The following is a 72,089-nucleotide window of genomic DNA, read 5'->3' as shown; positions in this document are numbered from 1 at the left end:
TCTTTTTCTTCTATTTTTCTCTTTCCACACTTTGAATACTTTATCTAATACTTTGGTCCTCTTCAAAATCACAATGAATAACTTCTGTTTTAAAGTAAAAGTAGTATCCACTATACTTTTGATACGCTGCTTCTGTTTGAATTGCAGAACTTTCTTTTTATATTTGCAGCATGTTCTCATTAAATTCTGAATCACTCTACTTCGAAAAAGTCTCTGACGAATTCCTTGAAACTGTTTTTGTCTCCGGGTAACCGATTCTGTTTCTTTATCATGTTTTCTTTTCCTTGTATTTGAAATTTAAGTCTCCTTCTCCTTACTTGAAAAATTCTTCTTTTTCCTTTGAGTGATGTTATTTTCAATAAATGTTCGTAATATTTGTTTCAGATATTGTCCAGTGTTTTTACCAGAAGAAACTTTTTGTGTACTGCCCTCATTTTTTTGTAATTCCAATTTATTTCTTTTCTGCAAACATAAATGTTTTTTTTTCTTGTCTTTTTTTCTCAGTTCATCTAGGCATTTTCAAATTTTTATCCAAACGAAATAATTTTCTGAATTATTTTTTACATCAGTTCAATATATTACAATAATAACATACAATTACATAAATTCTACTGACGGCTTCCAGAGGCAGTGCTGCAACGTGATGGAGCACGGCAGGGGAGCAGTAGGATCACGGGTAGTGCCATAGAACATACATCAAGTATTTATTTAATTATTTACATCCCCTTTACAATTTACATGTAACTGCACTACCTCGTACTTTTCACCTCTCCACCGCACCCCACCATGCCACACACTCCCTCTGCAACCCACCGCAGACAACTTTATAGATAATATTTTTAAAAATTGTAATCTATATACTTAGGATGATATTACCAACCAAACGGCACACAGAAAGATTACAATTATTAGCCTAACAATTTTATCTACAACTTCACAAACATAAGACTGCACCCAAAGCTTTAATTGGAGGGGAGGGAGTCTGAGCCCCGGCAGTTTATTTTTCGGGGCTTCGAAACGGATCTCTACGGGGCTCTATTTTCGGGCCTCGCAAAGGTAGTCCGTTGTTTTTCGTTTTTATTGGACTGTAGTGAGACCATGCACATTGCTCACTACTAAAACGTGGAGACATCATGCCAGGTGAGTCCTTTAAAGAGAGCTATTTTCTCTGACGATTTTCCTTCTCTTTTTGCAGCGCAGGAGGAACATCATCGTGGCGTGATTAGCGGAGAGACCACCAGGCACACAACGCCCATTGCCCCAGACTCCCTGAGACAGCTTCCCAATAGCACACACAGAGCCGCACCCGAGTACTTCACAGGTCTTCAAAAGACCATTTGCTTGTAAATTATGCTGTTTTTTTCCACCTCTTTTTAGATGCCTACATCCCCACTCTGCCTATTGCCGAAAGAACTAGCCTCCCCTGAAATGTCGCTCTGGTTGCGCCTTTGGAGACGACCACACGCAGTCAACTCCAACACAACCCTGCTCTCACCTTTCAAAGGGTGTTGTTGTAGAGCTACGAAAATACACGCTTTGCCTGCCTCACTTAGGGGCATATTATCAAGAACGGCGTTAAAATTATCGCCGCTTTAGCGGCAGGAAACTGCCGCTAAAGCGGCGATAATGAGCTTGATAATATGCCTTTGTGAATTCCCATAGACGCCCAGCTTCACACCACAACCTGGCCGGCTATGGGAATTGACAAGGGCATATTATCAAGCCCATTATCGCCGATTTAGCAGCAGTTTCCTGCTGCTAAATCGGTAAAAATGTTTACGCCGTTCTTGATAATATGCCCCATTATCCTTCTAAATTAACGTCTTACACTGAAAAGATGCTTTACATTTCTTTCCCTACATCAACCTTTGTTTAAAACACCATCAGAGAAGGGTGGTGACCTCTGGTCCACAAAGAGAAACTCAAAGTTTTCTTGTTCTTTATCAGAAACTTCATCTGCTTCTCAATGATTATCGCCAGCCTTTTCGCCCCCTTAAGAGACTGGGTGGATGAGTATAATACGCAGTATTTAGGATCGGCGGCGGAGAGTGCACGAAAATAGGGACGGATAGTTGAATAAAGGGCGACTGGATGGATGGCCAGATGGATAAATGGATAGCTAGATGGATGGATGTATGGATATATGGATGAATGGAAGGATAAATGGATGCATGGACCAGTACTTAGGATACACGGGTGGGCTAATAAACACGTAGGATTGGTTCTGGGACAGATGTATGTATGAATATATGGGCGTATAACTGGATGGATGGCACAGAGCTTACCATAGGCGAGTGGCCTGATAGATACTTAGAATACCTGCAGGGACAGATGTATGTATGTATGTAGGTAGGAATGTCTGAATGAATTGAAAAATAGTTGGATGGCGCAGTGCTTAGAATGAATGGTTGCAGGGCTGTAAGTGTGCCGGCTCTGAGCACCGGCAGTTATTTTCAGAAAAACTTGAAACGGGTCTCTATCGGGCTCTATTTTCGGCCCTCGCAAAGGTAGTCAAGATTTCTTTTTTTTTTTTGCACTGCAGTCAGAGCATGCAGATCGATCTGCGCATGCTCATTTTGCTCACTACTGAAAAGTGGAGACATCTTGCTACATGAGCCACGTTGTAGGAGGAAGAGCAATCCTTTAAAGAGCGTGTTTCCTGAACGTAGGATAATTTGAGGGGATTTTCTTAAGCACACAATGCTAGTTATCTTCATGTAGACCACGCCCCTACTTGGATAGCCCACACCCCTTTATCAGGTTTTCCGCGGCCCCTTTTAGAGCACCCTCAGTTTTTTTCCCACTTAAAGCCCTCACTGCACCATAGTAACAAAGAAATGATCCAAGCTTCCATTTAAATGAACAATGGCACCAACTTTCATAATTTGCCATTAACGCTGGCAGCCTTCTACCACAGTGCCAGAGTGTCTATCAGCACAACGATTTGTAATTCGCAGAAATGTTGTGTGATTTGCGTAGCTGTCTGCTGGAACACTCATCACCAAAAGGTATTAAAATATGCAAATTTGCAAGAAAAACGTATACCATACCATAAACTGCTTCATAAATGGGCCCAGTGCCACTACACCACCCTCATCCCCATTCTTGCTTAACCTTACGAAATCAAAGAAAGACCCCAGCAAACCTGATAGAGCCACTATAGCAATACAGGGACTTAATTTGAACAAGTCTCTGCCGGAACGCGCGAGCAAAAAAAGGTATTAAAACATGCAAATTTCCGGATAAAACGTGTACCATGCCATAGAGCGCTTTATAAATTGACCCAGTGGCACTACATCACCTTTACTAGCTACACATATGCACGTTACAAATGTACATGTTATAATCAGCAACATACCCACCTCTCCCACCACCACCCCCACCCCCACCCCTTCCCCTGCTTAACCTTACGAAATCAAAACAACAAGCCCCAGCACTCCTGTTAGCGCCACTATAGCCATACATAGCTTTCATTTCAACAGGTGTCTGCCGGAACGCTCATCAGCAAAAGGTATTAAAACCTGTAGTTTTCCAAGTAAAACATACACCATACTATAAGGCGGTTTATAAATAGTCCCACTACCACTACACCACCTCCATACCCGCCCTTGATTAACTTTACACAATAAAACAAAGAGCACCAGCAATCCTGGAAGCGCCACTATAGCCATACAGAGGCTTAATTTCAACAGATATCTCCCGAAACACTCATCAACGAAACATATTAAAACATGCAAATTTGCGAGTAAAACATATACCATGCCATAGGGTGCTTTATAAATGGCCCCAGTGGTACTACATCACTTTAGTAGCTAGACATCTGCACGTTACTAAAGTCTGTGTTTTAATCACCAACATACCCACCTCCCCCACCCCACCCCCGCCGTTGCTTAACAGTACGAAATCAAAGAGAAACCGCCAGAATTCCTAGTAGTGGCACTATACCCATACTCGGGCTTAATTTTTAAAGGTGTCTTCCGTAATGCTTATCATCCAAAAATATTCAAACATGCAAATTTGAGGGTAAAACATAAACTATCCAATAGCACGGTTTATAAATGGGCCCAGTGGCACTACACCACCTTTACTAGCTATACATCTGTATGTTAATAAAGTCGTTTAAACACTCTGTACAGTGTATAGCAGAGGATGGGGAGAGTAAACAAAGTTGTAATTCCCAAACTTTTGATATACTGTTCCTTTACTGTATGTATATTGAGGATATCAAATTGAATAAAAAAATTGACGAGTGTCTCAAAAGACATAGTGAAACTGAGCACTGGAAAAACCCGGACCACTAAACACCTACGTATATTCAACACAGGAACACATCCTGACAATTACTATCACTTGTAATGACATGTACTTTACTAATGTCAAGAAAGTCATACAGAAAAGATACCGCACATTTTCATTTCTTTTTTATCTCCCACACATTTATAAAACATGTCTTATAAAGAAACACTACCCAACCACTGCTATTTCATAAGAACAGACAATAATTAATACGTTTACTACCATATATTTTAGTATATCTACCTTTTTATTATTCACTAGTCACAAACTACTAAAACTATTAACTACACCCAAATGCAAACCAGAAACCATGTTCATATTATATCTCAACCTATATTCAAATGATTCAAACTATGCGTACATATAAAAGGAACGTATAACTTTTACTATCTCCATTTCCTCTCCATGTAATCTCCAAACACTGTAGACGGCCTCACAGTACAACAACCTACCTAAGGCCATATTATCAAGGAACGGCGATAACATTATTGCCGCTTTAGCGGCTGGAAACTGCCGCTAAAGCGGCGATAATGGCCTTGATAATATGCTTTTGTGAATTCTGGTGTGAACCTGGGCTTCTATGGGAATTCACAAGGGCATATTAACAAGCCCATTATCTCCGCTTTAGCTGTTCCTTGATAATGTGGCCCCTAGACTTATATTCAAATCTACCTCTCACTGTCAAAAATGAGACCACAACCTGTCCACATAACATTTCTGGGTTTGATTTTATCACTTTTAACTTAATAAAACATATATCTCCTACCCCCCCTTCCCCACTACTTCCACAAAAAGTATAATTTGCAAACGTGGGACATTTTGTTTATCGCGCCTGAATACATTAACAAACCCAAATTAACGCTGTACCTCATTTTCAAAACCATACCGTCCTTTAAAGATGACAAACTACATTTCTTCTTTGTAAAAAATTCCTAAACATATATAAAGTACTTATATTACAACAGGTCATACTTTATGCATATTTTATAACCAATATGAAACACCACACCTTACTAAAAAATACTTTCAAACTTAAAAATATCACCTCAAATACTTAATCACTACTACAGAACAGATAACACACCTTGTTCATTTCTACCTCACCTTTGTAGTTGGTATGCAGATTTCAAATGTCACACACACATGCAATTCTTTCTTTCTCACACAGTACATGTAATGCACCGCTCCACATATAAATACATGTAATGAACAAATCAGAATACTTCATTCCTTCATCGACATTCCAAAACTTATCTCCATTGGCTATTTTTGAATTTTTCCCTCTGAAAAGCTACTTAATATTCCGCGCCACATACAGGTCAGAAGTTCGAACTATTTTATCACCACACTTTCTGGAACATTCTACGACACCTGCAGGTTACAAGTTCATGATATTTTTAAACGTAACCATTTCTTTTTCAGCATTTTCTCGAACATTTAACAGCACCTGCGGGTTAAAAGTTCACCATTGTTTTAAGTTACAAATATACCTTCCAAATGCAGGTAGCACGTCTGGTTGAGCTTTGCACATTTCATCCTATTGTATATACTCCACGTTGACTGCTCTTTATTAACCAATGACAAACATGTTTTTTCACGCATCTAATATGCACTCTAGTTTTTATTACCCACTGCTTCTTATCTTCCAATCAATTATCGTTTTCTGTGTAGTTTGCACTTTACAAATACCGTATTGATTTACCTTCGCACTCCCTGTATAACACCACCTAAGCACCATATACAAATTACCATGTTCCAAACAAAACTTCCTCCTACTACGTATAAAATATTACTGACCCTACTTAGTCAGGTGTGGCACAGCAGCCTGGCCACATGACTTCACACCATAAGACACACAGTTTAGGCTCACGCTTTCATTCCCGACTCCCGCACTAGCTCACCTTAGCAGCATCAGACTCTATGCAATACCTCACTTAATTTCTGTACCCAGCACTTTCAGACCAGTAGCTATGAGTAGTTCGCTTCGCACCCCCTCTATAGCACACCCTAAACACCCCCACAAAGGTTACAGTGCTCCTACCGTCCTCTTTACTACTTTTTTCGCCCTTTTTTCCCCTTACTCGCTTCGACGGAATCACAAAATGGCGGCCAACACTTCCCAGCTGCAACCGCTCGCAGTGCTCCCAACCAATAAGCAACAAGCTCATGCTCGTAGTGCCTCAGCCAGTCAGATGGCAGAATTCCCAAATACCGATATCTGTAAATTTCAATATTTCTCAAAAACTACTGAACGGATTTACACCAAATAAACAAAAGCGTGCTTTCTAGACCAAGACCCTTCTCCCTGCCAAATTTAGGGTAATTCTGTTTACCCGTTCGACCTGTAGCCTTGTCTAAAGTTTCCTATGGAAATTAACATGCAGAAAACACGTTTTGGGACCCCATTTTTTTTTCAGCCCCCCCTTGACGAATCACCCCCAAACTTTCCACATAGGTGCTGATATGAACAAAGAAACAACGCCAAAGTTATAAGCAAAACAAAAAATGCTCTTCCTATGGACCGCCAGTAGGTAATATATATACATATACGATAGGATGAAATGTGCAAAGCTCAACCAGACGTGCTACTTTTAACCCACAGGTGCTATTAAATGTTCGAGAATATGCTGAAAAAGAAAAGGTTACGTTTGAAAATCATGAACTTTTAACCTGCAGGTGTCGTAGAATGTTCCATAAAGTGTGGTGATAAAATAGGTTGAAATTCTGACCTGTATGTGGCGCGGAATATTAAGTAGCTTTTCAGATGGAAAATTCAAAAATAACCAATGGAGATAAGTTTTGGAATGTCGATGAAGGAATGAAGTATTATGATTTGTTGTTTACATGTGTGGAGCGACAGAGAAATTGTGCCATTCCTGGTTTCATTCTTGATGAAAGCGGTGCATTACATGTACTGTGTGAGAAAGAAAGAATTACATGCGTGTGTGACATTCGAAATCTGCATACCAACTACAAAGATGAGGTAGAAATGAACAAGGTGTGTAATGTGTTCTGTAGTAGTGATTAAGTATTTAAGGTGATATATTTAAGTTTGAAAATATTTCTTATTTCAAAATAATATCCTGCTAGAAAAGTGTGGTGTTTCAGATTGTTTATATAATATGCATAAAGTTTGACCTGTTGTTATATAAGTACTTTATATATGTTTAGGAATTTTTCACAAAGAAGAAATGTAGTTTGTCATCTCCAAAGGACTGTATGGTTTTGGAAATGAGGTACAGCATTAATTTCAGTTTGTTAATGTATTCAGGCGAGATAAACAAAATGTCACACGTTTGCAAATTATATTTTTTGTGGAAGTAGTGGGGAAGGGGGGGGGTAGGAGATATATGTGTTATTAAGTTAAAAGTGATAAAACCAAACCCAGAAATGTTATGTGGACAGGTTGTGGTCTCATTTTTGACAGTGAGAGGTAGATTTGAATATAAGTCTAGGGGCCATATTATCAAGGAACGGCTAAAGCGGCAATAATGGGCTTGATAATATGCCCTTGTGAATTCCCATAGAAGCCCAGGTTCACACCAGAATTCACAAGGGCATAATATCAAGCCCATTATCGCTGCTTTAGCGGCAGTTTCCAGCCGCTAAAGCGGCGATAATGTTATCGCCGTTCCTTGATAATATGGCCTTAGGTAGGTTGTTGTACTGTGAGGCCGTCTACAGTGTTTGGAGATTACATGGAGAGGAGATGGAGATAGTAAAAGTGATACGTTCCTTTTATATGTACGCATAGTTTGAATCATTTGAATATAGGTTGAGATATAATATGAACATGGTTTCTGGTTTGCATTTGGGTATAGTTAATAGTTTTAGTAGTTTGTGACTCGTGAATAATAAAAAGGTAGATAAACTAAAATATATGGTAGTAAACTTATTAATTATTGTCTGTTGTTATGAAATAGAAGTGGTTGGGGAGTGTTTCTGTAGAAGAGATGTTTATAAATGTGTGAGAGATAAAAAAGAAATGAAAATGTTCGGTGTATTTTCTTTATGACTTTCTTGACATTAGTAAAGTACATGTCATTACAAGTGATAGTAATTGTCAGGCTGTGTTCCTGTGCTGAATATACGTAGGTGTTTAAGTGGTCCGGGTTTTACCGGTGCTCAGTTTCACTATCTCAATTTAATGTCCTTAATATACATACAGTAAAGGGACGGTATAGCAAAAGTTTGGGAATTACAACTTTGTTTACTCTCCCCATCCTCTGCTATACACTCTACAGAGTGTTTAAACAACTTTATTAACATACAGATGTATAGCTAGTAAAGGTGGTGTAGTGCCACTGGGCCCATTTATAAACCGTGCTATGGGATTGTTTATGTTTTACCCGCCAATTTGCATGTTTGAATACTTTTGGATGACAAGCGTTACGGAAGACACCTTTAAAAATTAAGCCCGTGTATGGGTGTAGTGGCGCTACTAGGAATGGTGGCGGTTTCTCTTTGATTTCATACAGTTAAGCAATGGTGTGGGTGGGGGTGGAGGAGGTGGGTATGTTGGTGATTAAAACACAGACTTTAGTAACGTGCAGATGTCTAGCTACTGAAGGTGATGTAGTACCACTGGGACCATTTATAAAGCGCCCTATGGCATGGTATATGTTTTACCCGCAAATGTGCATGTTTTAATACGTTTTGCTGATGAGTGTTTAGAGGAGATATCTGTTGAAATTAAGCCTCTGTATGGCTATAGTGGCGCTTCCAGGTTTGCTGGGGCTCTTTGTTTTTTTGTTTAAAGTTAAGCAAGGGTGGGAGTGGCGGTGGTGTAGTGGTACTGGCACTATTTATAAACCGCCTTATGATATGGTATATGTTTTACTTGGAAAATTGCAGGTTTCAATACCTTTTGCTGATGAGCGTTCCGGCAGACACCTGTTGAAATGAAGGCTATGTATGGCTATAGTGGCGCTAACAGGAGTGCTGGGGCTTGTTGTTTTGATTTCATAAGGTTAAGCAAGGGAAGGGGTGGGGGTGGGAGAGGTGGGTATGTTGCTGATTATAACACGGACATTTGTAATGTGCATATGTGTAGCTAGTAAAGGTGATGTAGTGCCACTAGGTCAATTTATATAGTGCTCTATGGCATGGTATATGTTTTATCCGGAAATTCGCATGTTTCAATAACTTTTGTTGCTGGGCGTTCCGGCAGAGTCTTGTTGAAATTAAGTCCCTGTATTGCTATAGTGGCTCTACCAGCTTTGCTGGGGTCTTTCTTTGATTTTGTAAGGTTAAGCAAGAATGGGGATGAGGGTGGTGTAGTGGCACTGGGCCCATTTATGAAGCGGTTTATGGTATGGTATACATTTTTCTCACAAATGTTCATATTTTAATACCTTTTGGTGATGACTGTTCCAGCAGACAGCTACGCAAATCACACAACATTTCTGTGGATGACAAATCTTCGTGGTGATAGACACTGTGGTAGACGGCTGCCAATGTTGATGGCAAATTATGAAACTTGGTGCCATTGTACATTTAAATGGAAGCTTGGACCATTTCTTTGTTACTATGGTGCAGTGAGGGCTTTAAGTGGGGCAAAAAACTGGGTGTGCTATAAAAGGGGAGGGGCAAACCTGTTATAGAGGTGTGGGCTATCCAAGTAGGGGCCTTGTCTACATGAAGATAACTAGCATTGTGTGCTTAAGAAAATCCCCTCGAATTATCCTACGTTCGGGGAACACGCTCTTTAAAGGATTGGCTTTCCTCCTACAACTTGGCTCACGTAGCATGATGTCTCCACTTCTCAGTAGTGAGGAAAATGAGCATGCGCACATCGATGTGCATGCTCTGACTGAAGTCCAATGGCCCACTTAAAGCCCTGCATCCATTCATCCTAAGCACTGAGCCATCCAACCATCTTTCAATTCATTCAGACATTCCTACCTACATACATTCATACATCTGTCCTTGCAGTTATTCTAAGTATCTATCAGCCCACTCACCTATGGTAAGCACTGTGCCATCCATCCAGTTATACACCCATATATTCATACATACATCTGTCCCAGAACCAATCCTACGTATCTATCAGCCCACCCGTGTATCCTAAGTACTGGTCCATGCATCCATTTATCCTTACATTCATCCATATATCCATACATCCATCCATCTCGCTATCCATTCATTCATCTAGCCAGTCATCCAGTCGCCCTTTATTCAACTATCTGTCCTTATTTTTGTGCACTCACTGCCGCCGATCCTAAATACTGCGTATTATACTCATCCATTCAGCCTCTTAAGGGGCCGAAAAGGCTGGCGATAATCATTGAGAGGCAGATGAAGTTTCTGATAAAGAACAAGAAAGCTTTGAATTCCTCTTTGTGGACCAGAGTTCACCAGCCTTCTCTAAGGGTCTAAAAAGGAGTGGAAAAAACAGAGCATCATTTACAAGCAAATGGTCTTTTGAATACCTGTGAATTACTCGGTTGTGGCTCTGTGTGTGCTATTGGGAAGCTGTCTCATGGAGTCCAGGGCAATGGGCGTTGTGCGCCTGGTGGTCTCTCTGCTAATCACGCCACGAGGATGTTGCTCCTGCGCTGCAAAAAGAGAAGGGAAATCGTGAGAGAAAATGGCTTCCTTTTAAGGATTTCTTTTCTCCTACAACGCGACTCACCTGGCATAATGTATCCACTTTTTAGTAGTGAGCAATATGCATGGTCTCACTGTCCCACTACAGTCCAATAAAAAATAAAAAAAACAAAGGACTACCTTTGTGAGGCCCGAAAATAGAGCCCCATAGAGAACCATTTCAAGGCCCCCAACAATAAACTGCGGGTGCTGGTAATTTTTATGTGTGCCGTTTGGTTGATAATATCATCCTAAGTATATAGATTACAATTTTTAAAAATATTATCTATAAAGTTGTCTGCGGTGGGTTGCAGAGGGAGTGTGTGAGGTGCGGTGGAGAGGTGAAAAGTACGAGGTAGTGCAGTTACATGTAAATTGGAAAGGTGTATGTAAATAATTAAATAAATACTTGCTGTATGTTCTATGGCACTACCCGTCATGCTACTGCTCCCCTGCTGTGCTCCATCACATTGCAGCATTGCCTCTGGAAGCCATCAGTAGAATTTTTGTAATTGTATGTTATTATTGTAATATGTTGAACTGATTTAAAAAATAATTGAATCCATTTTTTTTTCAGAAAATTATTTCTTTTGGATAAAAATTTGAAAATGCCTATATGAACTGAGAAAAAAAGACAAGAAAAGAAGCATTTATATTTGCAGAAAAGAAAAGATCTTCAATTACAAAAAAATGAGACCACTACACAAACAGTTTCTTCTGGTAAAAACACTAGACAATTTCTGAAAAAAATATTACGAACATTTAATGAAAATAACATCACAAAAAGGAAAAAGAAGTATTTTTCAAGTAAGGAGAAGGAGACTTCAATTTCAAATACAAGGAAAAGAAAACATGATAAAGAAACAGTATCTGTTACCCGGAGACAAAAACTATTTCAAGAAATTAGTCAGAGACTTTTTCGAACTAGAGTGATTCAGAATTTTATGAGAACATGCTGCCAATATAAAAAGAAAGTGCTGCAATTCAAACAGAAGCAGCGTATCGAAAGTATAATGGATACTGCTTTTACTTTAAAACAGAAGTTATTCATTGTGATTTTGAAGAGGATTAATGTATTAGATAAAGTAATCAAAGTGTTGAAAGAGAAATGTAGAAGAAAAAGACTTGAGAACAGAAAAAACTTTTGCAAAATCTTTAGTGGACATTGGAAACATACTTCTAGTAGTGAGGCTTTTTTTAATGAGTAAAGTTACTTCCAGGAAAATAGTTTACCATTTGCAGTTGATACTGGACGGCGTTGCTACGAAGTTCAGGATGGTTGTCCCCTTCTAAAAGAGGAATTGGTTGGTAAAAGTGCAGAAGAGTTAATAGTTGAAGAAATGCAAGAGAAACGTACACAAGCTCCTGTGTATAAGTGGGGTTGAAGTAGTATTTGTAGTATTCTACAGGAATCTATTGATAAAATGCAAAATTTGCTACGAGAATATACACATAAAAGTATTAAACAGAAGATTAAGTTGTTGCAAGGACTAGATCCATGTAATGAAAGAAAATATACAGAGAAACATGGGCATTCTCTGTCTTGTCTTTCAAAAAAAGTGTGTAAAACTATTTTTCATCACTTGAGGATGTTAGCAGTACACCATTCAGAAATGCGGAAGTTTGTAAGGAAACTGTACTATGTAAAAAGTCCTGCATTATGTTTAAATGAACTGAATACAGCTCTTTTATATGGTTCTTTATTAGATGTTGAAACAAAATTGTGATGATATTGAAATGCGATATTTTGGTTCAGAAGAGCAGTCATTAGAAAGTGAAAGTTTGACAATTACAGATGTTGAAGGAGATGGGAATGTGGTTAGCACTGATCAGTTTGAAGAAGAAATTGGAAGGTTTAATGTAGTGTGCTCTGAAATATCAAACTATGTTTGTGTTTGTTGTCAACGTAGTCATTATAAAAGTAAAACTAGGAATGTTGATTGGTAATTGAAAAGTGAAAAGGAGAACAATAGTAAGTGGGAAGAATTTGCAACTTACTTGTTGGTGGAACGTCGATTTGAGTTAGGTAGTGATCAACGTATATGTAAATATTGTTACAACAAATTAGAAGAGAACAAAATGCCTGCTAGAGCAGTACATAATAACTTAGAATTAGTAGCTAGTCCGGAGGAACTGGCAGAATTGAATACATATGAGTCGGTTCTAATTCAATCTGTTCATCCTTTTCATACTATAATTCGGATGGAGCCTAAAACAGGTAAACTGCCACCAACAGATTTGCAAAGAGGGCTAAAAGGAAGAGTTGTGTACTTACCTTTGGATTTTAAGAAAAATATTGAAACTATTGCTGGAGAGAAAGGGGAAAATGAGGCAGTAGTCATTCTAGTAAATGGTGTACCAACAAAGAGTCGGAAAATATGGCAAGAATTTGTGGATGTTAATAAAGTTGAAAAGGCTACATTATATCTTATAGAGAACAATATTTATTACAAAACTGTAAATGTGGATGAGCAGGTAATAAGTTTAGAAGATGAATGTGAATTTTCAAGTGGTCAAATAGAGAAAGTGGACACGTCAAGGACTGAAGAGATTTACGAACACTACACAATATGTCCTTTGCATTCAAAAGAAGTAATAGGAAGCAGCATTGGGTTATTTCAAATAAAAAGAGCACAGGGAACTCCAATGAGTGTATGGGAGAAGAGCTTGGAAGCTCGTTGTTTTCCACAGCTGTTTCCTACTGGAGAAGGTGGACGATATGATGACCGACCTGTACGTATTCCAGCTTCAGAATATCGGTCAACAAGATTATATTCTGAAGATCCTAGATTTCGACAGTGCATCCCATACATATTTCACCTTTTGTTTGAAAGTGATTTATCTTCTCTGTCGTATGCAGTGAACCACATACTTAAAACTGGAGTTCATCAATCACTTCTTTCTGCGAAAGAATTTGTGGAGAAAGTTGAAAAAACAGATGAAAATTTAGAAGCACAGTTAATCAATTTGATGGCATGTCAACGTGGAACAAATGAGTATTGGTATCGTCGTCATGGAGAATTCAAGTGTATGTTACGGAACTTAGGTACACCAACATGGTTTGTCACACTTAGCTGTGCAGAGTATGCATGGGAAGATTTGCTTGAGTTTCTAAGAGAAGTGAATTCCAATATTAAAAATGTTGAAATAAAGACTCCTGGTGAACTGTGTTCATTGGATCCTGTAAATGTGTGTAGATATTTTAATCATAGGTTTCAAGCTATAATGTCTTTTATCTGCAATTAAAAGAATCCACCTCTTGGAGAAGTTACCGATTTCTTTTGGATAAAGGAGTACCAAGCAAGAGGTGCACCTCATATATATATGCAACTATGGGTCAAGGATGCACTTAAATTTTGAACTGATTCTGATGAAACAGTATTGTCTTTCATTGAACATTATGTGACATGTGAGATTCCGAGAGAAGAAGGAGATAGAAGCTTGAGACAGCAAGTTTTACGTTTCCAAAGTCACCGTTGTGGAAAGTACTGCAAAAGAAAATACAAGTGTAAAGGAAAATTTTACACCAAATGTCGGTTTGGTTTTCCACGTCCAGTTATTTGTAAAGGAAGAGTAAATTTTGTTTTTCTTCTGTAAGGCACACAATAACTCGGAAATCTCCAAAGAATACCTACAACTTAAAAAGAACAGAAGTGTCAAAGTATATCAATGACTACAATCCAGTCATTTTAAAAATGTGGAATGCGAACATGAACATCCAGTATGTTCCAGATAACTCAATTGCTGTTGCCCGTTATGTTACATCGTACATAACAAAATCAGAAAAAACAGAGATGAAACAAATGTGAGAAGAAATTGCCCAAGAGAAAAGCGCGAGCAAAAAATTGTACAGCTTTACTTTGAAAATGCTTTCCCACCGAGAAATTGGATCCTATGAATGTTCAGACTGCTTGTGCTCTTCAAGTTTATATTCAAAGTCTCGAGGAATTATTTGGGTAAGTTTTGGTCTTGCCTGCTCACGGAATAGAGTGTTGAAATCATTAATACTTAGCAGCAAATGAACCAGACAGTACAGACATTATTAAAACTAATATGTTGTACACATACTATCCGAAAAGGAGTCGACATCGGGAACAGTTATGTCTGTATGAAGTACCATTACAGCTTCAAAAGAAATGGTAAACAGAATTTAAAAGAAGAAAAATATGCAGTAATTGGATGTCATGGTTGTTTAGTAAAACATGCAAAGGGTAATCTTATAAACCACAAGAAACTTAGGTGCCGATTCGGATCCTGGAAAAATTTTCCCCGTACGACTCGTATCCGGTCCTTTTACCGTACGAATCGTACAAGTGCCGTGCAAACTGCCAAGTACGATCCGCATGGGAAAAACTCCATACGAATCGCATTGGGAATAATTCCCCACACGTCCTCGGGTCGGAAAATGTGTCCGACACGTCCCCGGACGATTTACCGTACAAATGTGAAAAGTGAAGTCCGACCGCGCAAGTACGATCCATCCCGTGCGTCAGATGTTACAACCGTATGGAAAAAACACCATCCGCACCCAACTCCCATAGCAACCATGGAGGCATGTGCCAACATACGCGCCGAACACCCCCCCAGCCCCCGTATGTACGCGCCGAACCACCTCCCCAGCCCCCGTATGTACGCGCCGAACCCCCACCCGTGCATGTACACCCCCGTACGTATGGACCGTACACCCACCCGTGTATATACACCCGTGTACGTACGGCCCGTACCCCCACCCGTGTATGTATGGAGCGTACCCCCACCCCAATAGTGTATGTACGGACCGTACCCACACCCGCGTATGTATGGAGCGTTCCCCCACCCCAACAGTGTATGTATGGACCGTACCCACACCCGCGTATGTATGGAGCGCACCCCCACCCGCGTATGTATGGAGCGTACCCCCACCCCAATAGTGTATGTACGGACCGTACCCCCACCCGTGTATGTACGGAGCGAACACACACCCCACCAGTCTAAGTACGGAGCGCACCCCAGGCCCCAACACCAGCACCCTCACCCAACATCGCGCATGTATGAGTCGTACCAAGCCAGAGACAAGGACAGCACTGTACAACAAAATGGCCGATGTACGCACCGTACAGACGCTAAAAACACACGTACACAACCAGGACAAAGCAAAACAACACAAGAAGACTCCATTCGAATCGCACAAAGCCACAAAACATGTCCAACAAGCACAAATACAACCTATTCGCTGACCTGCAACTGCCAAACTCCCAAACAGAGGCCCAAAACACAACCACTCCTTATAACACACCCACCCAAAGTTCAAACACAGCCACACCCATCAATGGACCAATAAAAAGGCCCAACACACACAAACCATGATCCTTTGCAACAGACCCACTGCTGCCAGACCACACAGAGAAACAACTGCACCATACTAAAACCTCCACTACACCTTACACCTGCACACCTTCACACAACCACCTTCACAAACACCCCCTCATCACATTCTCACACACACCTGCACAACCACACCCACACACCCACAACCATCCACACCCACACCCCCACAACCATCCACACCCACACCCCTCACCATGCCCACTAACAAGAATCCAAAGTTCACTAGCCGAGAGTTGGAGGTCCTTGTCGACGAAATCATCAGAGTCGAGCCACACCTCTTTGGAACATTTGTCAGACATACCAGCATTTCCGCAAAAACAGCCATGTGGCAGACGATTGTCGATGCTGTGAATGCTGTTGCGTCCACCAGAAGGACCAGGCATGAATGCCAAGCCAGGTGGTACGATCTGCGGAGGACGGTCTGCCGCAAAATGACCGACAACCACAACCAGGCCAACACCACTGGAGGAGGGCCGCCCCGCAGACGCGTACAATACCATCCCTAGGAGGAGAAGGTGATGGCCATGCTGCCGGTGGTGGGAGTGGAGGGAGTAGAAGGACTCCGAGAGCCTGGTGAGTACACAAACAACTCACCTCACATGGGGGGAACGTCATCCACAACCAAACTCACAAACATGCACGCAACCACCCCAAAGCTATCGCATGACTCAACCACACTCCATAAACACGCACATGCCACTAGCGCCACCATGCCCCATGCCCCCAGCTAGACAATGCCAAGTCACAGGCCACAGAAAACACCAACACAAGACACGGTAACCCGGATGGCGGGAGTGTGGGCCTCAAAAATCACATAGTGCAACTCAGAAACAGACAACAATGCCCTCAGCCCATATGGCCTAGGTCACAGCCAGACAAACAGTGTGTCCCCACACAGGAAAGACTTGCCTGTAAATGGCGGACGCCTTGCATGAAGACATGGGGGTGAAGGCACTTTTTGCACATGACAGCAGCTAATGAACAGCCAACACTGTGAAAGAGTGGCAGCACACACCACCACAGCAGCAGCGCAGACACAGACACGACACCCAATGGGTGCCTGGAGATCAGAAACAAACTCGCATGAACAAGCCAAGGGCCATTCAAAGATCTGCAAACAGTGTTTGCCTAGGAAGCTGGTGACAGAGGGTGACACACAGTGGGAGGGAGAGGGGGAGAGAGAGGGAGGGAGACACAGGAAGACGGACGGAGGGAGGAGGCTGACACAGGGAGGGAGGGAGAGGGGGACAGAGAGGGAGTGAGAAAGGGATACACAGGGAGACCAATTCAGCCTTGGGTGGTGTGGGAATGTCTGCTCGTCAGCAGGTGGACTGCGTGCATGTAGACAAGGGTGGCCAGTGCCTGAATCCCCCTCTCTTCTCCATGGCAAAACACTGGGCCATGTGTCAACCTGTGCACGAGCACAACGCCAGCTACCTGCATTATATAAGTGTGTGGAACAACTCCATTTGCCCACGTACAGTGCAACACGGAAGGCGCCAATGCATGGCTCGCCACACCTGATCACTCCACTGCTGACTGCAGTCACAATTGACGCAGCAAGTAAGACTGTGTCAAACATAGGTAAAGTCTCAAACGCTGTGGCCAAGGGACATACCTATGCACAAGTGCACTGTGAGTGGAATGCAAGACATATCCAAATACCCAGAGGAAATGTGCCAACTTTGAAAGTAATGAAACATGGATGTTGCATGGAACAAAAATAACATCGTCTCTCTCACACACAGGTCAACGTCGTGGATCACCCCCCAACACTGGGGGGGAAGACTCACAGGACCTGTCTCTGCGGGATGACGATCCCACTGGCAGCGACGACTCTCACCACTCTGTGGACGACCCCGACCAGCCTGGCCCCTCTGGTTTCCAACCACCTGCAGCACCTGCGTCAGGTACAACTGGGCCAACCACCACCCCCACTCCTGCCACATCCCAGGAGACACCCAGGATCCCTGCCCCACCACCACAACGCAGCCAGGCTGACCAGGAGGGACACGGTGTACCGGGCACCCAGGAGGAGGCAGGCGACAACGCAAATGCCACCCCTCACGGGTCCCGGAGACCCGATGTGCCCACAAGGGCAGGCCAGGCGCAAGTGGGCAGGGGTGGTGGGAGTGGAGGACGGCGGAGGCGCGAGCCTGACCAGTTGGCTGCGGAACCGGTATATTCCCATGTAAGAAACTTCCTGGACACATACCGGCAGGACACCACGGGCATGAGCCAGGTTGTGTCCGCCCTCAACGAGATGAAGGGGACCCTCGAGGAGATCAAGACCCAGCAGGCCCAGCAACATGCGGAGCAACATGCCTGTCAACAGCGACACCAAGGACGGATGGAGGACAGACAGGCTGAGCTCGTGACGGTGCTCACGGGAATTAACCGTTCACTCCGTCGGATAGCCGACAACATGGGCAACCCTCCCTGTGCCACCAGGCGAAGAACATCACCACCCACAGGGAGGGATCAGGAGGAGGAGGATACATCCGACGGAGCATCCCAAATATTGTCACGGCCTGCTTCTGAGGGTTCCCGCAGGAGGGCGGGTCGTCCACGGAAAAGATCGTGAGGGTCGGCGCAACAGCACCATCTCCCAGGACACCTGGCCTGGCACCTGGCCCACTGGCCCAACAGCAGCACATCAGCAAATGACATTCTCTGCCACATGGACTTGCCGGTCACTGTCTGACCAATGTTGACAAAGACTGTGGCATGGACTCTGATGATTTCCAATGGCAAGGATACCAACTCCCCCAGTGAACTTTGGATTCCACACACCAGGAAAGCCCCTCTTGTCATACCCCCCCCAACACGTACCCCAACACAAATAAAAACTTACACGATCAAGAGATGATGCCTACATTTTGCATTATTACATTACATGTGTCTTGTAAAGTCTAAGCATGCCTGAGTTTTCATATGACTTCAACCATCCATACCCTGGGGCCTGAGTCTGGCACAGGACACACATGGGTCACAATGTATTAGGCAAGACAGACATGGAGCACCATACACACCCGTGATGGGCCCAACCAGCTGAGGGGGTGGCCGCACAACCGTGCTGACAGACATATTGAGTACAGCAACAGTCATGAGCAGAGGTCAGGGATCATGTGGAGTGTCCTGGGGGGCACCCAGGTATGTGTAGACAGGTGGCAGAACCATGTCCTGCAAGCTTGAGTCAGGTGGATGCAGAGAATGGTGGCCTGGCCAACGTTGGATGCATGGGGATGGCACATGTCACAATACCAACACAGTCATGGACATCATGCACAATACAGAGTCTGATCCCAGACAAACAGCTTGCATCTTGCTACTCTACACATAGACACATAGCCACTATCACTGAGAACCATGCCAGACATGCCGTATGCACCGTGGCAACACACCAGCATTGACTGAGAAGAGGCACCTTGGAGGCATAGGGACACCTTTATTAGTCATGTATTCCGGAATGCAGAGGCAACTCGGAGTACACATACACAGGTCATGTGGAGTAACATGTGGGTCCAACACTGGCACCCCCCTTCTGCACCACAAATGCTTGATATCCATGGAACTGGCACACAAGTGTTGGGTAACAGCTAAACACCCCCTGCTGCTCACGGAGAGGCTGCCATACACCATTTATCCTCTGATGTGGAAGTCCCACACCATGTCAAGCCAATGCAAACCGTATGTGTCCGAGGGCAGTGTTACACACATTGATGCCTTCATCACAATCCACTATCCCATTACAGATGACTGTCAACAAGTCTGACCATCTATTCAGGTGAATCCAGCTACATGTCATGTGTCCCACGGTGATGCGACATGTCTGCAGAAGAACCAAACATCGACAGGGGCAGTGTGCACACATCGTAAACAACTGCCACACCCAATACACCCCTGATGCATCCCTTACCCTAAGGAGACTTCCAAACGTGTTCGTGCGTGTAACGCTGAGTCAGCACACGATGACGTGTCCATGAGGAATAGCAGTGCCACAATAATGCAACCAGCAGATGGCATGCGCAAGTACCTGGGGATGAGAGACACACAAGAAGTCAGCCACAAAAAGCTCATCCACTTGCATGTGCATGTACTCAACACATATAAGGACGACAACATGCTAGGTCACAATTATGACTGTGGAAATACACTCATCACTGGCACCATCACTCGAGTGACACATCCACGCACACCTCTGACTCACGTGGCATACATGCAGATGGACACACACATTGCAACACATACCACACGAGGACCAATGCGTGCACACTCAGACACTGGTTCTCACCACTAAGCAAAGAAGTCGCGTATCAGCCGACCCCGGATGTCCTCTTGCGGCTCCACATCCTCCACATCACTAGCCCCATTGCCAAGCCCTTCGTCCTCCACGGGTGGATGGTCCTGATCATCTTGATCCAGGATGAGTGGCACAGCTTACTCAACTGCCATGTTGTGCAGCATGCAGCAGACCATGAAGATTTTGCAGACCTTCAACGGGGCATATGGGAGGGCGCCGCCGGCCTTGTGTAGGCACCTGAATCGGCTCTTCAGGAGGCCAAATGTCCTCTCTATCACTCGCCTTGTCCGGCCATGGGCGGTGTTGTAGCGGAGCTGGGCCGGCGTGCTGGGGTTGCGGAGAGGTGTGATCAGCCATGGCATGTTGGGATAGCCAGCGTCCCCTACATGGAAACCACATGGACATAAGTAGGACAGGAGAAGCAGTCGGGCAGGAAGTCTACGCAAAATACAGGACAGACAGAGTGTACCCACCAACAACACATGCTCGTTCGTTGCGCAGATGCGTCATCATTTCAGGCACCCTGCTACGCCTCATGATGTAGGCATCGTGTGCTGATCCTGGAAAACGAGCACAGACATCTGAAATCACCATGTTGGACAGACACACCACAAGGGCATTGATGGAGTGGTAGTGCTTGCGATTCCTGTACGCTTCCTCCTGTGCCTGTGGTGGTACCAAAGCCACATGTGTCCCATCTATGGACCCAATGACATGGGGCATCCCTCCCAGGGCATAGAATCCACGCTTGACACCTGTCAACTGTTCAGGAGTTGGGAAATGGATGAACTCATCCAGTTGAAGCAACATGGCCTCTAAAAAATCATGCAGCACACGGCTGAACATGGTCTGGGACATGCCACCAACATGAGCTATGGTATATTGAAAGGTACCCGTGGCCAAAAAATGTAGGGCTGCCATTACCTTCAGCTTGGGTTTCAGTGCCGTAGGATACCTGTGCAGCGGTTGCAGGTGTGGTGCCAGCCTTGCCGTCAACTCCTCAATCAACGGTTGGGGGAAGCGGTCGCAGCGTATACAGTCATTCTCCCGCATGTCAGCCAAGTCCGGAATTGGTCGGGGAAGAGGCGGCGCTCTGCAGTAATTTGGAAGTGACAAGGAAGAGTGAGTGCACTACAACAACAATTTATATGTACTGAGCACATGTTAATCTGTCAATACACATATGCTACATACGGAGTCAGGTATGTGCTACATGACCTGGACACGTTTGGCTGCCAGGTGACACTCCTACCAAGGCCCAGCTACACACGGGGATTGTGAACCTCCACATCCCATGGCATGGGACTAGCTTTGTCCCAGTGTAAGTGAACAGCCAGACGCAATACAGGAGTGACATACATCAACATATCAGCAGATGTAGGATGTTGATTGCAGAGACAGGTAGCGGAACACTAGAGCCACAGGTCACATGACATAACACTAGGACAGCCCACACACCTTGCCATGAAGGTGTACATGTCATGACTGATCACACATACATTGAGAGTATGCAGACAGGTCCTTGTTACGCTACTCCGTGTCCCATGCATACATACACACCTTACATCCAATACCACATGTGGCCTGGTGTGCGTAACAGTGTGCCATGGCCATCTACACACAGACACATGTTGGTTGCAGCAACTGCAGATGCATTTGAGGGAACACCAACATGAAGCTAATGGGAACACCCCACACATACATGACATAGTCACATCGTGCACCGTGGGTAGTCACATGTCAGGTGTGGTAACCCCTGTAGCGGGCATCACGGGACACTTGCGTGTGTTGTTGACTGTGCCATGCCAGTGACGCTCATCTCAAGTGTTCTGTACGACATGCACACATGTCAAAGGAGTGAAGGGCATGTCTGGCACATAGTGCACCATCACACATAACATCTGTGCACATCTCATCATACATCTATTGCCTTCACAACTCAGGAGTAATGTGCCACATCACAGCCTTTCACACCTGTGCCCCACACATGTAGTACTGCACAGACAATGCCTTGATGTCCATCCATGGACAAGTATGTCAGCTCTATTCCTTTCTGTGTGCTGCCTGTCACCACTGTTATGTGTGAAAGGCACCGTACATTCGCTCGGAGGGCGTGTGTACGTTCCCTATCACTATGGGAGTGCTGCCGTAGGCCTACCCATAGTGATAGTGAGCGTACAGGCGTGTGTACGGTCCGTATCACTATGGGTATGCATACGCGAGCACACCCATAGTGATAGTGAGCGTACACGCGTGTGTACGGTACGTATCACTATGGGTACGCATACGCGAGCACACCCGTAGTGATAGTGAGCGTACAGGCGTGTGTACGGTCCGTATCACTATGGGTACACATACGTGAGCACACCCATAGTGAAAGTGAGCTTACAGGCGTGTGTACGGGCCGTATCACTATGGGTACGCATACGCGAGCACACCCATAGTGATAGTGAGCGTACACGCGTGTGTTCGGTCCGCATCACTATGGGTACGCATACGCAAGCACACCCATAGTGATAGTGAGCGTACACGCGTGTGTACGGTCCGTATCACTATGGGTTTGCTCGCGTATGCGTACCCATAGTGATACAGACCGTACACACGCCTGTACGGCCCGTAGCTATGCATTTGGGGTGCCCTAGGGCCCCGGAACGCACCGTACCTGTGTGTGAATCTCCAAATTACATAGGGGACACATGAGGGACAAGTATGAAGCCAGAGATGCATGCTGGTTGCCATGGAGACCGAGTTTAAACTTTGAATTTGCTGAATGAGGTGGCCTGCAAAAGTAGGTTTGAATTAATCTACTTTGTTGCAAAGTTGTTGTTGAAATGACATCATGCTGAATTGTAAAAAAATCTAACCCCCTCACAGGGGTAGGTTTAAATGGATTGGAGGAAATATAGGATGCAAATGTGAGTGACCAATCTCTCTGTACTCCTGTGCATGAAACAGGCCAGCGAGGCAGATATAAGGCAGCCAGGTCCCATGAGAGAGCACTTGCCTGCACATCTTTTGACTCTACAACACTGCTGCTGGTCGTGATTCCCTGGCACCATGTCAAGGTCTGTGGAGAGGGCCCAGCCTTTCACCCTGGATGAGAATCTGGCATTGCTGGATGTGATCCTCCCACAGTACCCCATGCTGTATGGGCGACCAGGGTTTAAGGTGAGTGCAGAGTCCACTAGCACAGACTGTGTCCCTTTTTTGTGACTGGGACTTCTGGCATTGTGTCCAGGTGTGACACACATGCATTGTACTGTAGAGTGGGTCCCAGGGGGGGGAATGCCTGATGTCTCCCAGCCAGAGCATGCTGTGGTGCATGTCTGCCGTCCTCACTTTGCATTGTGTTTACTGTGACAATCACTGCATGGTGCATGCCACATTCTGCCTGTCTAATCCTCCTGGGAATGTTGCTTCTACAGTCCTCATGTGATTCTGTGGTCACCCCAGTGTGACAGGTGACTGTACCCACAGATGTGTGTTTGTTCAGTGTACCTGTGCTGAGAGTGTCCACATGATGTGGGCGTACCCTGGACATCGGTGTGTGTGTCAGTCCCCTGTCATGTTGGTGGGTGCTTATGTGTAGTGTAGCACCCCATCTGCATGAGGGATGGATATACCCTGCCCATCTGATGCGAGCAGGGAGCATTGCTGTGTGTCTGACGTGCAGAGCCAGCCCCACACCTGTGAGCCCCCCCAGTCTAGTGGCACATGTGCAGAGTGAGGTTTGTAGCTGCATTTGGCAATGGCAGCTGTATGTCCTGTGCCTGTGTGTGTCTGTGTACTCTGCTGAGGTAGCGTCAGTGGTCTGTGGCATGTGACTGCTTTGAGGTGCTGCACATAATCCTGGTGTACCTTCTGATGCACAGTGTGAGTCTGGATCATATATTGTGTCGTACCCCTCAGGCCACCTGTGTACTTTCAATGGCACGTGGTGCATTTGCCCTTACACAGAGAAAAAAGTCCCTATGACAAAGGTGCAATGCTTTTGCTGCCTACTATGCCTTGTTGAAAGCAGAAAAATAGTTCTAATGTGTGTCTCTGTGACATGTGGCAGGTGTATTGATGTAGTCTCACTTTTTCAACCCCACAGGTAGGCGCCTCTGCCAAGGAGCAGATCTGGAGGGATGCCGTCAGTGCCGTGAGGAGGACGGAGGGTCGCAAGTCGCGCCTGGCCCAGGTGAGAAAACGCTGGCAGGATATCCGGTGCTGGACGCGGAGGATCGCACGGGTCCTGCTGGGGGACTCACCTGTGGGCCCTAAGAACCATGGGCATCACCGTCTGACCCACATCCACAAGCGTGTGCTGGCGGTGGTCTTTCCAGACATGGACAGGCGCTTACGGGAGAAGCAGCAGCAGGAAGGGGGTAGGTACATGTGTGTTTGTTGTGTGTCACCAGCATTTGTAAGTGCGCAGTTGCATGGATACACTGCCAGTGTTTAAATGTGCGGTGCAGGTCCTGTCACCCACAGTATAGCGGTGCTGTCCTTCCTCCCTTCCCCTCCTTGCCATGTGTTCCCTGGTCTGTGTGTAGTCACTCTTTCACAAGGTCATCTAGGCTGGCAGTTTATCCACGTGACCAATGCTTGCAGCATCATGTGTGGGGGTGGTGTGTAACAGGTTTTGGGACCTTGCCTGTGCCCTGTCCAGTTCAGTACTTGTTGGGTCCATGTCAATTGGCACTGATGCTGAGTCCAGACATAGGAGTATGTCTCTGAAGTGTAATGCCTTACAGCAAGCATGTCCTATGTTGTGGCCTCTGACATGATGTGCATGAGTGTGCGATACGCAGAGTGCAGGGATGGTGGCCTGTGTTGCAGTCATCACCATTCAGGACCATGGAATATTGTGGCCACTACTGTCCCCTGGGGCATATTTTGCTAGGTATCATGTGTGTCATCACAATATGTGGACACTCTCAGTGTCTACAGCATAGGATGTGCTCTGTGCCATTGTCCCCTGGCACCATGTATATTTCCGTAACGTGTTCTACAAGTGTCCACCGTACAGCCTGACCTAATTTTCCTCGTTCATACTCACGGTGGCCAGTGCCTGTGTGTCTTGTTACAATTATCTGATGATGGCCATTTGTAAATGAGATCGTTGTACAGGCGCACATGGGGTATTTTTGGTCCAATATGGGATTCTGGCAGCCCATGTGTATTTCTCCCAGACTAAGAGATGCAAGTGCTTCCTGTGTCTCATCAAATTGTCGCATGTAGGGGGTGGTTGGTGCGGGCAAGGCCTACATGTCGACATCTGAAATCTCATTGCTCGCTCCGGCCAGTGTGTGATGTTTGTCTGGACATACACTCAAGGTGCAGTGTCCCATTCATGTTGGGCATGTCTTTAAGTATTACCTTTGCAGCATGTGCCTCAAGTTCATGGAGATGGTCCCTGCTCATCCCTAGTTACGGCAACGCTGTGTGGTGCAGATGCAGTGCTGGATTGTCCCCAGAGCCTGGCTCCTCTGTCCAAATCCATATCATGTCATTTGCAAATGTGTCATGCTCTCCATAGTTTCTCAGTGGCATGGTGGGTGATCCAACTGTGTGTTGCAGGGCCTATATATGTACCTTGTATTGTAGATGTTACTCATCTTTCATTTCAGGCTATGCACTGTAACTTATGTAGATTTGACTCATGTGACATATGTATACAGGTGTCTGATTAATTCCTGTTTATTCACCTTGCCCACAGCATCGTCGGGGGACACGGATTGTCGTACTTTAATCTCTGTGACCGCGTAGGGAACAGGGCCCTACCCCTGTCTATCTTGGTATTAGCAAACCGCAAATGGTAAATACGGCATGTACGAGTGCTTTATATATCGTTCTAGCTATGAATGCACTGTGTACACGTTATTCTGCTTCACTACGCGGGTTCCATTTTGGAAGCAGTGGCCATCTTGTCATTGCCCTCACATAGGCTATAATGGAGTAAATACGGGCCTCATAGTACATGGGCTTCTCCTCTGACTTCTCTGTGACCTGGGCAGCTGGCTCTGCTGCCCCAGGTCAAACTGGTCTCACGAGCTCCCCTTCCTCCGTCCACCTGTGATTAGCATCAGGGCTTGACCCGTCATAAAACCCTTTTATTCTACACAATCCTCCGGCTAATCTCTTTCACACCTGCTTGTTCCTGCTTTGTGACTTGCTTCCCAAAACAGGAGATGCTCGTGTTTATTGGGGGGTCTATTGACATCCGATGTGGGATCTGAACCTTACTGTGTAAATCATTGTGGGCTGGCCGAACTGGAATGTGGGATGGTCATCATGACTAGGGGTGGGCGGAATTGGCGGAAGGCACTTCCGCCAATTCTCGCGAGAATGCAAGCAATTTCCGCGATCACGCGATATTTCCGTGATCGCGGAAATTGGTGCTTCCGGCCTGCCGCTGCCGCCCGCTACAGGTTGCGGGTCCCTCGAGTCAGCTGTCCATCGTAGTGGGGGAAAGGGCGGAAGATGTTGCCCACCGCTGGTGTGTGGGGCGGGGCTTCCATGCAGTTCACATGCCGCCCGTGGGCCAGAGACGCCGCGGGCCAGAGACCGATCAGAGCAGCTGGTGTCAGGAACTACACGGGGATTGCGCGACAGGTAAGGACCGTCACCACAGCTAGTTTTTGACGGTCGATATGGGGAGAACAGCACACCTGCCCAGCCTCGACCTAGCTCCCGAATGTATTGTGCCGATGAATGCGTTACTGAATTTGAGCTTCAACTCGGGCACCTGCTTTATTTATATCTGCAAGTGCTTGGCCAGGCAACAATTTCCGTTCCCTCCCGGAAATTGCGACAATTCGGCATTTCCGCGTTCCGGTCGGAACGCGGAAATGTCGAATTGTCGCAATTTCCGGGAGCGGAACGGAAATTGTCGCCCACCCCTAATCATGACTCTGCTTTTTCGTTTGTAATGTATACTTGTAATGGCCATATCATAAACCTAGGAATGTATGCTTGAGGCAAGAAAAAGGGTATTTAAGATGAAGTCCGTTCCTATGATTTTCAGCAGTCTCCTGAGAACATACACGCTGTTGTACTTCTAGGATACCTGTAATTGGTCTGCAGCCAATAAACGAATCTTTGACTTCACCCAGAAGACTCTGTGTTTCTGTAGGTCTGGAACAGGGTGAACCCAGAAGTCATAGGGTGTGTGCCCCTGCACCGCTGGGACTAAAATACCCAGGACTTCAGTTTGGCGCCCAACTCGGGACGATTTCAGCGGTACCAGTCCAAGCCAGAGGTTCGTGTGGAGCTTCGTGAGGAAATTCCGGAGGAAGGCCGCCACTTTATCGACCCCTGCATGTCGACGTGGTCCGATAGTCATTTCTGCGAGGTTCTCTGCATCCCGACGGCTACGATGGACTGCTGCCCTGATTAATCGACCTGTTTTGGACCCTTGACGAGTTTGAGAGAGCGAAACAATCGAGAGAGTCTTCTGGTGACGTCATCGATCGGCAATATTCAGTTAAGTATAAGTGGAGCGTCTCCCATTTGTTTTAGTATCCTTCGGGATCGTTTGATTTGGTAATTTGGTAATTTGGAGGTTGCAAACGCCAAAGCCAGAGGACTCGTGTATTCACGAGACTATCGTAATCGATAATCCTTTGACGTTTGGATCTAGACTAGTGAGCGAAGATGCCTGGTTCTGGAATATTTGGTAAATTATTCTGTTTGGGTTGTGGAAAAGATTTCCAGCTAGAGGAATCATGTCTGGTTCCTCCGGTTGGAACTCCAACTTATGAGCTCTATGTAAAACATGGCGTAGGCCCCATTGCATATAACGAAGTGTGGATCCACTACACTAGGAAAGACGGTGTTTTAAAATGGCCCCAAAATGGTAGTTTCGATACCGATATTTTAGATAATTTGGAAATTAAATTGTTTAAGAAGAAAGCCCGGCCGGCGATGTTTGACTCTTTCCGCTTATGGCGAAAGGAAGCCAAACAGAAGGAAATTAAGTTAGCGAAAAAGAATAAAAGAGAGAGAGGTATGACAGTAATGCAAGCAGCTGTACAATTTAAAGACAATGAGGAGGAACAGATGAATGAGCAATTGCACAGGCAGCGTAAGTTAGGGATTGACAAATGTTACCCAGCTTTACCACATTCTAAGCAGAATGAGTTAGAAGAAAAGGAGAAAGATCCCCTGATGTTGCATTTGTTGAGTTCGCCACCCCCATATGCTCAAAATGCCATGGCACCTCCCCAGCTTGTGAATATGCCCCCTCCAGTCAATATACTGCAAGCCTTGCCGCTACCGCCAGTTGCTTTGCAGCCAGCTCCTATCCCTATAGCGCAGCCCTCTCAAGGGCTGCCAGCTGTGTTCCCGACTGCCCCCGCGCTTCCTGCGACTTTGCCTAATTCAGCAGCTGCCTCCCCTGACATTCTTCCTTGCACCACTCCAGTACCTGTTTCTACATCCTCTTTTCTTCCCTCTGTTTTTCCCCCTGTTTCCGCCTCAACTTCTCCTTCAGCGCGACAGCGCTTAGCTAATGTGGTTACTACATTAATGTCGCCTCTCTTTGAGTCATCTGGTGCGACTCCTGGTTTACAGCGTAAGCAATTGCGTAGTCAATTGCCTAACCCTGATGAGAAAAAGGTAATAGACAGCATGGCGCGTAGATGGATTGTTTTCCCTTCATTGTATGATGTGGAATCAGTTGTCAACGTTTTCCATCAGTGGGATGCCCCAAAACAGAGATATGTGTTCGAGAAAATGTGCGAAATTCTCTGTGAAGAATTGGAAGATAGTGGTAAAAATCCGAGCCCGCAGGAATTGTGTAGAGTGAGGTTTGATTTTGGAACTGGTATAATTGTGGACCGCGAAGTAGATAAAGCAGTTGCGGTTGTATTGTCCTTCAGGAATGATGATTGTCAACAGTCATTGTTTGAACAAGATGTCCTTGTGGGGAAAAAGGTAAAAGCGCGACAATACCCCATGAGAGAAGTTCCCCCGGTATGGAAGGAAGCAGTTGCAGCTGGTGCCGGTATCGCCGCTGTGCCAGCGCATTTCCAGCGTGTTTGGGTGCATGTTCCATGGAAGCGCTCTGAGGTGTTAGCACTTAAGCAGTCCTTACCTGATCCCCGTAAAAACCCAGCAGGTTATTATAAAGAGTTGTCACAGACGGCAGGGTCATGCGTTATGAATCTGGCCGACATAGACATGTTGTTTGGTAATGTTGTTCCACAGCCTCTATGGGGATCAATTCGTAATGCAGATCACGATGCAGAACTAGGGGATACATGGGCTAACATCGTTGCTGCTGATGCTAGACAAACTGGTGGCGCGAAACCAGAACCTTTAATAGCTGAACTGCCTGGTAGAATCATCACGTATATGAAGACAATAATGCCCGCGATGCGCGTAAATTGGGACAAGTTATCTGCATGCAAGCAGAAGAAAGATGAGACAGTGTCAGACTTCTTTACTAGGTTTGAAGAAACATTTATTGACCACAGTGGGCAGGATATGAGTACTGAGGGTGGCCAACGGTTATTTGTGGATAAGTTTGTGCAGAATTTACTTCCTGACCTGTGTAAAAAGTTGAAATACTCAGAGAGTTCTTGGGCTGTTTCTTCTTCAGCGCAAATACTGGCTACTGCACAGTATTATGAAAATAGAGATAAAGACGAGAAAGATAGAACAGAGAAGAAAACGAAGGAATTAAAGACAAAAGTCCTTTTACAGCAGGCTTACCCACCACGAGGAGGTCAGAATAATTATAGACAACCCCAAGGTGTCTATCACCAACCCCAACAGTTTCAGAACAACCAGCAAATGAATGGGTATTATCAACCACGTGTCCCTGTAGGTCCCAACCAATGTTCATACTGCAAAGAGGAAGGTCATTATAAATATAGTTGCCCTAAATTAATGCAGCGGAACGGTAATGCGTATGGCGCAAGAGGTAGGGGTGGTCAGCAAGCTCCTAGAGGCAGAGGGCGTGGAAGTGTTCCCCAGAACGCGCGTCCTCTTCCGCCCCAAAGCGCCATTAATAGCTTTGATCAGCAAGCTAACGCGACTAGTAATACGGCCCAGTATTATAATAATGATTATTATGCAGAGGATGGCGATGCAGAAAATAATGATTACTAGGACAGCCATAGACAGAGAGAGGGAGTTGTTTCAGTGCCAGTGGATCAGAGTGGACCGTATGTTGAGGTGACTACAGCAAATGTGAAGGAGCCTTTTCTGCTAGACACTGGTGCTGCAAAGAGTTCAATTATGCATTAAAAACTCCCTGGCGCACCTTTGTCTGGCGATATAAATGTTTCAGTAGGTTTTTCTGGCGCCCCAGTTAGGAACCCGATTTCTAGTCCCATGTCACTTTCTGTTGGACCTTGCGAGCTGAAAGCACCCCTGATCCTAACAACAGGTTGTGGTGAGAATTTGCTGGGATTAGATTTGTTGAAAAGATTGCACGCTACACTGTATTGTTCGCCTTCAGGAGTACAACTTACATTAGGCAAGAAAGTGATTTCACCAATGTACTTGTCTAAAAATACAATGCCGCCTGAATTGTCATCCCTTCCGGATGCCCTTTGGGCTACTGGTCCCAATGATGTGGGCCTCTTGGAGATACCGCCATACGTGGTGACTTTAAAGGCTAATGTCAGACTGCCACGTATTCCCCAGTACAAGATCTCTAATGAAAGCCAGAAAGCATTGTTAGACATTGTCAGCGACTTGATTAATAAAGGTGTGGTTGAAGAGACAAGAGGCAACGTTTGCAATAGTCCGATTTTACCTGTCTTAAAACGAACGGACCCTTCACAGCCACCTGTTTACAGATTTGTGATCGATCTTAGAGAGGTTAATAAGATTGTTGTGCCACAGTTTCCGGTTGTCCCTGATATAACTGCCTTGTTAACGATGATTCCAGCCTCTGCTGCATGGTTTTCAGTGATTGATTTAAAGAATGCTTTCTTTAGTATCCCAATTGCAGAAGAGAGCAGAGATATTTTTGGCTTTAGTCTGGGAGGCCGAAGCTTCCGCTTCAAACGCGCTCCCCAGGGCTACTGTGAAAGTCCATCAATATACAGTCAAGCTTTGAAAGCGCAGCTTGATGCACTTGTTTTACCTAGTGGCGCTATCCTGATTCAGTACGTGGACGATTTACTAATCCCTGCGGATACTGAAAAGATTTGTAAAGAAGCCACATTGTCATTGTTGCGCCATTTATCTGCTTTCCATCACAAAGTGTCTCTCTCTAAGCTGCAATATTGTCGACAAGAAGTGACCTACTTAGGTCATCTCTTATCGAAGGAGGGAAGGAAACTGACCCCAGAAATAATTCAAGCCATTGCACAGTTGAGTGTGCCGAAAACACAGAGAGAAGTGCGTGCTTTCTTGGGCATCACTTCATACTGTAGGCATTGGATCCCTAGTTTTTCTTTGTTGGCAAAACCTTTAGTAGCCTTAACATGCAAAGACACACCGAATCCTATCCCATGGTCTGAAGAGTGCCAGAGAAGTTTTGTGGAATTGCGTAATGCATTGTGTTCGGCTCCTGTGTTGGGTACCCCTGACTACAGTAAGCCTTTTACATTGTATGTTCACGAGAAAGATGGATGTGCGTTGTCAGTGTTAACACAGCCTTTTGGCGACAGACCGCGCCCATGCGCATATTTTTCATCAACCTTGGACCCTGTAGCGAGGGCATTGCCAAGCTGTCTGAGAGCGACAGCTGCTGCAGCAATGTCTATCCGACAATCTGCTGGTTTGGTAATGGACAATACATTGATTGTTATGGTTCCACACGCTGTAGACACATTATTAAATAGGACCAAGACACAACACTTGACTAGTGCGCGATTATCAGGCTATGAGCTTACACTGTTAGCAAATCACATACACATAAAGAGATGTAATACGCTGAATCCAGCTACGTTATTGCCAGTCCCAGCAGACTCAGACGAGATTGAGCAACATGACTGTCTGTTCAGAACAGAAGAAGAGACGAAAGGGAGAGTAGATCTAAAAGATACTCCCCTGACTGAGTGTGATGGTACTTTATTGGTGGATGGTTCATGTTTCAAACTCCCTAATGGTGACACGACTGCTGCATATGCTATCACGACTTTACACACGGTCGTGGAAACTGCACGAGTGCCACATAATTCGGCCCAAGCAGCAGAATTAATCGCCCTCACGAGAGCATGTGTGTTATCTGAAGGAATGAGAGTGAATATATACACAGATGGCCAGTACGCCTTTGGCGTGGCTCATAATTTTGGGCGTTTGTGGAAAGAGCGTGGGTTCCTGACTTCGCATGGAGCTAAAATTCAGAATGGCAAGTTGGTGAATGATCTCCTTGAGTCACTGACCCTACCGTTGCAAGTTGCGATCATGAAATGCAGTGCGCACAGGAAAATCACAGATGATGTTGGACGTGGGAATGCGTTTGCTGATGAGACTGCGAAAGAAACAGCACAGAATGTGAAGACCAGAATGTATGTTGCAGGCCCCGCAAGATGGGTTGACGATGTTAGGATGTGTGAGAACACAATAGAGAGCGTGAAGTCACTTCAAGCTGAAGCCACAGAGAAAGAGTTAAGCAAGTGGAGAGAAAGTATGGGTAAGTTGGATGAGAATGGTTGTTGGATTGATCTGACAGAACATAGGCGATGGTTGTTGCCTGACGCATATGTGCTCCCAGTGGTTACTATGGCACATGGAATGGCACACATAAGTACGAAAGGAATTTGTAAGTTGTTGGCTCCAGTATGGCAGAATGCTGGGATTCCCAAATGTGCAGAGAATGTGGTGAAGAATTGCATGGCATGCTTGAAGTATAACCCTGGTAGGGGAACCCCAACTCCAGCTGGTCACTTTGCACCCCCATCATGTCCATTCGAAGTTTTGCAGCTGGACTTCATTCACATGGAAAGATGCAACAACCTGAAATATGTACTTGTGGTTGTTTGTGCTTTCTCAAAATGAATAGAGGCTTATCCTCTGAAAGATAACACTGCCCTATCCACAGCCAAAGCCCTTGTGAAGGAACTTTTCCCTAGGTTTGGGATGCCAAGAATGGTGTGGTGTGATAATGAGTTTGTGGGTAAAGTGATGAAGAATGTATGTGAAGGGCTAGGGATAAAGCAGAAGTTCCATGCTGCAAATCACCCCCAATCAGCTGGACTAGTAGAACGCTACAATGGAGCCTTAAAGCTCAAGCTGGCCAAAATCCAGGCGAGCACCGGTCTTAAATGGCCTGACGCTCTGCCTTTAGCACTCCTGTCCACCAGAATGACCATACACTCACGAGTGGGACTTAGCCCTTACGAGGTCGTCTTTGGCCGCCCGGCCAACGTATGGGGTGTACCGAGGCCTACGAAGTTTAGTGAGATTGAGCATCCAGTACTACTCGATTACTTGTATGATTTGACTGTTAAACTGCGTGTTTTGCACCAACAGGTACATGATACTCTTCCCCAAGCTTCTGAACCTCCCGGACACCCTATCAACCCTGGCTCGTGGGTCCTGGTCCGAAATTTCCAGCGTAAGAGCAACGACGAGCCTCGCTGGATCGGCCCTCACCTTGTGCTTCTGTCGACAAGATCAGCGGTGCGAGTAAAAGGGAAGAAGCACTGGATCCATGGTACCCACTGCAAAGTAGTCCCCTTGCCTCTGCCATATGACCAGTGGGTCCAGGAGGGTATCGCCGACTCTGAGACAGACACTGTGCCTCGTTTTGTACCATTCAGTGACGCACGCCTAAAAGACACAGTTTCAGACCAAGAGAGTGACAATACTCTGCAGGAAGCTGTGCCACCATCAAATCGACTGGACAACACTGAGCCTGAACTTTTGTTTCAAGACCAAACAGCACCCGGCCGTCTCCGCTATAATTTGAGACCAAGACCCATGGACAAATAAAGATTTCCTTACTATTTCCTTTTTGACATTTTTTGCTCTCCCATCTGAAGGACTTTCTTGATTTTTGTTTTTCGAACCACCATCCGGGTTCTGCCGCAGGGTCGCGGTGCCAAGACTTTGGGGTACAGGCCGAAGACGCTAGGTCAACGGTTCTGGTTGGTCTAGGGCGTTTCCCTGGACTGACAGGCGTACTCCTTAGCAGAAGAAACTCATCCGCCGCGAGCGGCCCGATTAGAGGATGGAGTTTTTTAAGATGGAGAGACCCGTTGAGGAAATGAACTTCAAAGCAAGGATGTGTAGAATTGTAAAAACTAAATGTTTTGTATTTCTGTGCCTTTTTACACTGTGTAGTATCATGATGTTTATTGTAGGATTTGTGTTCTTCTCCGCTCAAAAGCCCATTGCACCCACTGAACAGCCTATACCTCTTTCTACTGCCTCCTCTCACTCTTTTCACCCTTTGCCTGAGCACGAACAGACCAGACGATCAGAGTTTGTAAATAACTCGTTTATCCAGCTCTTGCACCAGCACCAACTGGTAATGAACACGACCAATTGCTGGGTGTGTGGGTTAATGCCACACACCATTAACAAGGGTATTCCTTATTTGGTGCTGCCGTATAGTTACAATGGATCGTCATGGGCATTCCAGACCATGTTTCTCTATGCTCTAGATACGTACTCCCCTCGCCAACCGCGTTCCATTAGACCTATCACCAATAATAAGGCTTTGATGAAAGGAGTTGCCGATATGAGTAGGGATATTGATGCATACTCATCCATTCCCAAAGAAGAGCTGAGACCTTATGTAGGATGGAACGCGACGGGGTATAGTATTTGTCTGGGTGAAAGACAGCGAAAAATCTCATCTCCAATCTGGGTCGTACCCCACATGGGTCGGTTCTGCTTACAGGGTAATGGTCAGAATCCTAGAGCTCAACTGGGAAGAAGTGACTGTACTGAAACGTACACTTTCCCGTCACAGTTCTCCCCTGCGTTTTTGGCTGCCAAAGGCACATATTTCATCTGTAATGACCAAGCATATACATGGCTGCCCCCTGATTTCTCGGGCACATGTTATATTGCGAACTTGCTACCGCCTACATTTACTGCTGCCTCTGACTATCACAAGACCAGAGTTGTGAGAGGTGTGATTAGTAAGGAGGATACTGCCGGTCAGGAAGCGGGAGACTTCTTCTTGGGTTTCCTGCCGTTTTGGGGACCTATGGTCAATAGTAGGAACCTGAGACAGCTGACACGTGTGGTTGAATCCACTGTCAATGTAACGGCTGGTGCCCTTGGTAATCTGACAGCTGAGCTCCAAGCGGATCGCCTTATGACTTTGCAGAACCGCATGGTTCTAGACGTTATTCTCGCAGACCGCGGTGGGGTATGTAAGGTTATTCAATCCAGTTGCTGCATTTTCATACCAGATAACGCTCCAACAGTGTATCAAGCCATCTCCAAACTCCATAAAATATCTGAATCCATACACGTGGATAAGGGAGATTGGTCACTGGTGGGGTGGTTCTGGGAATTGATATCTGCCTGGGGTTGGAAAGTTCTGATGGTCATTGGAATGATCTTAGCCATTCTTTTCCTGTTCTGTCTGTGTATACAGTGTGCTCCTACGATATGTGGCCTCTGTGCTACCTTATGTGTAAGGAAACCTGTATCGAGGGACGAGCTAAGTAATAGGATGATGCTACAGCAACATCTCCATGACTTTGTGAACATCGACCTAGACTCGGATTAAGATGAGTATAGTGATTGCCTATGTAAGGGCAAAAGGAGGGTCTGTCGTACTTTAATCTCTGTGACCGCGTAGGGAACAGGGCCCTACCCCTGTCTATCTTGGTATTAGCAAACCGCAAATGGTAAATACGGCATGTACGAGTGCTTTATATATCGTTCTAGCTATGAATGCACTGTGTACACGTTATTCTGCTTCACTACGCGGGTTCCATTTTGGAAGCAGTGGCCATCTTGTCATTGCCCTCACATAGGCTATAATGGAGTAAATACGGGCCTCACAGTACATGGGCTTCTCCTCTGACTTCTCTGTGACCTGGGCAGCTGGCTCTGCTGCCCCAGGTCAAACTGGTCTCACGAGCTCCCCTTCCTCCGTCCACCTGTGATTAGCATCAGGGCTTGACCCATCATAAAACCCTTTTATTCTACACAATCCTCCGGCTAATCTCTTTCACACCTGCTTGTTCCTGCTTTATGACTTGTTTCCCAAAACAGGAGATGCTCGTGTTTATTGGGGGGTCTATTGACATCCGATGTGGGATCTGAACCTTACTGTGTAAATCATTGTGGGCTGGCCGAACTGGAATGTGGGATGGTCATCATGACTCTGCTTTTTCGTTTGTAATGTATACTTGTAATGGCCATATCATAAACCTAGGAATGTATGCTTGAGGCAAGAAAAAGGGTATTTAAGATGAAGTCCGTTCCTATGATTTTCAGCAGTCTCCTGAGAACATACACGCTGTTGTACTTCTAGGATACCTGTAATTGGTCTGCAGCCAATAAACGAATCTTTGACTTCACCCAGAAGACTCTGTGTGTCTGTAGGTCTGGAACAGGGTGAACCCAGAAGTCATAGGGTGTGTGCCCCTGCACCGCTGGGACTAAAATACCCAGGACTTCAGGATGGAGACACCGGCACGGACCGTGCGGAGGGACCGGGCACCAGTGCCAGCAGTGACATCTTAGCTGGCACATCGAGTGGACCTGAGGCCGAGGGGTGTGAGCCGGAGGACCTGTCCACTGCCACCACAGAATATGAAGCTGACGGGTCCGAGGCTGAGCTCTTCGAGGGGGCGGAGGCTGCTCCAACCGCTGACAGCAGCACAACATCTCTCCCCGCCCCCTCCATTGCCATCACCGGCCTCCCACTTGCTCGTGTCCCTTCCTGGCGTGCTAGGTCACCACGTGTCTCCTTCCTGCCAGGCACCGCACCCCCTGCCCCTGTCTCCACTGCTGCCGCTAATGCCGAGTCTGTGGACATCCTGCGGCAGTTTCAGGTTGGTCAGGCTGCGATGCTTAATGTCCTCCATGGCCACAGCCAAGTGCTCAACAACATGGAGGCATACTTGGAGGGCATTTCAGCATTGCAGGCTGACCAACGCAACTTGCTGCGGTCTATTGACTTGACACTGACTGCAGCAGTGGATCTCCTGCAGCACTTTGTCCCACCCCCTACCCATGCCCCATCCACACTTCCCACTCCCATGCCTGTCCCACGTACACCCAGACATCAGCATGCACACAGCCCACCAGACACAGGCACCACACCAGCAGGGAAGGCAAAGCGCACACCTACTGGCACGCACACACAGGGTGAAGTAGGCACACCCACTGGGTCGGGGGGAAACGGAAGACACGCAGCCAGAGTGCACATTCCTCACGACCACCACCCTCCAAATCCACTCCCCTCAGCTCTCCTGGCCAAGAGTCGGACACAGGGTCAGTCCTGCCCATTCTGTCCATCAGCCCCAGTGTGGCACCACCCTGCAAGCGGTGGAGGCAGGACACCGGCAGGGGAGTTGAGTCCCCCCCTATCCACACCCCCCAGTAGCGCTGCAACCCATCCCTCCAACCCCCCCCCCTCCTTGGGGCCTGTGGTTCCTTCGGGTGCAGGGGAGACGCTGGGCGACCTGGCAGTAGTGTGCAGCGCCGTGCTCAAATCCACCTTTGGCGCTGCCCCACCCCCTGTGTTGGAGTCGTCCGTCCCTGCACCCACAACACCTCCCCTTGCCCCTCCTGTCCCTTCGGTGCCTGGTCCTTCCCTCCAACATGATGCCCCCCCCCCCTGTGGAAGACAAAGGAGTCTGACTGTGCAGGCAAGCTAGGGGACACACGTACCACTGTGTCCCCCATCCGGATTTGAGTCATGGACTGCCCTATGGGCCTTGTATATATTGACATTTATGATGATTATTACTTACATCCTGCTGAATAAAGCAATTTGTTTTTTCCTTGGAACACTACTGTTTATCTGGTATTGCTGAAATGTAGTCTTGTGCTGGTCATAGGGTGGACCCTGGTATCTGTGTGCCATCACAAGCTGTTGGCTAAATTACTTTGTTCATGTAAGCAGTTACTGCATGGTGACATCGTCCCAAGGTGTGTTCCTTCCTCTGTGTAACCTGACATCTTCCCTGCAGGGTGTTTCCACTATGTGGTGCTGAGCTGTGTCTACATCAGCTGGGTGTGTGACGGACTCCTTCAACTTTGCACATGCATGCTGAGTGATATCTCCACCTGCATCATTCGTGGCATCCTTGGTGGTCACTGTACTTGTGTATGTAGACTGTTGACATGACTTCATGTGGACATGTTCTCTTTTAGGCGCTATGCATGTGTGTACTCCCAGCCTCGCACACATGTGGTACATGTACTGCAGGGTCTTTGTGCACCTGACTGACATTTGTGGGCATTGTATCTGTGGCTACTCCACCCTTTGCATTCCATGGGCACTGCTGGGAGGACTCTGCACCCACCCCTCCTGTGTCTGGGCACTGCTGGGAGGACTCTGCACCCACCCCTCCTGTGTCTGGGCACTGCTGGGAGGACTCTACACCCACCCCTCCTGCGTCTGGGCACTGCTGGGAGGACTCTGCACCCACCCCTCCTGTGTCTGGGCACTGCTGGGAGTGATAGGCACCCACCCCTCCTGCGTCTGGGCACTGCTGGGAGTGATAGGCACCCACCCCTCCTGTGTCTGGGCACTGCTGGGAGGACTCTACACCCCCCTCCTGTGTCTGGGCACTGCTGGGAGTGATAGGCACCCACCCCTCCTGTGTATGGGCACTGCTGGGAGGACTCTACACCCACCCCTCCTGTGTCTGGGCACTGCTGGGAGTGATAGGCACCCACCCCTCCTGTGTCTGGGCACTGCTGGGAGGACTCTACACCCACCCCTCCTGCGTCTGGGCATGTATGCTCCATACATACACTGTTGGGGTTGGGGTACACTCCATACGTACGCGGGTGAGGGTACGGTCCGTACATACACTGTTGGGGTGGGGGTAGGCTCCATACATACGCGGGTGTGGGTACGGTCCGTACATACACTGTTGGGGTGGGGGTACACTCCATACATACGCGGGTGAGGGTACGGTCCGTACATACACTGTTGGGGTGGGGGTATGCTCCATACATACGCGGGTGAGGGTACGGTCCGTACATACACTGTTGGGGTGGGGGTACACTCCATACATACGCGGGTGTGGGTACGGTCTGTACATACACTGTTGGGGTGGGGGTACACGCCATACATAGGCGGGTGAAGGTGCAGTCCGTACATACACTGTTGGGTTGGGGGTACGCTCCATACATACGCGGGTGGGGGTACGGTCCATACATACACTGTTGGGGTGGGGTTACGCTCCATACATACGTGGGTGGGGGTACGCTCCATACATATGCGGGTGGGGGTACGCTCCATACATACGCGGGTGGAGGTACGGTCTGTACATACACTGTCAGGGTGGGGGTACTCTCCATACATACGCGGGTGGGGGTACGGTCCATACATACACAGTCAGGGTGGGGGTACTCTCCATACATACGTGGGTGGGGGTATGCTCCATACATACGCGGGTGGGGTACGCTCCATACATATGCGGGTGGGGGTACGCTCCATACATACGCGGGTGGGGGTACGGTCCATACATACACTGTTGGGGTGGGGGTACGCTCCATACATACGCGGGTGGGGGTACGCTCCATACATACGCGGGTGGGGGTATGGTCCGTACATACACTGTTGGGGTGGGGGTACGCTCCATATATACGCGGGTGGGGGTACGCTCCATACATACGCGGGTGAGGGTACGGTCCGTACGTACCTGTGCCCACGCTGTGGAATGCTTGTGCGGCCCGTACCCAGGCCTTTGGCACATGAGTACGGGCCGTACCGCCATTGTTGGGGTGACGTGGGTGTGGGCGTGGTACGACTCGTACCCACGCTCTTAAGGCGTGGGTACGGTGCGTACCTGTATTGTTGTGTTGCCGGTTCGCGTCATCGCCCACTTTCGTTGTGGCGGACGCTGGCGTTGCTGGACACGCCCCCACCCCCTCAAAGTGACCAGGGCCTGGAGGTCAGGTATCTCCAGGGCATGTGTGCTGTGTGACTTGGGTGGGGGTTGTGTGTCCTGCCCCTGCCCCCCCCCCTTTGCCCCTGGGTGTTGTTCTGACCTTCTGCGGCGTCTGCATCGGTACCTGTAGAGGAGGTCGACTGCTATGAGGGCCGGGATGACACGTAGGTTCGGGTCTATGTCTGTGCGTCGCGTACAGGTGCTCCTTGTGCACGTCGTCCTCATTTCCCAGAAGTTTTTGGCTGCCGGAAAATATTCTCCATGCGGGATGACGTCAGTGCGAATCGTACTTCCTGGTTCGTGTAACGCAGGCTGCATACGTCCCGACGTCACGTTGGCGCTTTTCCGGATGTCATTTGTATGTTTATTTTCCTCGGTTGGTGTTTTGTACGAATCGTACGGAAATAGTGTTTCCGTGCGAATCGTACTTGCATGTTTGTAAAGTTTTACAACCGGGTATGAGTCGGACGGAGAAAACCCTCCGTCCGACGGTTCGTACCCGGTTTCTCCAGGTTCGGAATCGGCACCTTAGTTGTGAAACTCCAGATAAGAGAGAATGTTACTATTTAGCACTTCTCCAACTCTTTAAAACATGGCGTAGCGAAAGTGAATTACTTGGAGACTTTGACTGCTATGAAGATTCTTTTAATGTATGTAAAGATAGCATTGCATGTACAATTTTCCCTACATATTTAAAAATGTTGAATGATGAAGTAAAACAGGAAAAGACTATTACAGCTGAAATAGCTAATGAAAGTTCTCAAGATAATCAAAGTAGTGGTCAATGTAGTCAAGATCCTCTTGGACAACCAATACTGGAAAATGAAGCAGCGATTGCTATGCATGAAGTTGAAATTGCAATGCAACAAGCACACAAGGAGAATATTACATTGGAAAAGTTAGAAGAACAACTAAATGTTGAACAGAAAGAAATATGTGTACAAGTGAGAGAACAGATAGAACATGGTTTGTTGCATGAAAAATAAGAATGTGTATGTTCATCTTTTAAACCTCTTCTGATGTACATTAGTGGTCAAGCTGGGAGAGGTAAAAGTTTTTAAATTAAAGTTTTGACCAGTTATCTTCAAAAACTACTGGTTCACATTTATGTTTTGTGGTAACAGCTCCAACTGGATTAGCTGCACACAATGTTAAATGAGTTACTTTGCATAGATTACTGATGTTAGCAGTTGAGCATGATAGTAAATTACAATATCAGAAGTTGTCTGGAGAAGCTTCTCATGAAGTGTCAAGAGTGCTGAAGAAAATGAAACTATTAATTATTGATGAGGTGAGCATGGTCTCAAACTTAATGCTTGCTTTTGTACACTTAAGAGTGCAACAGGTATTAAAAACAGATTATTACGTTCTCTTTGGAGGAAAACATTTAATTGTATTTGGAGATCTGCTACAACCTGTAAAAGGAGAACCAGTGTTTAAAAATCTTCTACATGAAGACACAAAGACATCTCTGGGAAGTATTGGAAATGTAAATCTGTTGTTACATTTTGAATATAAAGAACTCACTCAGAATATGCGACAAGCAAGAGATGAAGATTATGGAAATATTCTAAAAGATGTAAGAATTGGTGTTCTAAGCAAACATTGTAAAGAAGCTTTTCAAAGTCGTCTACTAATAAACTTGTTTACAAATAAATACACACCAGCAGAAGCCATGTACAAGAAAATGAAAGAAAAATAGTCTAAAGTTTGCTTAATGCCTACAGTGGAAGAGTGGTATGACATTGGAAAATGAAGAAATAGTTCACATTGAAGCTATTGATAAAATCGAGCATTAAGGAATAACAATTCTTCTTTCAGAAAAACTACAGACTAAATTGGATTCTTTGAAAAAGTCTGTATCACAAACTGCTAGCTTCGAATTTTTTTTAAATGTATGTTTGAACTGTCGAGTAATTTTGAGGCGTAATCTGAATGTAGAAGAAGGTTTAGTGAATGGAGCAATGGGGAAAGTTGTTGATTTTGTGAAATATCAAAATAGAAATGGAATTGAATTCTTGAAAGTTAAATTTGATCAGATTACAGAGGTAAGAGAAATTGCACGTTGAGCTGTACGTGTTTTGCTTGTAAAAGACTTGCATGTTTGTATAAAACCATTTCCCTTCTGTTTAGCATATGCAATAACTATTCATAAATCTCGAGGTTTAAGTGTAGATAATGCTTTGATAAATGTAGGAAGAACTGTGTTTAAAGACGGAATGGTATATGTTGCATTATCTCGAGTTAGAACATTGTCTGGTTTGTATCTAATTGATTTTGATGAGAACAAGTTTAGTGCTAATGTTAATTGTGTAAGAGAATATAATCGTTTGAGAAGGCTTTATGCTCCAAGTTTATGTGAATATCCTAAACGTGTTGTGTGTTCTAAAGGCAAACATGGTGAAGAAGCAACTATGGTTGGAAAGCAGAAACAATATCAAGAGAAAAGAAAAGATGTAAAGAAGCAGAAAATACAAACAAGAGATGATGTTGTCGGATTCCAATTAGAAAATGCTTCTGGTGTCAACTGCTATGGTAATATTATTCTAAAAGTTATATTTTATCTTTAAGATATTTATGGTGAAATTATGGAAAGTTAGGAAAAAAGATTATGTTCGGCACTTTATACTTTATTTCAAGAATTGAGAACTGATAGAAGTAAGTTCCATTCTGCTTCTGGTATTCGCCAACTGTTGGATACATGTACTGGATCTTTAACGTTCAGTGCTAATATACAACAAGATGCACAAGAATGTTTGGTAGTTATGCTTGAAGTACTAGAAGATGAAGGAATTCAGATTGAGAGTTTATTTAGACCCAGTTACAAATGGGAACATAAATGTGAACAGTGTTCGTTAACTTCAAGCACTATAGATGACAAAGAACGATTTCTATATTTGACAATACCTGACTGCAAATCTGTACCATTTTCCAAATTACTAAAAGAAGCAGATCACCAGATGATCTGTTGTCGTTGTAAATCAGCAATGCTATCTACATTATGCCTACAAAGATATGGAAAATATTTGATTATAATGCTACAACGCTGTAGACCAAATGGAAGAAAAGTGGAAACCTAAATTAAAAATGTTGTTGCTAGTCAAGTATCTATTTCTGTAAGAACTTTTGCAACAGTTGCTATTGTTTTCCATGCTGGAGGTACTACCACAAGTGGACATTATACAGGTTATTTAAAGTTTAATAATGGTTGGAGTCACTGCAACGATACACACTTGGAAATGAAACTGAGATTGCCTTATGAATTACCCAACTCATACTTGATATTTCTTGAAACAAGATTTTAGATACACTATTCGGCTTCGTGGGAAGCTGTAGAGATACTTTAAGGACTTCATACTGGATGCTTTCAAAGCAACATTTTTGATACATCATTTGGTGTATTGGGAAAATGTTCACAGAAACTACGAAGTAAAGGTGAGATTTGAAGATTGGAAATAGTATTGGATGTGTTATTTGTGTTGATTTTGTATTATATTTGTGAGAATTAGGGATTTGTTTTTTTTAACAATCTAGTTGATTGTTTTTTTCCCCCTGCTGTTTATGATGAAACTACTCTGACATCACTGTGAATAGTGAAGTTAAGTAGTAGCTGATGACAGCAAAAAAAGGGAGCAACATTGTTTTCTGATTGCTACATTATTTTGTATTATTTAAAAACTCACTGTAATCTGTGAAATATATTACATTACATAGTAGTTTTGCAGTTTATTTTTTGCAGTTGAAAAGTTAGAAAAAACAGTAGTAATTTTTTTAGTCCTCATTTATCTACAATATGCTCTAAGTTCAAGAAGGGAGTCTTCCGTCCATCACAAATAGCCGAAGTGATTGGTATGGTCTCGGTCACTCTGCAGGGGAGAGATGGATACCAGAGATCTTCAGACCCACGCCTTCGGCTTTGTTGTATGGAGTCCAACCCCTAATCTTTGGGGGTGATGACAGCCCTATCAGTGGGCTTCATTTACAGCATATTCTTAATCATTGGACCGAGAAAACAAAAATAGAAGATAGAGAAGACAACGGGGAAACAGTAGATCAACAAAACCGGGGACTAGTAACTTATATATAGTCCTAGACGGAAGAAAACATCTCCACCCACTTATCCCAAATTTCCCCCAATTTTTTTTTCCCGTTGTATACCAGATTGGTCCAAAATTGATACCCTCTGAATGGAATGAATCCACTCTTCTTCTGTAAGGGACAGGGAAAAATCCATTTAATACAAAGCTCTCTTCGGGCCAGAAGGATCAGGGTGAAGAAGAGTGCTCTGTGTTTTTTTGTTAAAAGACCACCGTCTAAATCCCTCGGTAATGTTCCAAAAATTATAGACACAGTTGTTAATTTTATTTCGAGCCCCATAATTTCTGAAATGGTCTTACCCACTTTCTGCCAATAAGAATGTATTACCGGGCAGCTCCAGAACATATGCACCTCGTTTGCCTTGTCTTCTTCACATTTTGGACACTTCTTGATTTCTTGACTTCCCATTTTTGATATTTTCAGGGGTGTCCAGTAGGCTTTGTGTACGGTGAAGAGGTGGTTCTTTTTTAAAGGTGCAGTTTTTACGTAAGACCATAAAAAAGACATAGATACTTGCCCTGTGTTTTCAAGGTCTTCATCCGGCAGGTCCTTCTTCCAGATATCAGTAAATGAGGCCTGCATCTCTTCTCCATTCTGGACTAATAGACAATACCCCTCTGACACTTCTTTTGACTTTATTTGGTGGGAGCATATCTCCGAATCCAAGTTCCCTTTTAGGTCTTTACCTATAGACTTGCCAAACTGGACAACTGATAATATTTAAACTTTGAGACCGAGTTCTCACAAATCGCCGAGAAATGAGGCCAGGAAATAAGTTCAGCATCGACAATCAATTGCCCCCATGTACCAATGCCACAAGCATGGAGAGGGGCTGCGAGGGCATCTTCCATACACAGAGGCGTTCCTGGGGAATCCCTGACTGGTGCTACCTCAATATAATACGGGAATTTTAGGAGGTGTCCACAGAATTTTCAATTTAACCTTCTTAAAATATTTTGGGTGCCCAAATTTTAAAAGAAAACACCCTGCTTGTTGAGTGAACTCGGTTGTAAGGGCTTTGTAAAGTGGAGAAAAGAATGTGCTTTCCATCAACAGTTGTCAAAAAATGTTTAATTGGAAGGCACATAAATATAGATATAAATCAGGGGTTGCTATACCTCCATAAGCTTTTTTCTTTCTAAGTTTCTTTAGAGCTATTCTTGGATTTTTATTTCCCCAGAAAAAACTTGAAAAGAGCCCCTGCACCTTTTTTAACCAGATTTTTGGGAAGTCTAAAGGGATAGTATTAAACAAAAACATATATTTTGGCAGAATCTACATTTTCAATAAACTTGACTTGCCCAGCAATGAAAGTGTGAGCCCCCTCCATGATTGAAGTTGTGAACTAACTTTTTTTGTAACTTTTTCAAAGTTAACCTGTGCTATTTTATCAATATTTTGCACTATCTGGAGGCTAAGATATCTAATTTCCTTCTTTGTGTGAGTGCTCCTAAAATTGGTATTCCATTTCATGAATTCTGTTTTTTGTTGATTGATAAGGTACCTTTCCAAAGCTCTCTAATTCAGACCATATCTCTGGGGATGATCTTTCTAGCTTGCCAGTATATATTATACGGTTGTCTGCGTATAGGCCGTTTTTTTTCTCCCATCCATTACATTTAAAGGGAATAATATTTCAGCAAGCTCTCAATTTACATGCTAAATGTTCAATATATATGTTAAAAATTAAAGGGGACAGGGGGCAACCCTGTCTAGTACCCCTTCCTATTTGTATTGACCTAGTTAATTTGCCATTGATAAGGATTTTAGCGGTGGGGTTTTTGTAAATAGCTTTGATTGCTGTCGAAAAAGTTTCACCTAAATTAAAACGTTGAATTACTTTAAACAGAAAAGACCAATTGACCCGGTCAACGCATTAGCAGCGTCAAATGTCATTACTGCTAAAGGGATCTTATAGGTCTGAGCCATATCTATCTCTCTGATTAGATCATGTGTCAGTTCACTAAGCTGCCTCCCTTTCATGAATCCTTTCTTATCCGGGTGTATTAAGGGGCCTATTACTTTGTCAAATCGTTTAGTGATGATCTGAGTGTGTATTTTATGATCATAATTCAGAATTGTGATAGTGGCTTCCTCCCATGACACGGGGGGCTATAACGTTCAATGAAAGATAAATTAAACAATTGAAGGAGAAAAGGGGCAAGTTCTTCTTTTAAAATGATGTAAATCTCATTGGGACTAGAGTCAGGGCCGGCGGCTTTCCCCTTTTTTAGGGAACTAATCATTTAAATAAGTTCCTCCCTGGATATGGGACGATCTAGTTGCTCTTTTTCATCTAGCTGAAGTGAGAGGAGAGCTAGGTCTGAAAGGAATTCTTCCATACTATCTTCATCTAATATTATCTCATCGGTATATAAGTTTTTGAAAAACTGGACAAAGAACTCCTCAATTTTGGAATCGTCCGAGATGATACCGCCGGTGTTCAAACAGCGGAGGTCCCTTATCCAGTTTCTTGTCTGATCGACTTTGGTTTTCCAAGCAAGAAGCTTGCTACACCCCTCTCCATATTCATGGTGAGCTAGTTTGCTGGCATCCCACTTTTTTTAAACTATTATTTCTAGGAAGTCAGCGAGCTTATGTTTCGCAGTTTCTAATTCTCTTAAAATATTCGGATTCCCCTGATCTTGCTCTAAATGTTCCTGAAACCTATGTATATCAGCTTCTAGCTTTTTAGTCTCCTCTTGCACCGTCTTGGACTGGGAAATTGATATAACTGTTAAAGAGCCTCTAGAATAGGCCTTATATGTATCCCATATTACCTGAGGTGAAGCTGAATTAATATTAAAATCAAAAGACTCTTTAGTTTCTACCTTCACTTTGTTGATTACTTCATTATCTAATAATAATGCTCGATTAATGGTCCACCTCCGAGGGGGGAACCCGCTTCCGTAGTTTGTTCTAAAAAAAACTGGGGAGTGATCAGACAGATGCTCTGGGACATGGCTAACAGAAATGACATTTCTACTTGTGGCAAAGTCAACTAAAAAGAAATCAATTCTGGCGCGATGTCCGCACAGTAGTAATGACAAATAGCGCAATAGTAGTTCGATATTTAAAAAACCTTTGAAATTCACTGAAAAAAACATAGGTTTTACAGACATTATAGTTAGAAATTTGCATTTAAAAAACCTTAGAAATTCGCTGAAAAAGCCATAGGTTTAAGGGATGTTATAGTTAGAAATTAGCATTTTTAAAACCTTAGAAATTCACTGAAAAAACTATACGTTTCAGAGACTTTATAGTCAGTTGGACATTTGACTCGTATAAAACCAGAGAAATTCGCCTGTTATAGTTAGTTGAGCTAACTACAACTTGCGCGCTCGCAATGCACTGCTGAGCACTGCTGATTACGTCACATATTACATCACTCATGACATGGTCAGTGACATCACTATTGACATCACTGATGACATCTCAAATGACATCACTGGTGACCTCATCCACGTGATAGTCTGACACACCTCTTCACACTCTAATATAACCTTTAATACACCCACTCTAAAATGCAGACTACATTTTTTTGAAACTATAGACACACCAATACCAGATACTAAATACCCATCCACTGATTCCTATCTATATATTGTGAGCCGGACATACACTGATACAGTCACTCATACATGCTGTCATTACATCAGTATAATATCCACTCATACACCTATACATACATTCACACAGTACTACTGATCCATAGAGTTACTCACACATCTACTCAGTCATGCCAAAAATCAATCACACACCCATGTACTCACCTATGCAGATATATACATACACACCTCCTGACTTATTTATACACACACCACTTCCCTTATTTATATAGATACTATCACATACTTACTCTCTTATACAATCACTAATACAAGTACACATTGGTGTATGTAGGCACTCTTGCAATCACTCTCTCTCACGTATAGTAAATTATACACCCCAACACTCACATATACTGTCTAAAAACATATAAAGGTACTCACATATATACAGCTGAGACATCAATTCACTAATCAACACACCTGTATACACAGTTAGCTACCCATACAGCCCTTCCGAGATGCAGTTCTGAATGTAGAGAACCAGAGAAACAGCTATTCAGACATGTATGGACAGAGTCAGACACCCCAACCCACCCAGATAGACACTCAGACGCCCATACAAATACTCATACAAACAATCAATAACCCATATAGACACTGATGTAGCTACTCACCAACCCATGGACCTGCTTACACACCAACTGAGAGACTAATAGAGACATTCACACAGTTTAGTCACTAATCCATGCATTCAGTAACATACGTTCAATCAGTGACTTATAGAGTCAGTCATGCATCTACTAAATAATCCATTTCCGGCACATATACATCTACTCATTCTTCAATAGACCTTAGCATTGATATATAAGAATAATATTTACAGTTTACAGAAAAACACATTCACTGGATGATGTCATCAGTGATGTCATGAATGATGTCACTGACCATGTCATGAATGATGTAATATGTGACTTCATCAGCAGTGCATTGCAAGCGCGAGAGTAATAGTTAGCTCAACTAGCTATCACAGGTGAATTTCTCTGGTTTTATATGAGTCAAATGTCCAACTAACTATAACATCTCTGAAACCTATGGTTTTTTCAGTGAATTTCTAAGGTTTTTTAAATGCTAATTTCTAACTATAAAGTCCCTGAAATCTATGTTTTTTTCAGTACATATATTATCTACTGGCGGTTAGGACCGAGTTCCCATAGGAAATCTGAAAATTCTATTTTGAATAACTTTTGTGCCTGTTGACTTATCTTCGTGAAATTTTCAAAACTAATGGGGAGCTCCGCTCAGCTCCTATCCTGAAAGTCTCGGGGTGATTCGTCAAGCGGGGGCTGAGACAAAAGGGGGGTCCCAAAACGCGTTTTCCCCATGCATTTTCCCATAGGACCTTTAGTCGAATGTACAGCCCGAACGGCTGAACAGAATTACTTCAAATTTGGCAAAGAGGTAGTCCTCAGGTCAGGCATGTGCCTTTTGCATATATGGTGTCAATCTGTTCAGTAGTTCCTGAGAAAATCAAAAGTAAAATCACATATATATCTGGGCGGAGCCTAACCACACATCTCACCGTGAGATCTGATTGGCTGTCAGCACTTCATCCAAGAAGTGTTGGCAGCCATCTTGGGACCAATACACATGATAGAACCTCATTAAAAAGCATTGCAGTTAATAGAAGGTTTTAAGACTTTAGTTACATTATAAATCATTTGTTGATGGTACCATACTCATTTTAGGAATTGTGGTGTGTTTTATGGTGATTTTACCATGTGAAAAAGCCTTCTGCTGTGATATCATGAATCATGTTTGAGAGAAAACTATTTTCTCATGCTTTTCCCACAGAGGTTTGGAAGGTGATCTATAAGCTAAACTGAGAGCATATTTTCTGTAAATTCACATTATCTTTCTCAGTCATGTGAGAATGAAGTCTGACATTCTCAGTAAAACATGTACATCCAACAAGGGCAGAGACTGTCAGTTAATTCCTTTGTGTTCTACTGCAGCTTCCCAGAGTGTTCTAAAGAACAACTAGAGTGCTAACAGTCCTACTTATGACAAACGTATGGCACACCTGAAGCCATCTTGGTTGGAATAAAGTGGTAACTCTTAAAACATTTAACTTAAAAAGGATCAAAACGAGGGGGTTCATTTTGCCATAGAAAGTATGATTAGTGCTGCAGGAAGAAAAATTAGGGCACATTTTGAGTGACTTCTCAAATCCTCTTCTATTTCATTAAAAAATTCTGACATGCAGACTGAAACATGCACTTTCAATACCAGCAGCTGACTTCCCTGGTGAGCAGTAGCTTTACTACAGTGATCTAATAAGCAACTAGAGTGCTAACATTCAGAATTTATGGCAAATGTGTGACATATCTGAATGCCTTCTTCAAAGTAAAAACTGAAAGCATTTCCTACTGAGGAGACTGCAGTAAATGAGGAAATTAGGAAACTTCATAACAAATAAATTGGCCACCAGAGACAAAAGAGCCCAAATGCAGCACAAATATCACCCAGATGTAGCCCACATGACAGAAGTGTGTAAAACACTTATTTTTTGTGTATTTGCAGTTTTATATAGTGCAGACTTGTCAGGTATTGGAGTGCTTTACATGAGCATTGGTTACATCACACAAGGACAAATTCATGTTGGTTGTAGACATGGGAAGATTAAATGATTTGACCAGAATCACAGAATGTTGAGCTGAAGCAGAAACTCCAACCTGGTTCCACAGTTGCAAAGTCTGCAGCTCTGGAAGTAACACCACATCCTCTCCCCTAGGTGCAACATTTAATCAAGTGGTCAACTGGATAAAAAAACATAAAGATTACAAATAATTTAAAAGTTCTTTGTCGCTATTTGAAAACTCAGAAAATATGTCCTCATTTTAGTTTTTTAGAGCACTAACCATAATTTTGATGCAAAAAAGACCCTCTCATATATGTAATTTCTAAAGGAAATACTCTAGGTATTACAGTTCTGATTACATCAAGATGACGTCAGGCGTTCCACACTTTTGTAATAAATATAGAATGTTAGCAATCTAGTTGTTCATTGGGATACTGTTGAGAGGCAGAGACCAGGGGCACGGACTCTGAAAATTGAAGGCAGGTAGGAGAGTGCAGATGCAACAATTTGACCACACTGGGCAGGCAGGAAGGGCAGTGGCAGCACAACAGACTATGGAGGGCAGTGCAAAGGGCGGCAGGGGCAACAAACCAACAATACAGGACTGGCAAGAGAGGCTGTGGCAATATAATAGACCATTGTGGGCAGAAGGAAGAGGCAGTGGTAGTACAACCATACATGCCAACAGATCCGTTTCAGCCAGGAAACGTCCAATGTTTTTAAGCTCAAATGGTCTTTATTTGATCTGTCTCCTGTCTACAATCTCCTCTTTTTCAATGTAACTCAAAGGGGAAAATCAATACCCCAGTTTTTTTTCAAAATATCCCTCTTACCAAGTTCAAAATGTTCGCAAGTATGGTACATTGGATCATGGTAGGCAGGAGGAATTGGGATAGGGACATGGACTCGGATAACAGAGGACAGGAGGGACATGGAGAGTTGCACCAAACTGATCCTACAGGGCAGGCATAAGGGTTTGCAGCAGCACAATACACCACTCAGCGCATGTGGGATGAGAGTGCAGCACAACAATCCATAAAAAGAAATAGGGAGGGGACAGGACCATGCACATGGACAACAGAGGGGAAAGAGGCAATGGTAGCTAGCTGACCATAATGGACAGACAGGAGAGAAAGCTGCAGCATAACAGACCATAAAGGGCAGGAGGGACGGATCAGTGGCATTACAATGGAACAGACAAGCCAGGAGGGAGGGAATAGGGGTCTGCACATGGAAACAGGGCTGGGGGCAAGGGGGCAGGGCAGGAGCAGCAAGATGACCATGGAGGTCAGGCAGGTTGGGCACTAGAAACAAGACACACCATGGAGAGCAACAATGAGACTATGATGGTATACACACAGACCATGGAGGGAAGGTGGGAGGGGGTCAGGGGCAGCTAGCTGACCACACAGGGAAGGTGGGAGGGGCCATGGCAGCACAGAAGACCATGCATGGCAAGCCGGAGGGTTAGTGGCAGCACAATGGATATGATGGGCAAGAAGGAGGGTGCAGGGGCATGCATAAAGGACCATGGAGGATAGAAGGGAGGGTCAGGACCTGGGCATAGACAAGAGAGTTCAGGGGAAGGGGCCTCACAACAGACTGCACGGGGCAGGCAGGAGGAGCAGTTGCAGCACAACAGACCAGGGAGGGCAGAAGGGTGTGGCAGTAAAATGAACCATGGAGGACAGGAGGAAGGGGATAGGGGTATGGCATGTGGACAGGCAGTGTGGAGGTGGCAGGGACAGGTTACAGTCATCTGACAATGCTAGGCAGGTGGGAGGGGAGTGGCAGCTCATCAGAACACTCAGAGTAGATAGGAGTGGCAGGTCCATGGAACATGGTGGGCAAAAAGGATGGAGCAGGGGCCTGCACACAGGGGGAAGGAGAAAAGGGGCAGCAAGCTAAGCACAGACCATGCATGGCAGGAGGGAGGAGGCTAGTCCATGGATTCAGACAACAGAGGATAGGGAGGAGGTGGATGGGACAGCAACCTAACTGTTCAGAGAAGGTGGGTATTAGGAACTTTATTGTTTTTAAAATGTGTGTCTGTACGAACTACTTAAAATATGAACAAGTATGCAGCATAATCTCACTTTTATTGAGGAAGAAGAGGACGTTTGTGACTGAGACTCCGGGCTCACTTGGCAGAAACACCCCCTGACCCTCCACCCCCATCGCAAAATGTAATGCCCGTGAAAAGGGTAGGTGGACGCAGTGTTATATAGAACATAGTCCTGGGAGCACGATTGAAAATGAAAACTAGATATAGTATATGGTATAAACTATGCACCAAAAAGTGTGATATAAGATGAACCGGGGCGTGAAATATAATATGCAATACATTGTGCGCAATGACAGATTCATTGGAGAGTGCGAGATAGCACAGGCACTAGCGTGTGCTATGCGATATGCGCCTTGGAGTGTAATATGCACAGGGCAGTGTTGTGTAACCTAACTAGTCTCTAAAGTTGTAATATAAAATATGTGCTGGGGAGTGTAACGCTGCATATGCACTGTGACAAAGATATGGATCCCAGATTGTAATATGTATGGCATAGCACTGTGCGTTATAACATAGGCATCGAGGAAGGCACGTTAGATGGGGCAATATAACCCGTGTGAAGGCAAGTGTGGCATGACATATTCACGGGGTGGTGTTACAGTGCACATGCGTTAGAGAGTGTCATAGCATATGCACTAGCTGGTGAAATACAACACAGAGGTGTGAGGCACTCGGCGGGCACTGGTGGGTGTAACACAGCATTGGGCTCAGCCAGGAGCACGCTGTGACTCTCAAGTGAAGTTCGTCTCCTTTCCAGAGAGTAAAAAAAAAGTATTACACATCCGGCGGTGGATGTGTGTTTTATTAACCGTGGGGGGGTTTTCTTGCATAGTTTGGTTGAATTTTTGTCGAAACCCCTTTGAATGGCTTGGTGTGCGTGTATATTAAATGTGCCTGTCAATAGCTACCCATGTTTGTATAAATAAACGCCAAGGGTGTCTACTTGGAGAATACCCACCGGCAGGGGCACCGGGATTAGGCACGGTAGGGCGTCAGACACGTCAGAGCTTCACTAGCGGTGTAAATACATTCCATGTGGATTCATTCTATGCATAGTCGCCTTTTAATGGATATCACGCAAATCGTCATGGTGATAGGTACATACGGTTTGTCCAGCATGTCCTAGGTGTTTCTATAAATATATATTTTTTTAAAATAATAAAAAACAAAGGCCGGCCCCAGGGGATGGGGTCCCCGGGGCCATAAGTGGCCTGAGGAGGGGGGCAACACAGCCCCCTCCTAAAGAATAAAAAAAAAAAAAGGCCGTGACCCGGGCGTTGGGGTCCCCGGGGCCGATTGAGGCCTTGGGAGGGCCAAATTAATTTTTTTCAACAAAAAAAGTTAGGGTGCAGGCCCTGGGGGATGGGGTCTCCAGGGCCAGTAAATTAGAAAAAGAAGGGGGGCCACACAGCCCTCCTTCTTAAAAAAATAAAAGACCGGCATCGCGCCGGAGGCCACGCCCCCTCCTTGAAGCACTCTGCAAATGCGCCCCCTGGCCAGTTGTAAGTTGGGGAATGAATTCCCCTTCAATACTGAGGGTCCCTGAGGGCCAACTAGCCCAACAGGTATCTCCAGTATGCGCCAGGGAGCTGCTCTGTGGCGCTTACTGGAGGTACCTAGTGGGCTAGTTTGACTCTAGGGACCCTTAGGATTCAAGGGGACTTAATCTTTCAACTTAGAACGGCCACAGGGCGCGTTTACACAGTGGTGAAGGGAGGGGACGGGGCCTGAGGTGACGTGTGCAAACACGCCCTGTGGTGCATTTTAAGTTGGGGAAATAATTCCCTTTCAATCCTGAGGGACCCTGGGGGCTAACTAGCCCACCAGGTGCTTCCAGTAAGCGCCACTGCTCTGCGTTGCAGAGAGGTGGTGCAGGCTGTGCCCCTTTTTACACCTCTCTGCAATGGCGCTTACTGGACGTACCTAGTGGGCTATTTTGCCCCTAGGGATCCTCAGGATTCAAGGGGACTTAATCTCCTAACTTAAAAAACGGCCACAGGGCGTGTTTACATAGTGGGGAAGGGAGGGGACGGGGCCTGAGGTGACGTGTGCAAACACGCCCTATGGTGCGTTTTAAGTTGGGGAAATAATTCCCCTTCAATCCTTAGGGCCCATGGGGGCTAACTAGCCCACCAGGTTCTTCCAGTAAGCGCCACTGAGCAGCGTTGCAGAGAGGTGGTCCAGGCCGTGCCACTTTTTACATCTCTCTGCAACGCAGCTCTGTGGCGCTTACTGGAGGTACCTAGTGGGCTAGTTGGACCCTAGGGACCCTCAGGATTCAAGGGGACTTAATCTCCCAACTTAAAACGGCCACAGGGCGTGTTTACACAGTGGGGAAGTGAGGGGATGGGGCCTGAGGTGACGTGTGCAAACACGCCCTGTGGCACGTTTTAAGAGGTAGTTTTAATCCCCTGCCCTATTATATACTAGGGGCTTACAGAGGAGGTCATGCTGATCACAGGGGGACCCCAACGCATAGTGTTCCCTAGTGTTTGTAGGTGTTTTCACTGTATTCTGAGTGTCTTTTAACATAGCACTGGCTCTAGGACTGGTTAGTCAGACTCAGTTACCACCAGTATCCGTCTGAAAAAGTTGAGGGTACAGGATGATTTTGCAACAAGGCTTCTTTCTGCTCTTCTGTTTGTTCTTTCTGCACGTTATCCTTCTTCCTGCACTTTTCTTCGTCTTTGAGGACTTCTGTTGCTTCTTTCTGCATTTCTTTTTTTTCTTTCTGTGCGTTTTTTCTTCTTTCTTCACATGTCCTATCTCTGTAGGCATAGTTAGAAATTAGCATTTAATAAACCTTTGAAATTCACTGAAATGTCAGTCAATGGTGATGTCATGAGTGATGTCACTGACCATGTCATGAGTGATGTAATATGTGACGTCATCAGCAGTGCATTGTGGGCGCGCGAGTTATAGTTAGCTGAACTAACTATAGCGGGGGAATTTCAATGGTTTTGTACGAGTGAAAAGTCCAGCTAACTATAACGCCCCTGAAACCTATGGTTTTTTCAGTGATATATATATACATATATATGGCTTGTTTCTGGCCTTCCTCTGGCCCATGTTCTTCACTATTCATGAGAACTCATGAGATCTTGGCATAGTGTGCAGGTAATGAGTCATATAGCCTGGGGGAGCAGCCTATATCTAGCATGTCCCAAGTTGCGACGGTGCTTGGCTTTTCATTCTCCAGTCCGGAAAGGATCCTTGTGAGCTCTTCCCGGAGGCTATATTCCTTGCTCACAAAGTTAGGTGCCCACTTCTTTTGCAGCCTGGCTGCTTAATTCTCGGCCGCATTCTTCCAATGTGGTTTAACATGAAAAAATGGCATCCAGGTCAGTGCACTGTCCGTTAGGTATATAGGCTTATTTATGGTCAGTTTGCCTTTACTCTTTGCATTTAATTTCGATTCCTTGTGGCCTGACAGGAGTTTTCAGGCTCTATCCTTGGTTCTTGTCTCCTTCTCAGCTTAAACCTTCCTTTTGTTTTGACCTTTGATATTTACCTTAATATTTATGAGACTTTGGGGCCGATTAGGATGGGGCGGACTTTAGTCTGCCGCCACCCTAGCGGTGCTGGGACTGGCTGCCAGTGGTGCGGCGGTCCCGCACCGGCAATTAGGATGCCACCGCCACAGTGGCAGTGGCATCCTAATTGCCGGTGAGGGACCACCGCACCACTGGCAGCTGGTCCCAGCACCGCTAGGGTGGCCCCAAAGTACCGCTTCACTGTCACAATGCTGGGAATGCATGTTGTGCATTGTCTTGCACAAGGCGACAGGCACCACGCGGTGTCTGCCACCTTGTCCATGACATTGTAGGAGGGTACCATAGGTACCCCCATGTGCACCCGCCATCCCTCCCCTACAACCTGGGGGTCCCACAACGGGTGCCCAAAAGCAGACTCTGCCTTGCTTTTCATTGGCTGAGTCCCATATTAGCATCGGCACCGCTGCCCATGCTAATATGGATGGCAGTGTCTTGCAGACACAGCCACCATATCCAGCCCCTTTTCTGCCCGGTCGACTAGGTGACCGGCAGAAAACCGGCGGACAGTCTTTCCGTCCACCGGGGTCCACCCCACCATACTAATATGGTGGGGGGAAATGGGTAGCGGGTGGGGTATGATGTAGGGCGGATCACCACCACCATGTAGGTGGTGGCAATCCGGCCTCCATCATAATCGACCCGTTAGTGTGGAAATCCTTTTATTCTCGGATTTATGGGCAACATTTCGAGACATTGTGGCTATCGCTATTTATTCCTATGACAGTAATAGGATTACCCCGCAGCTTTCTGGAAGATTATGGGGATGGGCGTTTATTCCTATGCTTATGACTGGTGAGTGCAAAAATTGGACTGTTATGGAATGATGCATGAAGGGTACCTTTTATCTCATACATACTTAACTGATATTCCTTGTGTGTTATAGGGACGGTGTTCTGAATTACCAATCAAGAAGAGGGTGATTTCTGAGAACCACATTATCCCTCATAAAGTGTGCCACGCTTCCCTTGCATCCAACTCCTTCTCCCTATTCTTTTTCTCCCTTTTCTCCTTAGGGCTAACCTCCCATCCTGCTGAACCAGGACTAGAAGGTTAGCTTGGAGGTGAGAGGTCAGACTATCTCTGTTTCTGCTGTTCCTGGTTTACAAGTGAGTGGGACCGCGATACATTAGCACCATATAACATTGCACAATGTTAGATTCATTTTATGTTTTAGACACAGGGAGATATTATGAGTTTGATGGTACCGAGGACCGCAGTATCGGCGGTGGTGGTCCGAGGGCAGTGAACACAGTTGTCCAACTGCGGTATTACAAGTTGGGCAGATTGGGTTTGTGAAGTCTACGGCTGGACCGCTGAGAATGCCATAAGACCGCTGAACATCGGGTACACAATCAGGGAAAGGCAACCACTATAGAGCGGTACAGGAGAGCTGTACCGCCATGTGTATCCAAAGTAGCTTGTTCCACAAGCGAATGGCGGCGGTTCGACTGCCTGCTTCAAGGTGGCATTATGAAGGACTTGGGGTGTGTACTCACCCCTTTCTTCTTCTTACAGTCCGGTTCCAAAGTGGATCCCTTTCTTCAGGTTCTCCCTTCAGAGCAGGATCTTCACCCCGAGGATTATGACCCTGTTTGCTTCAATCTACAGGTGAGTTCTTTTCATACCAAACACCCATTGCCAGGACTGCCCACATATAAACCGAACCCTGGTAATAGGTATATGGTATTGTTTCATGTATATCATGCATATGTGTACATCCGATACATATGCAGACAAAATGCACACTCAGGCATCGATATATTTGGTAATACTACTCACCACGCCCCATGGTCGACTCGAAATACGTCAGTCTTTAGACCACCAGTGCCTTTGGCTGCTGGCGGGGGTGCATGTGGTCCTAGGGCAGTCAAACCGCCAAACTCGTAATAAGGCCCTAACTGATTTGCTAAGAATCAGTAGATGCTGAACTAACCCTGGATCCGAAAAAGGTCACTAAGTCGGCAGTACAGGATGTTATCTTAGATGTCCTCCTACCCTTCCGTTGATGCATTCAGGGGTTAAGTGTTTTTATTAACTTCTTTCAATTATTCTTAATAAGTATCCCCATTATATTGGCTCTCGAAACTACTGAGAGAAGGAAACAATTAGGGAATTAACTATTTACAGTATAAAAGCAGATGGTAGAATTAATATGCAATTTACCTACCATTATTTTTCAGCTTGTCAAAGACTGGGATTCTTCGTAACGTAAATTATAAACAAATGCATTGAAGTGAAACCAAACCAGTCTACCTACATATCTTATGCCAGCAAACCTGCCACTTCCCTCATGCTTATCGTTTAGAAATGACCCTCTGCAATAATGCATTTTTTGCTTGTCTAAGCATAGCTAATTAACTTCAACAAGGAAGAAGTCATGGGGTTAATTAAGATTTAAATGGTACTGGACAGATCCAATTAGAAATTACTGGAAAAATTATGCATTTTCAGTTTGCTAAAGAGAGTTGGCACATAGCAACATTTTTGCAGATTTCTGCTTGGTTTGGTGTATAAGATGTACAAGAAAGGGAGAATGGCAAAGAGAAATTAATATGAACATTTTTAGATATTGAATAAGAAGCGTCCAAGGTCTAAGATATGACCCCCCCTTCATCAGCAGATTATTTGTCAAACTGACAATGCATTTCATAAAACATTCAGAGAATATCTTTTATAAAATGTATGAACTTGCAATGGATTCAATTTGTTTGGAGTGTAAGTTTAAGGCCATTGTATAACATTGCAGGATAACTGACAACATTTTTTATATATTCATGTGATAATTTGTTGAACAAAACAACACTTTTGAGAAAGGCAATTCTGCAATCTGATTCTCTGAATGAAATGTAGGGAAATTGATGATTGTTAGTAATGCATGGAGGAGTTACAACACAAGGTTTCACAAGGTTAGGTTTATGTACAGAATTGGGGATGTTTCTGGGTAGGACCACAGGGAGAAGAAGGTGAATTGAGAATGCACAACACAGCAAAGGTCAATCCAAGAAAGGAAAGATTGAACTACAGTTGATAGTGCATTCTAGAAAATAGGTGATATGTTGAACAAACGTTCACCCAACGCAATGCAAGGCATCAAGCCACCTTGCTGCGCTGCTTGAAAGGGGAAGGGTAAGAATGTGCTGTATTTTGCATCATACAGCACATTCCTTCCTTTCTATGTGCTGGCATACTTTTGGCTGGATGCAAGGGTGCCTGCTCTGTAAGCATGATTGTTTTTGTGCAGGAAGGGACACCTGGGACTGCAGTGAGAGAGCATCCATGTGACCTCGGGTAGGAATACTCCCTCCAATGGGGGTCATGCAGGACACTTAAAGACGAGGGAAGAGTCACATACCTGGTAGCAGGAGCAGCAGCATCTGAGGAAGTCTATCATGCCGAAATGCATCATGCTTGTGCTGTTTTAAAATAAGGGTTTCCATGTTGTCCCCGAAGTGGCCTCTTACCCTTTCTTCACGGAGGAAGTGTTTTCTTTTGGATCTACAATGAACGCTAGCCAGTGGTACTCAAGAGGCACCGTTCTTTCAAGTGGCGGGAGTAAACCTGGCACCAGCGGAAGCAGCCTGCTTTCTTTTTTCTTCCAAGATGTTGGATTATCTCCTGCCCGCCTCGACTGCAGACAAAGCCAGGGACTGCTGCCAGGTGCAGATTGTTATTTCACAAGGAGCCGAAATCACTGTATTTTCGACTTGGGGCCCGACGATAGTCTGCACCAGGGGCTGGAACGTTTAGGGGACTCGAGGAAGCCTGTAAATATCATTTTAAACCGGGGCTTTCCATTTGAAGACCGCGTCTTCATTTTAAACCGGGGATTTCCATTTGAAGACCGCGTCTTTTCCCTGAACAATATTGCCTTCCCCATGCAGCACTCAGTGAGCAATAGTGCTTTCTGGGTACTGTAGTCTATGTAGGACTGCAGTGAGAGAGCATCCATGTGACCTGGGGAAGGAATACTCCCTCCAATGGGGGTCATGCAGGACACTTAACGATGAGGGAGGAGTCATATACCTGGTAGCAGCAGCATCTGAGGAAGGCTATCATGCCGAAATGCGTCATGCTTGTGCTGTTTTAAATAAAGGGTTTCCATGCTTTCCCCAAAGTGTCCTCTTACCCTTTCTTCAAGGAGAAGGTGTTTTCTTTTGGATCTACTATGAGTGCTTGCCAGTGGTTCTAAAGAGGCCCCGTTCTTTAAAGTGGCGGGAGTAATGTTGGGCACCAGTGGCAGCAGCCTGCTTTCTTTTGTCTTCCAAGATGTTGGATTAACTCCTGCCCGCCTCGACTGCAGACAAAGCCAGGGACTGCAGCTAGGTGCAGCTCGTGATTTCACAAGGAGCCGAAATCACTGTATTTTCGACTTGCAGCCCAATGATTGTCTGCACCAGGGGCTGGAACTTTTAGGGGACTCAAGGAAGCCTGTAAATATAATTTTAAACCTGGACTTTCCATTTGAATACCGCGTCTTTTGCCTGAACATTATTGCCTTTCCCATGCAGCACTCAGTGAGCAATAGTGCTTTCTGGGTACTGTAGTCTATGTTGGACTGCAGTGAGAGAGCATCCATGTGACCTGGGGTAGGAATACTCCCTCCAATGAGGGTCATGCAGGACACTTAAAGACGAGGGAGGAGTCACATACCTGGTAACAGCAGCAGCAGCATCTGAGGAAGGCTCTCATGCCAAAATGCATCATCCTTGTGCTGTTTTCAATAAAGGGTTTCCATGTTTTTTCCCGAAGTGGCCTTTTCCCCTTTCTTCACGGAGGAGGTGTTTTCTTTTGCTTTTACATATATATATATATATATATATCCACAAGAACAAAGCGCCACCACACCGGTTTCTGGAAAGAGGCTTTATTTGATTGGCGCAGGGAACAGCATGTAGGAGGCACCTGACGCGTTTCGGCCAATTGCCTTTCTCGAAGGTGTTGCCCCATCAGTGCAGTGTCCCAGGTGTAACTTGTCTCAAGATCACATGTCCCACACCTACCACACTACAATTCCCATGATTCATCTGGGATGGTAGCGTAGTGTTGCTGCAAACGAAATGATGTTTTTTGCTGCTTTGCCAATCCCATAATGATGTTGCAGGTAAGTGTGGCAGGTGGGAGAAGACTGGTGCACAAAGTAAACCTGCTGTTACCCTCGAACTGCCCATAAGCGCTGTGTCCAGAACCTGCCTTGGATAGGCGTCTGCCTTCCTCAGCTCCCTTTCTCTCCTTACTGCACAATCGCCGGAAATCCTTAGGCTTGCAGGTCAGGTGAGCGGGTCATGTCCCCCATCAAAATTCACAGAAAGAGGGCTGTCGTCGGGGACCCCCAACCCTGCAGGGCGGTCGTGGCTACAACGGGAGACAGCAATTCCCGTCAATAATATCCACAAGAACAAAGCGCCACCACACCGGTTTCTGGAAAGAGGCTTTATTTGATTGGCGCAGGGAACAGCATGTAGGAGGCACCTGACGCGTTTCGGCCAATTGCCTTTCTCGAAGGTGTTGCCCCATCAGTGCAGTGTCCCAGGTGTAACTTGTCTCAAGATCACATGTCCCACACCTACCACACTACAATTCCCATGATTCATCTGGGATGGTAGCGTAGTGTTGCTGCAAACGAAATGATGTTTTTTGCTGCTTTGCCAATCCCATAATGATGTTGCAGGTAAGTGTGGCAGGTGGGAGAAGACTGGTGCACAAAGTAAACCTGCTGTTACCCTCGAACTGCCCATAAGCGCTGTGTCCAGAACCTGCCTTGGATAGGCGTCTGCCTTCCTCAGCTCCCTTTCTCTCCTTACTGCACAATCGCCGGAAATCCTTAGGCTTGCAGGTCAGGTGAGCGGGTCATGTCCCCCATCAAAATTCACAGAAAGAGGGCTGTCGTCGGGGACCCCCAACCCTGCAGGGCGGTCGTGGCTACAACGGGAGACAGCAATTCCCGTCAATAATATCCACAAGAACAAAGCGCCACCACACCGGTTTCTGGAAAGAGGCTTTATTTGATTGGCGCAGGGAACAGCATGTAGGAGGCACCTGACGCGTTTCGGCCAATTGCCTTTCTCGAAGGTGTTGCCCCATCAGTGCAGTGTCCCAGGTGTAACTTGTCTCAAGATCACATGTCCCACACCTACCACACTACAATTCCCATGATTCATCTGGGATGGTAGCGTAGTGTTGCTGCAAACGAAATGATGTTTTTTGCTGCTTTGCCAATCCCATAATGATGTTGCAGGTAAGTGTGGCAGGTGGGAGAAGACTGGTGCACAAAGTAAACCTGCTGTTACCCTCGAACTGCCCATAAGCGCTGTGTCCAGAACCTGCCTTGGATAGGCGTCTGCCTTCCTCAGCTCCCTTTCTCTCCTTACTGCACAATCGCCGGAAATCCTTAGGCTTGCAGGTCAGGTGAGCGGGTCATGTCCCCCATCAAAATTCACAGAAAGAGGGCTGTCGTCGGGGACCCCCAACCCTGCAGGGCGGTCGTGGCTACAACGGGAGACAGCAATTCCCGTCAATAATATCCACAAGAACAAAGCGCCACCACACCGGTTTCTGGAAAGAGGCTTTATTTGATTGGCGCAGGGAACAGCATGTAGGAGGCACCTGACGCGTTTCGGCCAATTGCCTTTCTCGAAGGTGTTGCCCCATCAGTGCAGTGTCCCAGGTGTAACTTGTCTCAAGATCACATGTCCCACACCTACCACACTACAATTCCCATGATTCATCTGGGATGGTAGCGTAGTGTTGCTGCAAACGAAATGATGTTTTTTGCTGCTTTGCCAATCCCATAATGATGTTGCAGGTAAGTGTGGCAGGTGGGAGAAGACTGGTGCACAAAGTAAACCTGCTGTTACCCTCGAACTGCCCATAAGCGCTGTGTCCAGAACCTGCCTTGGATAGGCGTCTGCCTTCCTCAGCTCCCTTTCTCTCCTTACTGCACAATCGCCGGAAATCCTTAGGCTTGCAGGTCAGGTGAGCGGGTCATGTCCCCCATCAAAATTCACAGAAAGAGGGCTGTCGTCGGGGACCCCCAACCCTGCAGGGCGGTCGTGGCTACAACGGGAGACAGCAATTCCCGTCAATAATATCCACAAGAACAGGTGCCTCCTACATGCTGTTCCCTGCGCCAATCAAATAAAGCCTCTTTCCAGAAACCGGTGTGGTGGCGCTTTGTTCTTGTGGATATTATTGACGGGAATTGCTGTCTCCCGTTGTAGCCACGACCGCCCTGCAGGGTTGGGGGTCCCCGACGACAGCCCTCTTTCTGTGAATATATATATATATATATATATATATATATATAATTCACTTAAAAAACATAGGTTTCACACATGTTATAGTTAGGTGGATATTTCACTCGTAAAAAAACCAATGAAATTCCCCCGTTATAGTTAGTTCAGATAACTATAACTCGCGCACCCACAATCCACTGCTCATGACGTCACATATTACATCACTCATGACATGGTCAGTGGCATCACTCATGACATCACTGATGACATCATCCTTGTGATAGAGTGGCGGTCGCGTGAGTTATAGTTATCTGAACTAACTTTAAAGGGGGAATTTCATTGTTTTTTTACGAGTGAAATATAAACCTAACTATAACATGTGTGAAACCAATGGTTTTTTAAGTGAATTTGCAAGGTTTTTTAAATGCTAATTCCTAACTATAACGTGTGTGAAACCTATGGTTTTTTCAGTGAATTTGTACGGTTTTTGAAATGCTAATTTATTTATGTTTTATTATTTTTTTATATATATTTATTTGACAATAAACTACGTATAAAATTTTTTTTTTTTACTTTTTTTCACCGTGCGCGCACCCCCGTGATTTAAAAAAAAAAAAAAACATTTCTGCCTTCGGGGTCCTTCAGGGACCCCCTGACAAAGGCTAGGGGGTCAGGAACTCTCTACCCTGCCCCCTTTTCACGTTTGCCACCTTCCTTTTTCACTCTCGCACTGAAAACAAACAAAATGGCGGCTGACACTTCCTGATTTTGACCGATTCAAACGTTGACTAACATGTAACCACCAATCAGAATTACGCTTGCGCACGTTAGGGTGCTCGCACGGTGCGCGCACGGTGCGCGCACCCTGCGCGCGTATAGATATTGATATGCTTTTAAATGCTATTTTCTCAGGAAATACTGAACAGATTTACACCAGACCTGCAAGAGGCACTTCCTTGACCCTATGGCTACCTCTCTGCCAAATTTCAAGTAAGTCTGTTCTGCCGTTCGGGCTGTAGCTGTGTCTAAAGGTCCTATGGAAAAATGCATGGGCCCCCGCTTGACGAATCACCCCGAGACTTTCAGGGTAGGAGCTGAACGGAGCGCCCCATTAGTTTTGAAAATTTCTCGAGGATTCGTCAACCGGCGCCAAAGTTATTCAAAATAGAATTTTGAGATTTCCTATGGAAACACGGTCCTAACTATAACTATCTACTGGTGACCGCCAGTAGATAATATATATATATATATATATATATATATATATATATATATATATATATTTATATATATATATATTTATATATATATATATATATATATATATATATATATATATATATATATATATATATATATATATATATATATATATATATATATATATATATATCAAACCGAAAAGAGAAAAAGAGAAGCCTCTTGTGGGGATGCTCTCATGGAGTTTAAGCTTCTGCAGGTAAGTGTGTGCAGCAAGACCAGCTTATGTGCTTTCTCCATATCATAAGCAGCTCAACGCGTTTCAGATGGCTAATCCTTGATCTCGAGCAAAACCAAAGGAGCAACACAGGAACGTTCAAACACCATTTCAACAGCTTTAATAAGCCCGCCCCAATAGGCGTGTACTACCAGTTACCGGCAATCCCAATGCCTTCTGGTATTAGTAGTATTTGACATTTCATTTAATCACAGTGGACTCTGCAACATTCCTAAAATAAAGTCAATCAAACCCCAGTGGGTAGGTGAAATTCATGGGCTGGTGGTGTTGCTGATCCAATCACTTATGATTGAGCCTTCTGTCTTTATAGGTAGCGCACAGCCTTCTGAATGCCGAAAGATCCGCTTTCCCAGCGGCGGTTCGTCCCCGCGGACACGCAAAGGCTGCTAACATCTAACCGAAAAGAGAAGTCTCTTGTGGGGACGCTCTCACGGAGGGTAAACTTCTGCAGGTAAGTATGTGCAGCAAGACCAGCTTACGTGCTTTCTCCATATCATAAGCAGCTCAACAAGTTTCGGATGGCTAATCCTTGATCACGAGCAAAACCAAAGGAACAAAACAGGAACGTTCAAACAGCATTTAAACAGCTTTAATAAGTCCGCCCCAATAGGCGTGTACTGATAGTTACCGGCAATCCCAATGCCTTCTGGTATTAGTAGTGTTTGACATTTCATTTAATCACAGTGGACTCTGCAGCACTCCTAAAATAAAGTCAATCAAACCCCAGTGGGTAGGTGAAATTCACGGGCTGGTGATGTTGCTGATCCAATCACTTATGATTGAGCCCTCTGTCTTTATAGGTGGCGCACAGCCTTCTGAACGCCGAAAGATCTGCTTTCCCAGCGGTGGTTCATCCCTGCGGCCGGGCAAAGGCCGCTAACATCAAACCGAAAAGAGAAGCCTCTTGTGGGGACGCTCTCACGTAGGGTAAACTTCTGCAGGTAAGTGTGTTCAGCAAGACCAGCTTACGTGCTTTCTCCGTATCATAAGCAGCTCAATGCGTTTCGGATAGCTAATCCTTGATCACGAGCAAAACCAAAGGAACAACACAGGAACGTTCAAACACCATTTCAACAGCTTTATTAAGTCCACCCCAATAGGCGTGTACTAATATTTACCGGCAATGGTGGGAATTAGAAATACATGTAGCAGTCAAAGGTTTAATCTGCTGGCAAATGTCACAATTAAGAACATAAGCACAAGTCTGTTTATACAATCTGCGCCACCAGTAAAGTTGTTGTAAGAGAGTAACAGTCGCTGAAACGCCGGCATGGGCAGAAGCCATACATTCGTGAGCCGCTGTTATCAAGGAAAGTCTGCAGTCTGCGTTGGAAATCAACCTGTCACCAACGTCGTTAATTCTCACATAGGGAACTTTATCAGGACTTAAATGATAAGAGTACCGAGAAGGGAAACCTCTAGGGTAATTACTGCCCTTCTCTGTTGCAGCAATAGCTGCCAAGATGTCATCATCAATCTTACTTTTGGATCTTGTAACTGCTGCTACTAGATATGTTGCCACTATAGTTTTCGCTGCTTCGTCAGCTAAGCTGTTCTCGACAGCGTGGACACCAACTCGCTGGTGCCCAAGAGTGTGAATCACATTCACAAGAGGCAGATTCAGTTGAAGTTCTGCCACTCAATCCCAAAGCATTTTATGCTTAATTGTGCTACCCTTGGAATCATGATATTCATTTTGAGACCAAAAGAATAAATTGTCATTAAAAGACTGAACACAGTAAAATGAGTCACTCACTATAAGAGTTGTAACCAGTTATCAGCAGACTCCAGTGCAAGCACAAGAGCACGTAGCTCCGCCAACTGTGCGGTACAATCACCCAATGACTGCGTATGCACGACATCAGACTTGAATTCACCATTCACGAAAGTACCAGCCACAATTGTGCAGGCCGCTGAATAAGCATGCTTTGATTCCGTTGCCGGTTGCGCAGAACCGTCTGTGTATATGACACAATGGTAATCCTCAAGTGGGCGCAAATACAGAGGAGCTGGATAAACGGATTCATACTGCAAGTATTCCTGAGTCATCAATGAGGCATCAAAGATGTAGGTGACATCTGGTGATGCCAAAGAAGTGGCCCATTGTATCCAACATGGGTGCAAAGCTTTAGAATTAGGTACACTGGCTTTCGTCACTGCCTCAAGAGCAGGATATGGTGTGACAACCAACATGCGTTTCCCCTGCGACAGTGCTCTCTCTTTAAGAATTGCCATCTGCACTGCAGTCAAAACATTTTCGACAGTGGAAAAACGCATCTCAGCCAAAGTGTACAGGTGTGATTTGTAAGCAATGGGGACTGTATCGCCCTCATTGAACGTTAAGTTCGTGAAACCCACTGCGCCAGGCACAATTCTTATTACCAGGTTAGTGTGGTTATCACGTGTCAGTAAGTATTTCGAAGCAAGAAGGTCAGCTTGCAAACATTGCAAGATAGCTGAATGTTCTGGCAGCCAGCTCGATTTGGAAATTAGGTTGTACCAAGGCATATAGAGGCTTGATACACTGGGCATTATCGGGAATGTAAATACGCCCGAAATTTAGAAAACCCAGGAAAGATTGACGTTTTTTCAGTGTTTTTTCAGTGTTGTCGGAGCACGCAAACATGCGCACTTCTCCAGGAAGTGAGGGGCTAATCCTCGACCTTCATTGTTGAGTTCATAGCCCAAAAACAACACTGTATACTCTGCAATGTGTGACTTTGCAAAGTTGAATTTGTAAACGAAGTCCGGAAACATAACAATGATGCGGTCAACGTGATACAGATGTGGCCATATTCGCCGTCTGTGAGATAGATATCATCAACATACGAGTACGCATCAGGGTCAATGCTCTCTAACAGAGAGACTACACGTGCGGCAAAGATGCCAGGGCTGTTTTTATAGCCCATGGCCAATCTCTTAAATTGCCACCAAAAGTAAAGGCTGTCCATTGACTACTAATAGAGGACAGATTATGGCTGAAAAATCCATTAGATATGTCAAGTGTGGTCTTAAACCTTTTTCTCACGAGACTATCAACAAGGGCAGAACTGTGGGTATTCTGTACAGCACAAGTCCGACAATGAGAGTTCAAATGCCGGTAATCCAAAACTAGGTGGTACGACCCATCAGGTTTAGTTACAGTGAATAGAGGATTATTCATTGGTGACACACAGGTTTCAATAACAACTTGATATTCCAATTGTTCAAGGATTTCTGTGATGTGAGATCTAGCTTCGCGGTGCATGGGATACTGGGGTTGCGGCTGGGGCATAGACCGTAAAGTAATCTCATGGCTTGGCGACAATTTATCCCACCCAACCTGAGTACGGTACAAAGCTGGAGCAAGCACCTGGACCCACTCTTCTGCAATTTTTTTAGCGTGATCCTTTGGCACTGTGTGCTCGAAGGACGGGAGGATTACCTCCTCCCCTCTAGGAGAGGCCAAAATGAAAGCTGCGGGCCAGTCCGCATCTGCTAATAGAATGTCATATGTAGAGGTCAGATTATCCCAAAAAATCCCTTGTATTGTACGTTGCATGTCACCTTCAATTAAAAGGACTATATCATATAGTCTGTCAGGGGGAGCCACTCTAGTATCCGCAGTTTCTACACTAATGAACGTGTCAGTTGCTGTCACCTCCAGATATGGACAGAGTGCTTGCCGCACTACTGTAACCTCCGCTGCGCTGTCGAGCAGCGATAGTGCCCATGTCAGGTTCCAAAGCTGCATTCTCACTGTCTGTGGCATACCTCGCTGTTAATGCAGAAACTTTTTTCTTCTGAAACGGGGGACGTTGACGTGCAAACTCGTGCTGCTTGCCCTTACCGTCAGGCTGACGGGGTTGCTCACGTCCTTGTTGGGCACCCCAACCTTTGCCACGTTCTCCGCCACCAGACTGCGAGACCGATGTTTCCTGTGAAGAATGAGGAGAACGTTGTTCAGTAACCTGAAATCTATCAGGTGACCTAATTCTAGTGCGATCACGCAAATCATATGTGCGTTCACTAGTCGCCTGTACCGGTGACGCAGGACGAGACCCCTGTTTCTGTTGCTGCTTTCCTTGTTTCTTAGTTCTCCAATTCTGTTTAGGAAAAGCTGGGCGATCGTCTTTGAAAGACGAACCCGCCTTAGTTTGCTGTTGCACATCTGCAATGTGAATAGTAGGCTTAATCCGTAAACTACTGCGGCCTATTGTTCTATGTGCCTCCGCAATAATTTTAGGCAACTCCCGGGGTTTATCGACGTCGTCTACGAGGGCTAGACCATTCGCCACTTGCAAGTGAACCGCATCTCCCTTGAGGTTTCCAAGGATAAGAGTGGCAACCACGTCGCACACACCGGCAAGTCTCATTCCCAACTCGACCGCTGCCTCCGGACCGTGTTGATCTTGAACACGTTTGATCACGGAAGGAAGTACGGCCATAGATGGGGTGCCGAAGCACTTCAAGTAGACAGCTGCAAAAACCTTACCCCAGTTCTCACAATCGGCCACTTCTGGGACTAAGTCTTTTTGCAAACTAATGGTGAGTATCCTGTGTTTCTCCACAGGAGTAGAGTGCAGAAATACGGCTTCCAGCTGGTCAAATTTCTCAGCAAGCCAATAAGGTAAATCGTCCTTATTCTGGGGGCGCTTGCCCATTACCGAATTAACCATGACGGGACTAATGACAATCCCGGCCAGACCAGCTGGTTGTCCCGCAACAGGAGCCCCAACCTGCACATTGCGTGAAACGTATTGCACTAAAGCCCGATGTACTGTAATCAGGGCTGTATGGAGTACACGTAACTCATCCACCGTAGCATTTAAATAACGAGGATGAGGTGTAAATCCGGCCAGTACCGGCCAAGTGGCCCCTGGAATGGACAAAGGGCCGAAACGAACCGGTGTAACCGTGTGGGGGAGGGTGCCATTAAACCAAATACGATGTTGTCAAGCCGAAATAGGAATCTCCTGCATCCTATATGGTGTATAATTCGCTGGGACCTGCGTGGGAGTATAGGAGTGAAACGTACTATCGTCCGCATTCACCGCCGGCATAGTTACCCAAGAGTAGAAAAACTCGTAGGGATATGACGCATCGGCACTCACCACAAAGATAACAGCCATCCCATCGTCTGGCACCCCGAACTGCGTCAAATGACGCCGGAGAGGTGCTCGACTATGCGCTGCAATAGGCACCGTAGCCATAAGGACACAGCGTAGAAAAACAATCTATTATAACAGTAGCACAAGGGTTCAAAAGAGAAAAACCTTTTTAATTGACAAGCTTGATTGTACCTATAGAGTAACTATTAGGTAGGTCAAATCCACCACTTCCGTTATCCGGAAACAAGAGTGAGGGCGTCGTGGACTAACATAAGCACTACTAAGGTGTCTCAAATCATAAGACCAAACGTTAGGTGCGCCATGTTGCAGGGATTCTGCTCATGCACAGAACTATGCACAGGAAACCAGGACCTCATTGAATTGTGGTGTACCGAAAACTCACCTCAGTACCCAGAACCCCTATCCGACTAGCATAAGTGTCTCATTCGTTCTCCGTATCATCTCGAATCTACCAATGATTAGACAACCCAGAACAAGCGACTTAGAGTACTCTCAGGAATGGTGAGAATTAGAAATACCTGTTTGTTATTATTCTCATATCAGTCCACAACAAGAGTAATCAGAGACACAGTAAAGTCTAAAATGTTTATTTTATAAACTACGTGTCCTAAGATGCAGTACTTTGGCTAACATAAGCAGACAAATGATTAAGAATAAAACCATCAGCATTGTTACAATACCATAGAAAATGAAGGGAGAAATCATGTTACAAATGATAGTGGAATACAACCACCCTCCCTTCGCTAGTAATCTAGTATTATTAGACTAATAGAAGGTCTCTAGGTTTGAATGGGGAACTCCATACCGTAAATGTCAGCTTAGGTGAATCACATCACAGGATCAGCTTTGCTCTGTGTCTGGAAAAAGTCTTCTCCAAAGTGTGTATCCCATGCATGCAAACTGCAATATTAAAGGCGCTCAAATTTCAGATATTTGCTGCTGTGTGCGTGTTATGGCTAGAGCGTGAGTCGATCAACCTGAACTCAAAAGCATACATTGTTTGTTGGCCCTGACTGTTTCTGCACATAATGTTCAGACCAAGGTCGCGGTGCACGTCTAGGGATGTGAAAAACAGACTGTTCTCATGTGAAGAAAAAGCAAGCAAGCAGTTTTCATATAAAAACATCTATCTGCAGTGTTGTGTGCAAAAGCAGCAAAAGTGGCAAGATGGTGTTTTTAACTTCTAAGACGCTTATGCAAACATAGCAATGTGTGTACCTGGACCTCCGTCTCCACTACACCTACACTACACAAACACCACTGCACTACTCTAAACCCTAAAACACTACCACCAGCACAACCCCTACACTACCCAAATACCAATGCAATACCCTAAACCCTAAAACACTACCCCCAGCATGACCCCCTACACTACCCAAACTCAACGGCACTACCCTAAACCCTAAAACACGACCCCCTATACTACACAAACACCACGGCACTACACCAAACCCTAAACCCCTACCCCCAGCATGACCCCCTGCACTACACAAACGCCACTGCACTACCCTAAACCCTAAAATGCTACCCCCTACACTACACAAACACTACTGCACTACCCTAAACCCTAAAACACTACCACCAGCACGACCCCCTACACTACCCAAACACCACTGCACTACCCTAAACCCTAAAATACGACCCCCTACACTACCCAAACACAACTGCACTACCCTAAACCCTAAAACACGCCCCCTACACTACAAAAACACCACTGCACTACCCTAAAATCTAAAACACTGCCCCCAGCATGACCCCCTACACTACACAAACACCACTGCACTACCCTAAACC

Source organism: Triturus cristatus, chromosome 5_2 (genome assembly GCF_964204655.1).
Source record: "Triturus cristatus chromosome 5_2, aTriCri1.1, whole genome shotgun sequence".
Lineage (NCBI taxonomy): Eukaryota > Metazoa > Chordata > Amphibia > Caudata > Salamandridae > Triturus > Triturus cristatus.
Note: the sequence above shows the minus strand (reverse complement) of the source record.